Source organism: Benincasa hispida, chromosome 10, assembly GCF_027475165.1.
Source record: "Benincasa hispida cultivar pf3 chromosome 10, pf3_genome.v1.1, whole genome shotgun sequence".
Taxonomy (NCBI): domain Eukaryota; kingdom Viridiplantae; phylum Streptophyta; class Magnoliopsida; order Cucurbitales; family Cucurbitaceae; genus Benincasa; species Benincasa hispida.
The window spans coordinates 31087077-31159165 of NC_143487.1; the positions used below are offsets into that span (position 1 = coordinate 31087077).

General features: G+C 33.7%; 2 protein-coding genes and 1 long non-coding RNA gene across 8 annotated transcripts in view; all 3 read left to right on the top strand.

The window, feature by feature from the left end:
- Positions 1–1594, top strand: part of LOC120088918 (putative membrane protein At3g27390) — a 3206-nt gene extending 1612 nt beyond the window's left edge. For both annotated transcript variants that reach the window (XM_039046356.2, XM_039046357.2), the window contains exons 5-10: positions 1–13; positions 122–228; positions 361–523; positions 605–800; positions 879–1119; positions 1186–1594. The exon at positions 1–13 is cut by the window's left edge. In XM_039046356.2, coding sequence (XP_038902284.1) covers positions 1–13; positions 122–228; positions 361–523; positions 605–800; positions 879–1119; positions 1186–1390 — 925 coding nt within the window. In that variant the 3' untranslated portion in view covers positions 1391–1594. The remainder of the gene's footprint in view (positions 14–121; positions 229–360; positions 524–604; positions 801–878; positions 1120–1185) is intronic.
- A 17550-nt stretch (positions 1595–19144) lies between these two features.
- LOC120087792 (uncharacterized) lies at positions 19145–20645 on the top strand. The gene is made up of 2 exons (XR_005484683.2): positions 19145–20068; positions 20390–20645. It is a non-coding gene; the product is annotated as an uncharacterized LOC120087792 (long non-coding RNA).
- A 12776-nt stretch (positions 20646–33421) lies between these two features.
- Positions 33422–38110, top strand: LOC120088538 (zinc finger protein CONSTANS-LIKE 9-like). 5 transcript variants are annotated; one of them, XM_090305995.1, is made up of 6 exons: positions 33422–33624; positions 34481–35193; positions 35840–36070; positions 36734–37038; positions 37348–37477; positions 37611–38110. In XM_090305995.1, exons 2-5 carry the CDS (start codon positions 34606–34608, stop codon positions 37475–37477), a joined length of 1254 nt encoding a protein of 417 aa, XP_090162121.1. In that variant the 5' UTR covers positions 33422–33624; positions 34481–34605; the 3' UTR covers positions 37611–38110. The 5 variants fall into 5 exon arrangements, with proteins under 5 accessions (XP_090162121.1, XP_038901850.1, XP_090162122.1 ...); XM_090305996.1 differs by having other exon boundaries at positions 33554–33725; XM_039045922.2 differs by having other exon boundaries at positions 37348–38110.
- The last annotated feature ends 33979 nt before the right edge of the window (positions 38111–72089 follow it).

The window sequence follows — 72089 nt, forward strand, 5'->3', positions numbered from 1 at the left end:
TATTGTTCATCAGGTGTTCTGTGAGCAATTCAAGCTGTTGCATCTTGGGAAATTGTGTGGATTCTGTATTTTACTTACATGCTCGTTTGAAGTTTAATATGATAATATGTACATTTTGCAGGAAGACTCGTTTCGGTTGGGGCTTGCGTATGTCTTGTCGGTGGTTTCGATATTTGATGAGTATGTGAATGATCTACTCTACTTGCGGGAGGGATCTTGTATTCCCAGGTGAATATGGTTAAATTTCTGTTGAATGGGAGGCTGAGAAAGACCGGCATTTCTTTTTCCTGTTCTTCTTAATATAATGTAGATGCTCATGCGATGAGTTTCGATTATGTATTTTATTGTTGTGACAGCCAGGCCAAAATATCGTAGAAACATGAGCTCAGACCTCGAGAGGGAGCATTGCGGTGATGACAAAAATGACAGGAGAAGTATAAGAGATGGTTCAAACAATCATAAACTTGTCTCAGAGCAGTCGAGAACATTGAAATGGGCGATCCAACATTACAAACCCATCCAGGTAATGCTGTACAGTTTACAGAGTTGTAAAGCTATATGACTACCATCTTATGTTGGATCTTAAAATGCTTGTTGGCCACAGGTTTGGGATTGGTTGTTCAAGTCCTGTGAAGTCAATGGTAGAATACTTCTCCAAAACGGTCTGATAACAATGGAAAACATTGAGGAATGCATTCTAAAGGGAAACTGTAAGAAGTTAAGCATCAAGTTACCAGCATGGTGTATATTACAGTGCTTGCTTTCCTCTGCAAAGTCGAACTCCTCCGGGTTACTCATCTGTAAGTCTTTTCTTCAACTCCAAGATAAATTTTTTGATTATATTAGTTGGCTACATCAAAATATACATTAACTTCCAGCTGATGATGTGGAGTTGACAAGGACAAACTTGCCAAGGGACACAATGTTTGAATGGTTTCTTGGGCCATTGTTAATTATGAAGGAGCAAATAAAGAGATTGCATTTAGAAGAAAATGAAGAAAAATGCTTGAGAATATTGATCATGAGATGCAGAAATGAAATACCTGAGGATTGGGATGACTTTGGCTTTCCTTCCAACGATGCCGTGAGGAGAGCGCAATTGCAAGCCATATTTAGAAGGTTTCTACTCAACTGTTGATGTACTTGACTGTCATTTTTAAGTGTCTAAATCATTCTGTGTTACAGATTGCAGGGTATTGTCAATTCGATGTCACGAATTCCGACTTTTCGACGTCGATTTAGGAGCTTGATCAAGGTATTGTATGTTGAAGGCCTCCAGATGGGCAGTTCAGTAAAGACTATGAGAACTATAAACGGCAGCAAGCGCTTTGGGGAAGAGGAAACAGCTAACACGATACGGAAAGCTCCAAGCATCACTGATGTAGTATGAAACTTCTTCGATTTTTGCTGTTGTCTATCTTGCTATTATGTTACAGAAGAGTTCATTGAGATGGGAACAATTTCATGTTTAGTGAATCAAGTGATGATGCAAATATTTGGACAACTAGCTCTCTCTTGTCGGATTTTCAGTAGTAAGTAATGGCTGTTTTATTATATTGGATAGAATTCTAAATAAATGATGTTCATAACAAAAGTTTATTTTGATTATCTAGTTTATTTCAACCCCTTATTATCAAGACGGTTTTCTTATACTTTTTGGCTTTCTTATACTTTTTTTTTAATAATCTTTTAACAACCTTCAGATGGTCTTATCTGACCATTCATGTGGAGACATGCAAGCAGGGGTATCTTATACAAAAAGTTTGTATAAGACCGTACCACGAGATGATTAGTCTCTTTATATAATGTCGTTGATAATTGAGACTTATCTATGAGGATGAGTTGGATGATTAGTCTCTGAAATGACCATAGGTGACATGACCTTAATCCTGAGTGAGTTGGGAACTCCTATCTATTGATTAGTATGGGTGAGAGTAACCAGATTGCCAATTTAACAAGCCTACCTTTTTTAGGATTCATCTGATTGGAGAGTTGGGAACTTAACTACACAAGATGGAATCCACTTCTTCTCCGAAGCAAAGACAAGTAGATAAATTGCTCCCTTAAGGGCTAATTCCAGGTCATGAACATAGTGGTCACACCCTCTCTTTGGAAGACAAGACTCAGTCATAGTAGGACTATGACTTATTATTCATTAGAGGAATCAGTGGTACTTAAGAAATTAGATGTAACTACAGAGTCAAAATGGTAAATTGGTCCAACTGTACTTACGAGCTATTTGTGAAGAGTCATCACACTGTTGATTGGTCATATGGACATAGAAATATATCTATAGTGCGAAGAGTGCAGGTATCAGTCTTTAGTGGAGTATCCGGCAGTTAACGGATGGTAGATATCGTGATTAAAGAGTTTAGTTAGTTATTCACGTACCGTTGGAGCTTCAAGCTATAGGATTCCCTTGGTAGCTCAATGGATTCAAGTTGAAAATCGGTTTTTGGGTTAATTTGAAGTGTTCAAATTAACAAGAGGAAATTTGATTAGGTATGATATAATTAAATTGTTTCAATTATATGTGATATAATTGATTTGATGTATTAGATACATTAATTGGAGGAATTGATATAAATATGATTTATATTAAATAAAGGAGGATAGAACTATGGTTTAAATATTACATATGATGTGATATTAAAACTATAGGTTATAAATATAATATAATAAGTTAGTTATTATATTTATTTATAATAAAAACAATTATGAAATAATTGTTTAGTTGGTTATTTTCTCCATTAACCGTGCAAGTAGGAGGTTTATTTCAGTTTTGAATAACTGAAGGATAAAATGAAAAGGGTTTTCATTTTATGAATGATCGTTTCATTAATTGCTTCACTAATCGTTTATTCATGAGAGACTATACGATAGCCCTCACAAGAGACTAAAAGATCTAGCAAGAGACAAAACGATCGTCTAAACGATTGAGCGAGATTTGCTAGACGATCAGCTCTAAACGATTGAGCGATAGACTAAACAATCGTCTAAACCATCGAGCGAGATTTGCTAGACTATCAGCTCTAAACGATTGAGTGAGAGACTAAACGATCGGTTAGACGATTGCTCACGTGAGTGAGATATTGATAGACGATTCTCACGAGAGTGAGAGATTACTAAACGATCAAGTACTCTCAGTCTATGCGATAGACAAAACCTTTCTCCCACTTACTTGATCGTGTAGTTCAATCGTTTTATTCCTTTTTCCCTCTACCACAGAGCCCACACCTCCTGGATTCTCACTCTGAGAATACCAAGGTTGCCGAATGGTAGTGTTAGAGGGTTGCTATTCGAGGAGCAGACTGTTCGTGATTGTAACGACAGCAAGAGGTTGGCTAGACGATTCCTCACGAGAGCAAGATATTGTTGTGCGATTGCTCACGAGAGAGAGAGATTTCCAGAAGAAGAGTTCTTCAAAGATATTTCTCTCAATTCCTGTTGTATTTAGTTAAGAAAGCATGCTATAATTTTCTTTATAATGCATAACTATTCTTGTATGTTTGTGAATACATTTATTCTTGCACAATTGGCTTGGAAATATCTTATTTCCGCTTACTGGTTCTTTTGAATAAGAATTCCTTCATATGGATGACAAATTCCTTTGGCCATAGGTAATGTTGCCAAGTTTGTAATGTTCTTACCAAAGCATACAACTCCTTGTCATAAATTGGATAGTTTAAAGCAACACCATTCAATTTCTCGCTAAAGTACATAATGAGTTTTTGTTTCTGCATTAAAACGACTCTAATCCCTATTTTACTAGTATCACACTCAATTTCAAATGTATTTTCAAAGTTAGGCAAAGACAACAAAGGTGCAGAGCTTATTTTTCTTTCAAAGTATTAAATGCCCTTTTTTTTTTAGATTCTCCCCATTTGAAAACAAGATTCTTTTTAACCATCTCATTCAATGGTGCAGCAATGGTACTAAAGTCCTTGATGAACCTCCTATAAAAACTAGCTAAGCCATGAAAAGATCTAACTTCACTAGCATTTTTAGGTTATGGAAATTCTTGGATAGCTTTAACTTTCTCTTTATCAACTTCGATACTATTTACAGAAATAAATCCAAGAAAGTTAATCTTATTTAGATAAAATGCACACTTTTTCAGATTGACAAATAACTAAGCTTTTCTTAATGCATGTAAAACCTTCCTGACATGCTCCACATGCTCTTCTAAAGACGTGGAATAAATCAAAATATCAAAATGTTAAGGAATCCCTTGAACGTCGGATCTAAGAACCATGTTGAAAAACAAGACCCAAAGAACTCAACCTCAACAGAGCCCATAACCAATTTGATCTCAACCCCTAAGATAGGTTAGATGATAGATTACTTAGATGATCTAATAAACCAAGGATCGAACAAAGCTTCAACTCCCATCAACCCTTGATCTTCAAAGCACTCCACAAGCAAGATAGATCAATCCTCACTTGAATACTCCAAATATTCATGCATTCTATCTCAAGAAACACACAAGAAACAAAACTTAAAAAGGTTTCAAGATTTAAAACCCAAGATTACATTTCTCATATCTTCTTCTATATTCCAAATGTAAAAAATACATCACTATATATACTAAATGAAAAGACATTATGAAAGGATACAACCTTTCATCTATCAACTAAATACATGAATATTTAATAAATGCAAACACATTAATTAAGTAGATACATAGGATATTAAAATGAATCTGAATTTTCAGATTCATTATGACTTTTGGATGATCAAATGACTCTTGGAGCTTCAAAGGTTGCAACTCTTCATGATGGGCTGGAAATTTAGCTTGGAAGCAAGCATTTAATCTCCTTCGGCATTAGCTCTATTGGTCCTTATGCCATAATAATTGCCTCATGATTAGGTTGACTTGGAAAGTTCTTACAATGATTTTCACCACAAGCTTCAATTGAGCTGGTTTGAGATTGTTGAGCTTCACTTTCATCTTGTAGAACTTCATTATTTCCTACATTGGTCAGCTCCTTATGATTGTCACTTATTTGCTTATCATGAAGAGTTTTGGACCATCATAAATTTTGATATTTATGTATCCCAAATTTAAATTAATGATAAAAAAAAAAATTAGCTCCAACAAAGTCAAATGTCTTCATCATGTTAGGGTAGGTTAATTTAGTCATAATATTTGGGCTTAGGTTTAATTGAGTCAAAGGTCCAAAAAAGCCAACCAAACTCAAAATCTAATAGATCAAAGTCATCCAAGCCCAACATTGCTTCATGGAAATTCCATAATTGGAGGAGTACTTCATTTTGAGAGTTCAAAAGTTAAAGCATTAGAATTTTCCAAGCTCTTGAAAATTAAATAATCTTTTAACAACTTTCAGCGCTCCATCTTTGGAGTGAAGTCTTTGGGTTTGGCTTTTGCCCTCTTGAACATTGATGAGAGTCCTCTTCCATTTTTCAGACTTTTGGCCTCAAAATTGGTCTTCTTTTCCCATTTGACTTAACAAAGCACTCCAATTAACTCATAAAATTCAAAATCTCATTGCTTTGCCTTCAATTCAAAAAGGATGTATTTTCCACTTCACAAAGCAACACAAGAGTCAATAGCTTTTAAAACCAAGTAGACTTCATTCACAAGCAATCCCCTACCCCTCTCCTTTTGTCAAAATACAATCTAATTCTGACCAACAATCTTATTCATATTAGTGTTAAAGTTGAACTACTATTTTTCATTATAGATCTAGAACTTTTCTATTTTTATCTAATATATTATTGATTTTCAAGAAGTGTTTAAAAGGACACTACTTGAGTTTTGAAAATTATACTTGTTTTTCCTTTTTTTTTTTTACCATGATTTTTATCTTTGTTAAGAAAACATTTGAATTATTAATCAAATTTAAAAAAAAAACAAAAATAAGTTGTTAAAAACTACAATTATGTTTGATAACAATTTCATTTCTAGTTTTTTTTTCTTTTTTTGAAATGTATGATTCTTTACTCTCAAATGATTTCCACATTCCTTAAAGAAATATTTGAATTTTTAGTTTTTTTTATTAAAAAAAAAACGAATTTTTTAAATTATTTTTTAGGTTTATGGTCTCTGTACTTTCAAATTTGTTCAATTATAGTTCTTGTACTTTCAAATTTCAATTTTAATCTCCATACTTTTAATGAATCTTAAATTTAGCCCTTAATGCTATTTTTTTTTTTTTTTTTTTTGTTAATTATTCAAAAAAATCACCTTACTGAAAACATATCACATTTTTTAGTCAAAAACATATTCGTATATTGTAATAAATATTATTTAGCCAATTTTAGTAAATATTATAATTATTATTTAGTCAATTTTGATAAAAAGAAAATTAAGTTCAAGGTATTAATTTTAAGATTTATTGAGAGATTACAGACTGAAATTGAATGTTTAAAAGGAACTAAATTGAACAAACCTTAAATTATAGTGACCAAAATGTATTTTATCTTTTTTTTTTTTTATAGTTTTTAAAATTTGCTTTAGATTTTGAAAACATTGGTATGAGTTGCAAAACAAAAACACTTGTAGGTGAGAGTAGTGTTAATAAGCTTTCATTTCCAAAAACTAACAACAACACACTATGGCCCTAGTTTAGTTTTTCAAAACTTGACTTGATTTTTCAAAATATTAATATGAAGTAGATAACAAAAAAAAATAGATACAGAATATAGGTGTTAGTTTTCAAAAACTAAAACAAAGAATCAAATGGTTAAGAAACGGGTCTAAATGGATTTCAAGTGTAACTTACTTATTTAGGTTTAAAAACCTGTTTTTGTTTTTTATTTCAAAAACTAAAAACTAAAAATGATTAGCCGTATGGATAAAAATCTTAACTTTATATCACACATAGAATTCTTTTTAAAAAAAAAACATGGTTGAGTTATTTTAGATATTTTTAAATTCTAGGATCAATTAAACATAAATGAAGTTAAAATGCCATAAGACTCTTTTTAAAGTTGAAAGATTTTAGAGAATTAATCTACATGACTCATATTTCACAAATGTCCTAAAATTTAGTAATATTTTATAATTAGATTTCAACACCAAACATTTTTAACCTTTTGATAGATTCTCACCCTTCTTTTAATCTCGTAATATTTTAAAATAAAACATATATCATTTTTTAATTTACTATTAATTATATAATGATTTTTTTATTTCAAAATATTCAATTATTTTCTTGTATCATCATTTTTTAATTTTGATTTTTTTTATTATTTATTAATTTCGATTTATATTCATTTAATGCATGATATTTCAAATTAATGTTTCTTTCATTTTATGAGATTTCGTTTATTTTCTTCCATATTCGTAGATGAAAATCGATCACCTCTTCATTGAGATCTCAAGTATATGTCAAATATCATGGTAATATATTGAAAAATATGAATGAACGTTGCACATACCATGGCTTATTTGGTTTTCTTGTTTGTGTTTTATAAATATACTTGAAAATGTAAACACACGTTTCACATATTATTCGGTATATGAGACGATATATTGTACAAATTGTCTTGTTCGTGCGCTTATCAAATGTACTCTAGTTTGTTTTTAGAAAATTTAAATATGTAGCATTGTATATATCAAAAACTGCTTGGGGAAGTTAATAACATATATATATATATATATATATATAGTTCCACACTTCTTTTGGTACTAATATTATTCTATATATCTTTTTTATTAAAAAATAATTAATTAGGGGGCTAAAAAGATAAATTGGGTCCAATTTTTGTATAAAATAATAGTGTATTAGGCTATTCATGTAAAGAAGAAGAAGAAAAAAGTTTAGATAATTATGTAATTTGACACATTTATTTAGGCTATATACGTGGAAAGTCATTTAAAGTTTACAAATGCATAAACACTAATGTGAAATCTATTTCAAACACTAAACGTATGGTTTAACATTTACTAGCATCATATGACTTGACTTTATTTTTCAAGGAAAAAAGTTTTTAAACTATATTTTTTAGTTTTCAAAACTTAGCTTGATTTTTGAAAATATTGGTAAAAAGTATATCAAAAAGCATAACATTTGGAGGTGATATAGGTGTTTATAAATTTAATTTTCAAAAATTAGAATAAAAACCAAATAGTTTGGGCCTAGATAGTTATCAAACGAGTCCTAAACATCGCATTTTAGTTTTTAATTATTTAACAATAACTTCGATACTTGTAATTGTTCATTTTTTTAAAATAATTAATATTTATGTAAGTTGATATTTTTATAGATCAACATGGGTGAGATCGAATCTCAATCTTTTTTTTTTTTTTGAAGATATACATTTTATCTTAATTGGGCTATGTTTACTATGACATGTAAATTGGTATTCTAAGTCATATATATATAGTAAGTTAAATGTTAAGTTTATCGAGATACTTTATTTGTATTATAAATTATATTATTAGTGAATAAAGTGACCAAAGCTTAATGGTGATTAGTATGTACTATTATTACCTTATTAGTTAGTAGTTCAAATCTTTCTATTTTATTTGTTGTATTAAAAAATATTAATAAATTCAAAATTTTAAGAAGTTTTCTTATGCAAAATTTTAGAACAATAAAAGGAATTTATTGAAAGTTTGAAGGATTAAAATTTAAAACATTTGAAATGGACCACACCAAACAAACCAATACTAAACAAGAGAGTACAGAAGACTAATGAAAAGAGTAGACTTTACACACTCTAACTTTAATATTCAATATAATTTATCTTCAAAGCTATTAATTAAAATTGAAGGTCCTTTTATTTTCCACTTCATTTTACACTTGGAGGCTGTTTCAACTATACCTATGCCTTGAACTCAAAAATAATTAATTTAAGGGAAAAAAAAAAAACCAAAACTATACCTATGACCTTCTCTAGTGAAAATAAAAATTACTCTATGCCAAAAGGTAATTGTACACTTTCCAATTACCTTTTTGTTTGTTTGTTCTAAATATATATTAGTCTAGTTATATTTTGGAGTGGTTAAGGAATTTTGTTCGAAGCCATCTTTTAATCATTTGAGTTATGGTTGACAATTAAAAAAAGTTTTAGTTTATCTTTTCTAGTGCATACTTTTTTTAATATATATAATGATCACTTTAGTACAAGCGTGCACAATAATTGAAGATTAAAATATCAATGTTGATATCAATATCGACTCGAGATTTCAACTTCAAATATATATCTATGAATATACTGATAGAATATCAATATGAACATATGATTATGTAAATTAAAAAAATTATGAAAGTTATTTAAATTAATAATTAAGTTGTTTTATTATGTTGTAGGTCTTATTACAAGTATTCATATTTGTATTCATATTGAGATTAATAATTTATATTTTTTTTAATCTTCTATGTGTATTTATAAAAGATGCTAAAGATATCAATTAACTATTAATATCGATGTCGAACCACTTATTAATAAATCGAATTGTCAGCAAATACTTTAATCTTTGACAATAACACACATTGAAGAAATTTACACACATAATACACATACTTGTTAGTTGTTAATGTATATTTTTCGTCAGTTGAACTAAGTTCACATTGACTTGCATAAAAGGCATGTTTGTTTCCTAAGTTGTGCTACAAAATTTAAGACAAACATTTAATATTCTTGTTTATTTCACATCATCTCTTTTTAGAATCCAAAATATATTATCCATTGAACTTTTAAATAACGTAAATTTTCTAATACCTTCCATATAGATGAGATTTTTATAACTAAGAAATAATCAATAAAAATATACTTTGATTAATTAATAAAGGTTTGTTTTCAAATATAGAAAAATGAATCAAAATATTTACAAATAATAGCAAAATGTCACTGTTTATCTTTAATAGACTGTGATAGACAACGATGGCTACTATCTGTGTCTATCATGACACAGATAGTAGTCGTCGCTGTCTATCGTGGTCTATCACAGATAGACGGTGATATTTTACTATTATTTGTAAACACTTTTAGCAGATTTGTCATTTAAAATATTTTTCATTAATAAACTAATATGAATTAATTTATTATTAATTTTAATTAATTATCAAATATAAATATACTAGTTACACTTCATAAATTTCAATTAGTACATTGACCATTAATATATGATATTATCTTAATATTTATATAAAATTTTATTATTTTATTATTAATATGTTAATTGATTTAAGAAAATAAAATAATTAATTAATATAAAAATATATTAAATTATACTAAATTTAATTTATGACTATGTTAATATAAATAATAGGGACTATTTGGAGTGCTGAAATGATATAGGATGTATGAAATTCTAATGTTTGGGGAGTTCTGATGTTTGTGTTTGGGGTGTGGAGTTGTGTTGTTTGGGTATGCAAATTTGTTATGTCTAAGTTCATATGTCTGTGTTTGGTGTGCAGAGTTCATATGTTAGTGCTATCTGGTTCAGTTTTTTGTACTCTAAAATAATTTGTATAAACACTATTTTTAAAAAAAAAAAATCTTATAGTTCAATTATTGTATAAATTCAGTTCTTTGTATTCAATTATTGTCTTTTAAATAATTCTTTATTATTGTTGTTTAAAAAAAAAATCAGTCAAATTTAAGATTAATCGTAAATAGTCAACGAAATACCAACATTTAAAAATACGAAATTTAATTCTAAGTCATGGATGGACGTGCCAACTTTTTTCTAAAACATTTTTCCACTTTTTAATACTATATATATATATAATTTTCAATCATGACTTGAATTTTGACAAGAGTCTTCAAAAGTAAGACAAATAAAAATAAACGAGTGAAAGTAGTATTTATAAATTTAATTTTTAAAAACTATCGATAATTAAAGGGTTATGTTGTCATTTTTTTAATCGGCATTATGATAAATGAGTGCAACGTTACTGAAGAAAAATAACAGAATTTTGTCCATTTTTCTGCGTTTTTCCTCTTCTGCTTCAGATTCTACTATTTAATGGTTAAACATGTATTTTCTCTTTCATGGTTGTTATTGTAGACCATTAATATTTTTCCATATGGCTTTTCTTATGCTAATAAATATCGCTATACGACGAGTGATACCGGTCGTGAAGGTCGATCGTCTTAATCAATTCTCTCTATCATTTATGCTCTCTACCAATCGTATAGTGAATTTCTTCTATCCTCTAAATCCTATCGTATACTCTCCTTCGTGTACACCTCAACCCAATCGTCTACCTTCTATCGTGTACCTTCTATCGCCTACACGATCAACCTAATCGTGCAGTCTCCTACCCATCGTCTACACGCTTACCTCTATTGTGTAGATGCTTGTCTTATCGTTTACCTTTTTCCAACGATCGTTTAACCTTTTTCCCAACGATCGTTTAGCCTTCACCTCTCAATGATCGTTTAGTCTTTGACAACGATCGTTCAGCTACCCTTTCATCTTCTTCCTTACATGGTATCAGAGCTTTAAAGCATCCTGCCCTTTTCTCATGGCGTTGAGCTCAGGAACATCTGAAGAAAACTCTACCCTACCAGTAACATCAAACCCAGGCATTCATTCAACAGTTCTACCTCCGACCACCATATCTATATCTTCTCCGTCGTTCACCCCACCTACTACTCAGCAAGCCCCTCCCCCTGCTCGAAATCCATTCTACCCTCTGCAATATAGCCCTCCACCACCACCCCCTCACCCTCACTATGTCGGTGCCCTAACCATCATCATTTTCAAAATCCGATACCGATTAATCCCTACCCGACTCTCTCTTCCCCACAATCCCTACATCGCAAACTTCCCTCACATATCCCAATCCCTCATCGTTAAGCTAAATGATTCAAACTACCTCCTCTAGAAGAATCAACTTCTCAACTTATCATGGGCTATGGCCTTGAAAGCTTCATTGACGGCACCTATCCTCAGCCACCGAAGTACCTCGACCCTCAGTAAACTCAACTCAATCCCCATTTCTCCTATTGGCAGAAGTGCAATCGGACGATCATGAGCTGGTTTTATTCCTCTCTCAATGAAGATAAGATGGGAGAAATCGTTGGATACGAATCCGCACTGGAAATATAGGAAGCACTCCGAACGGTCTATGAATCTTTCTCCACAGCCCGAATAATGGGTCTGCGCTCTCAACTTTAGAAGATACGAAAGGATGGCATCAGCGTTTCACAATACATTGCCAAGATAAAAGACATTGCCGACAAATTTGCTACTATTGGAGAACCAATGTCTTACCGTGATCACTTTGCATACATCCTTGAAGGCCTTGGCACTGAATAAAATCCATTCGTGACCTCCATTCAGAACATAACTGATCGCCCATCTATCATTGATGTCCACAGCCTTCTCATCGCATATGACTGTCGGCTCGAATCCCAGTCTGTTATGGACCAACTCCAACAGATACAAGCCAATGTCGCCCATCTCTCACTTCAACCTCAACGTCCTCACTGGCTGCAACCTACCAGGTCATCTTTCCGACCTTCTCCAACTCTTCCAGTTATTCTCCCTAACCCTTCTTTCTCTACTATGCCTGCCACAAACTATATATCTCATAGACCACCCACCCAAGCTCCGCGACCAACAACCTATCAACCATCCCAATCCTCCAATCGCCCATAATGCCAAATCTGTAACAAGTTCAACCATACAGCACTGTCCTACTAAACATCGACAATCCAAAATATAAAACCATTCAACATCTTCAAGCTCATTTTGCTCAAGTAACACCAACCCCACCTCAGCCGCTATCCTACATTACTACTCCCCTTGCCCCAACAACAAATCACTCCGATGAAGGCTGGTATATGGATTCCGGAGCCACTCATCACATGACCCCTGACCTGTTGAACATCCAACAGCCTGTCCCTTACTATGGTGGCGAACAAGTTGTTGTGGGAAATGGTAAGTCCCTTCCCATCTCTCACACTGGTTCTTCTTCTTTCCTTTCATCTACATCGCATACTCCAATTCACCTTCACTCTGTTCTTCACACACCTTCAATATCTCGAAATCTAATTAGCATCGATCGTTTATATTATGATAATAATGCTTACGTCGAATTTTTTCATGACTCATTTGTTGTGAAAGATCTTCAAACCAAGAGTCCACTCCTCCGGGGCACACTTGATCGTGGCCTATACAAGCTCTCTGTCAATCCATCGGCTACACGATCTGTCCATTCCTCATCTCATCCAACTGCCTTCATCTCAGCGCTCACATATTTCTCTTTGTGGCACCGTCGCCTAGGACATCCCTCTCCCCTAGTAGTTCATTCTGTGTTGTCCAAATGCAAACTAAAGTACAAAAATAAGTCAAATGTATCAGTTTGTGAACATTGTCAAATAGCCAAGAGCCATCGTTTACCTTTTCAAGTGTCTAACTCTCGTCCACCCTCTCCCTTTGACTTAGTGTATGTCGATGTATGGGGTCCTTCCCCGATCAATTTAATAAATGAAGATAGATATTTCGTACTTTTTATCGATGCTTTCTCTCGTTTCACTTGGATCTATACAATGAAAACTAAATATGAAGTTCTACCCTGTTTTCTTAAGTTTCAAGCTATGACTTTGTATCAATTTTTCATCACTATTAAATCGATCCAAACTGATGGAGGATGGGAGTTCAAAGCTCTCTCTCATATACTAGACAAACTTGGCATAATTCATCGTGTTTCTTGTCCTTACACACCCCAACAAAACGGCACTATCGAACAAAAGAATAGACATGTCGTTGAAGTTGGTCTAGCCATGTTTGCTCACTTTTCTATTCCACATAGCTTCTGGCCTTTCGCTTTCCATACCGCTATCTACCTTATCAATCGTCTACCTACACCTCTCCTTGATAATAAGTTCCCCTATGAAACTTTGTACTCCAAACTTCCTGATTACCAACTCCTAAAAATCTTCGGCTGCACCTGTTTCCCTTTCCTTCGACCGTTCAATGACAATAAACTCCAATATAGATCTCATCCGTGCGTGTTCTTAGGCTATTCTTCCTTGCATAAAAGATATCTTTGCCTTCATCGCACAACCGGTCGAATTTATGTCCTTAAGCATGTCATCTTCAATGAAACTGCTTTCCCTTTCCTTGATAACCATCCATCAATCGCTTCTCCCTCACATTCTTCCTCTCAAGTTCTTTCCTTTCCTATTCCAGTTAGCCCTTCTCCCCTACATCAGATCCCTGCCGATTCCGACAGCAACGATGTTCATCACCATCATTCTCCTCACCTACCTCCCTCTATACCAACCCCTACCTCTCATCCCACACATGCATCTATACCTATCAACCAACCCCCTCCCCACCTTTCCCAATAACCTGAACCATCAATCGATCCACCAGCCCTCATTGTTTCCTTTCCTTTACCACCACTTACCTCTACTCTTCCAACTCCCCCTGCTTCCCCACACCCCAACTCCACCACCTCAGAACCAACACCATCCCTACCCCTTACAACCAATAACCACCCCATGATTACACGGTCTAATATGGGAATTTTCAAACCAAAGGCTTGGCTGTCCGAGGTTACTGACTTGGAAAAAACAGAACCACGATCTTACAAGGAAGCTCTTCTTCATCCAAGCTGGAAATAAGTAATGCTTGAGGAGTATGAAGCACTCATCAGAAATAATACATGGTCTCTCACAGCTCTGCTCTAGGATCGCAAAGTTATTGGCAACAAATGGGTGTTCAGACTCAAACAAACTCCATCTGGTGAGATTGCTCGTTACAAGGCACGTTTGGTTGCTCAAGGCTTCAACCAAGACTATGGCATCGATTATTTTGAGACCTTCAGTTCAGTAGTCAAGCCTACTACCATTTAACTTGTTCTGTCAATTGCTCTATCCCAAGACTGGATCATTTGACAACTTGACGTACACAATGCCTTCCTCAATGGTGATCTATCTAGGGAAGTATACATCAAGCAATCACTTGGTTTCATCAGTGATAAACACCTTGATCATGTATTACTGCTACATAAGGCACTATATGGCCTCAAGCAAAGCCCTCGCGCATGGTTCTCCAAGCTCAGCACCTGCTTGACACAATGGGGCTTTCTAATGCAAAGTCTGATACATTCATATTCATTTTCGCAACTCACATACTTTAATTATTTTTCTTATCTATGTTGATGATATTATTGTTACTGGAAATAGCCCTGCCATTATTCAACACTTCATCACTTGCTTGAATACTCAGTTTGCACTTAAAGATCTCGGTGATCTATCTTTTTTCCTTGGCATTCAGGTGCTTCGCTCTTCAGATCATCTACACTTGTCTTAGTCCAAGTACATTCATAGTATTCTTGAACTTGCACAACTCACTGACTGCAAGCCAATTCACTCTCCAATGACTGTTGGCATCTCATTGTCCCTTACTGATGGATAATTGCTGGACAACCCCTCTAAATATGGAAGCCTAGTTGGTGCTCTTCAATATTGTATGCTGATCAGACCAGACATTAGCTTCAGTGTCAATAAGCTCTGTCAGTTCATGCACACCCCAACCACTTCACATCTTCAAACAGCAAAACGGCTCCTTCAATACCTCAAAGGCACGACCAATCATGGTATTTTTCTAACAAAGTCCCCTGTTTTGGCTTTGACTTGCTACACAGATGCCGATTGGGCCAGCTGCCCGGATGACAGGTGAAGCACGAGTGGATTCTGTGTCTTCCTTGGTTTAATCCTCATTTCATGGAGCTCCTCTAAGTAAAAGGTCGTCTCTCAATCTAGTGCCGAATTAGAATATCGTGGTTTGTCCAATGCTGTCGCTGAGGTTTTATGGATCCAATCAATTCTTACTGAACTTGGTGTCAATAACATCTCCACCCCCTGCTGCTTTGTGACAATCTCAACGCCACTTACATGGCCGCCAATCCTGTGCCTCACAACCAGATAAAACATCTTGAGATTGATCTTCACTTTCTCAGAGAAAAGGTTGCCTCCAAATAGCTTTCAGTTCGATTCCTTCCCTCTGAGGATCAGTTAGCCGACATCATGACAAAAGCCTTACTGAGTCCTCTTTATCTCAGTTTGAAAACCAAGCTCACAGTCGCGACAACTCCTCGTTCACTTGCGGGGGGATGATAAATGAGTGCAACGTTACTGAAGAAAAATAACATAGTTTTATTCATTTTTCTGCATTTTTCCTCTTCTACTTCAGGTTCCATTATTTAGTGGTTAAACATGTATTTTCTCTTTCATGGTTGTTATTGTAGACCATTAACATTCTGTCATGTGGCTTTTCTTATGCTAATAAATATCATTACACGACGAGTGATACAGGTCGTGAAGGCCGATTGTCTTAATCAATTCTCTCTATCATTTATGCTCTCTACCAATCGTATAGTGAATTTCTTCTATCGTCTAAATCCTATCGTGTACTCTCATTCGTGTACACTTCAACCCAATCGTCCACCTTCTGTCACCTACACGATCAACCTAATCATGCAGTCTCCTACCCATCGTCTACATGCTTACCTCTATCGTGTAGACGCTTGTCCTATCGTTTACCTTTTTCCCAACGATCGTCTAGCCTTTTTCTCAACGATCGTTTAGCCTTTTTCCCAACAATCGTTTAGCCTTTTTCCCAACAATCGTTTAGCCTTTTTCCCAACAATCGTTTAGCCTTCACCTCTCAACGATCGTTTAGTCTTTGACAACGATTGTTCAGCTACCCTTTCGTCTTCTTCCTTACACATTATACAAATAAATAATTGATATACTAAGCAAATAAAAATAAAAACTTGAATGACATAATTTATAGATAATAAATTATTAATATACGCTATCATAGGACACTAGAGAAAAAAACGATGTATGTAAATTGAAGGTAAAAAATGGGTGCATGGAAGTAGACTGGAATACCATGGTTTCTTAATAAAATGGATATAGTGGAAAAAAATCACACCCGAAGTATAATGAAATAAACTTAAAAAAAGAATAAACAAATAAAAACGTAAATGGGCCATGAAAGGAAGAGAGAGTGACAAGAGTGAGATCGGATATAAGAAGAGAGGAAACATAGGAAGTGAGAGGGTGGAGAAGCTAATAGAATTGTTAGATGAGAATTACTGTGCACATGTTAAAAGAAGTGAAAATGGAAGATGATATATTAGTGGGTCAAACAGTGATATATATAGATTATATCAACTCTTCACATACGATATTTAGCCTCCAAATAGGCCAATAATAACGATTTTCTCACTTCAGGAAAAAAAAATGAAATTCATATTAGAAAAAAACACTCTAAACTAAAAGTTAAAATAGAAAGTTGAAAAGATATTTTAACCAAACATGACACATGAGATTTTATAAAGCAAAAATGAGTGGTTGAATAATAATGAGATGTCCAATCATAATCAGTCGAGTGGGCTCTCAATTTATTGCAGAATCAATTCAATAATTTATTCATTCATACACCAATATCTTGCTCGGCTACCAATTTAAATGTACTCTCCTTCTCCATTTCCCACGTGTAATTTCTTTATAAATAAATTGTCAACTTTAGAAGAGTTTTTTTTTCCCCTTTTTTTACTTGAACTTTAAAAGAGTATTAAGCCTTGAAATTCTATTTTAGATTCTAAAATTATTTAAACACTTGTTTTGGTCTCTTAATTAATTTAGAGAGTTCTTTCATTATTCTTTTTTTTTTTCTTTTTTGTTCTACTATAGTGGAAAATTAATCATCTAACTTTAAAGTAATAATCGTATTTCATCTCTACATCAACTAATTTAATATATATTTTATTCATAGAGATATTTATTATTCAAAAACATATATTTTCACTATTTTTTTTCAATTCAGTAAGAGAGTATGGAGATTCGAACATTGGTTGAAGGTATATCTCGTTTAATTTGCTCATTTTGGTCATCTTCATTCAAATTTGGAGATTAAAATAACATATTGAGAATAATTATATTTTAAATGCAATTAGCAATAGTTTAATTAAATCATAAGTTTTCGAATTTTCGCATCTAGGTCTATTTGTTCTTTCAAATTTAAAAAGTATCTAATAAGTTCTTAAACAATGTCATGTCCAATACATCCTTTCAATTTTAATATTGTGTTAAATAGGTCATTAATACGTTCATCCTCTTGTTTAAAATTCACTGACCTACTAGACACTGAAACCCCATTTGATAATAGTCATGTTTTCAATTTTTTAAGAACTTAAAACAAGAAAATGATGGGTAACAATTTTTTTAGGGTTTATTATTTCTTGTTTCTTGAAAAGAAGACACAAAAATAAAAACTTATTTGATAACTATTTTTAGTTTCTTGTTTTTTCCTTATTTCTTTTATATTTTATCTTTTTAAGTTTAAATATAATTTAGTTGTATAATAATACAAAAATACGTAATATCTATCCTAATTAAAGAAAATATCAAAAGCCTACATTATCTAATGCAAACCAATCTCAATATGCAAAATTAACAAAAATAATAAAAATGTTTCTATCTTTCAAGTTTTGCTAAAATTTTAATTTACAATATTTTTTCTCACTCAACGACTTTGTCTTAAATTATGTCAATAAAAATAGTAAACTATACAAATTGTAAAATTTAAATTCAAAACTAAAATTCAAAATTTAAATAATTCAATTGCCATAAAATTTATTAACATTTAACTGCTTCAACTAAGATGTGAATCCCCATCTTGGGGTTCAAATGGAGGAGTGTCGCCCATGAGACAAATAGCCAACTGTGCTATACATTCATTTCCACGAGTGTAATATTTAAACCTAAATTCTATATTCCCCATTTTTATACATACACACCACCACCAATAACAATAATAATAATATTTTTTTCAAAATTGACATGTGCCAAATTTTAATTGGCTCGACTACATCAAAGTATTTTTCTTTTCATAAATACAAAAGTAAACTGACCCTTTGTTTAGAAATGTTTTTTAGATCAAGAAACAATCAATGAAAAAGGCGGTCAAACAAATTGTTTCTTGAAGAATGAAAAATGAAAAAAAGAAACAAGAACGTTGTTAAACAAATCCCAAATTGAAGTTTTGAATCCTATAAGACATAAAATTGAATTTTATATTTAACCTACAAGTCATTATTAATTTTTTTAATATAATTGAGATGTATTAAACATAAAATTGAAAATTTAGGGATGCCTAAGATGCTTTTTAAATTTCAAGAACTTTTAAGACACAAACGGTAACATCCCGAGTTCCAAGAAAATTTTAGTTAATTATCTCAACTTATTGAGTCTTAGTTTTCTTTAATTTTTGGAATTTAGGGTCAAATTGAGATAATTGAAAATTTTTATTGGTTAATGTGAATTCATTTGAGTAGAGATTTGAATTAATTACCTTGAAAATATTGGTTTTATCTCCTTTTAATTTTAGATTTTTTTTTTTGAGCTATAATTGAATTAATTGGAAAAGATAATTGGATTATTTGGATAAAAGATTTTTTTTTTTTTGGTTTAAATTTAATGAAAGATTTGGAATTTTTTGTTTGATTTGGTGAAGATCTTGAGGTTTTAAGGAGGAAAAAGAAAAAAGATTAAATATGTATATATAAATATATCGAGGAGATGGAAAATGGCTTTTAAAATATATTTATATTTGTGAAATTATGATTTTAATGGAGTGGAAATAAAATAGTTTTTTAATTTTACAGAGCCTCGAAATTCGTGGAAAGAAGGAAAAAGGGGGTAAAAAGTAAAAATATTTTCCCCCTTATTCCTCTTGAGCGTGCGTGAACCAAACCCCCCCCTTCCTCCCCCGTGTCTCCCTCTCGATTTTCAGCCTCAGATCAACGCTGCCACTTTCTTCTTCTTCTCTGGCCGCCGCTCGTCCTCCGATCAACGTCCACAGTAGTTGCCGCACCCCGACCTTCCGGACGCTAACGCCGATCTCGCTCGCCTCCGTCCACAGTGTCTAGCGCCACCGGTGAGCGCCGATTTTTCTCTCTTCTTCAGATCTGACGACGCCAGACCGCCCTCAAGCCGCTGCCTTATTCTAGCCGCGCCGCCGTTCTGATCGACGCCCAGCCTCAGATTTCGCCGCTGTGCGTCTGCTGGTCTCCGCTGTCAAGTTCTCCAAACATGACTTCGTTGGAATCTTGAGTTTTTGGTAAGATTTTTGGGGATTTGTTGCTTTTTCTTGAATGGATCTTGAATATCCATTAAGTTCGCATTGAAACTGGTTTTACCCACATTATTTTGGTTTTAGATGCAAGTTTTGAGAGGAGTTGAGGTATTAGTCCACATGGTGTGACACCGGTTTCAACAAGATTTTGATAAGTTTTGGGGTTTTTATTGACATGATGTTTGAACCAACACACCTTGGATAAGGATATTTGGAATTGTCTGAAATTAATTTGGCAATATTTAGATAATTTGGTGGATGGAATTGGGCTCTAAAGTTAATTAAAATTTTGGTTTTATGTTGTAGGGGTTGGATCAAGTTTTTCATAGAATTTCCTTTGCTTGAATTTAATTAAGGTAAGTGTCTTAGTACTGGTTCGCCTTCAAACTAATTATCCCAACTACATGACAATGCTTGGACTGTTTTGACCGCAATGTCATGATAAGATGGCTAAGAGCATTCTAGTAAGTTTTTCTTGAGTTAAGTGACTATGTTTGTGATAAATGATTATATGTGGACTAACGCATGCTAAGTTTCTATGGTGATTGTTAGCTTTTTTATTCGAGCAAGTGTACACTTTACAACTGTTTGTATGTTCCTTCGAGATTCACACCCATGACTGTTTATGTGCACATTTATGATTGTTTGTGTACCTTCGAGTACATACTTGTGACTGATGTGTGCTCCCTCATTATTGCACCTACAACTAATATGTGTACCTTCGAGATACACCTACAATTGTTTTGTGTACCTTCGAGTTACATGCATTTGACTGATATGTGTTCCCTTGGGATCACATTTATGACTGATATGTGACTCTTTGGGATCACCACGACTGATATGCTATGATTATACACCGATGCCTAGATAGAATGGTTAACATGTTACTTAGAGGGCCCACTAGTGGGTACTTAATAAGTATAAAAATACTCATAATTTATTCCTTCATGTTTTCCAGGTAATGATAGGAATAGGCTAGTGAGTGATAGATGGCACTCATGACAGAGCCATATGAGGACAATAGAAATTGTTTCTGCTCAGTCTATGTCTCTAGTTATTTAAATGTTTTGAAATTTGGTTTTAACGATAGATAGAATATTTTATTGTTTTGAATGTTTTCTTTGCAAATGTTTTTAAGGGACCCCAAATGAACATTTATCTATTTGTTCATTTGTTGATTTAATAAATTGATTCGAAACTGTCATCTCTACCTCCATAGAGTTATGCTTAAATGGTCAAAATGGTTTGAATGTAAGTGTGTGAGTATGAGTAATGACCCTTGTCACAGTACTTGTAAGGTTGGGTCATTACACAAACTAATAATTGTATTAATTTGAACTATGAATTTTTGTGGGTGATTGATTTACACACTTCATTATGTTTCGTTTGGGAAAACCTCGTGTGAAACTTATAATTGTATCCAATATTATACATCTAAATTGTCATAAATGAATCAATTTAGTGTCTTAGTAAGAGTTTCTTTTTAGAATTGTCAATGCATTTACTTAATTGTCTATCTTAGAAAATCGACATTTGAAGAAGTTTACACGCAGTTGAAAATCAATATATGGATGATTTTCAAAGGTAATCATAATGAAAGAATCTAAATTGATTGGATTTATGAAAATTTAGAAGTTTAATTGACTCAAATTATAAGTTTTACACAATATTGGCCGAACGAAATTTGGAGAAGGGTATAAACTAATTTGATATTTGTCTTAATTTTTTCTTTTAGTTTGACATAGAGATAAAGATATTTGAACCTCATTCCTTTTAGTCATGGGTACATATTGTATGTCACACTAGGGGTTTTGGGGCACCAACTTGAGTTGGATTAAGTTGGTTAAAATAACCAACTCATTATTTTACCCATCAACTTGAGTTGAGTTGATTAAAACTATCAACTTTTTCTCTCTCAAATGTTTCCAATGACTCTATCAAAAGGTAACTAACTCTAACAACAACCACTCTTGACGACTATTGTCACCTTACTTGGAAGACAATCATCATCCAACGACCTCCGACGCCCAACTTCGATGATCAACTCAAACATCCACATTTGACGATCACTTCAACTATCAAATACAACATCCATCTTTAACCTCCAACTCCAGCAACCAACTTCATTAATCATCACCAATGAACTAATTCTAACAACCAGTTCATCAAGTACTAAAAAGACAAAATAAAAAAAGCTCAGTTAGTGAAAGTGTTTTTAAAATACAAATTTGAAATTATAACTTCGTAGTGTTTTATAGACTTCTTTTATAATAATTTGACATTAATAGAACTATTTCGATTATATAGTAAACCAAACAAACTTATGTATAAAAACATTTGTGAGAAAATGTAACCATACACAACACACTTTTATAAAAAAGAATGTTTAAATTTAAATGAATTTTTAAAAAATATTTTTCAAGACAATTCAAAGATGTCATCGTTTAAAAATAACTCATATTAAATAAATAAACACTCCAAACACAAGTTTCTGAACCTTGATTAAAATACTTTGCACTCTATACATAGGCTAATATAACCCCACATACTAACAATGAATTATTTCAACCAACTATGCGCCAGAAAAGAAAAAAAAACGAAGATTTGTTCATTAGATTTTGTATGATGTTATCATTCGAACCAACAACTTTATGCGGTGTTATCTTTAATGTATCAGTTTAATTGGGTGTTTTGGTACAGGTTTTGGTCCTTTTTTATCTTTAATTTTCTATCATAAATCGAAAGCTGAACCAACAATTTATTTATTATTATTTAATTATAATAGAAGGAAGCTATTAAAAATTATTCTCAAATTAGTTGGTTAGGCACTTCATTTTTAAATTTCATATAAATTTCACATTTTTTTGGGTTAGGTTTAATAGGGGATATGAATTCTGTTTTATGTTTTATTTTTTTTTTAAAAAAAAAAAATAGTGAATCTGAGTATGTCATATGTGTTTTTTTTAATTAATTGTTAGATGTTATATAATTAAATTCTTCTTGAGCTTTTGGGTCAATCGGTAATTTACCACAACTAAGGTGAGTATTAGATGATATATAATTAAGGGCTTTCTATACATATAACTTAATTATGTAGATCTAATTACAAAATTGAACTCCCTATTTTTTTTCTTTCATGACTAGTCTAATGGATGAAATATTACACAAAAATCTAGCCCAAATGTCTATATCACCCTCCACGAATTTCAAACATTTTGAAAAATAATAATAAGAAAAAAGAGTGATAAGAAAAGACACATGTGGAAAAAAGTTTCGTATTCACATACCTTAAATGATTTAGTTTCGTATTCACATACCTTAAATGATTTTTTTCCATATTCATATAGAACAAAATAGAATTTCAAACGTTTTAAAAAGTAATAATGAGAAAAAAAAATAGAAATAAGAGAAGACACGTATGGAGGAAAAAAACTACCATATTCACAAGTCTAACACTTTTTAATAACTTGCACATAAAAGTCCGGTAGCTTATAGTACATAGTATATATGAATTTTATTTGTACAATTTGTTTTCAATTTCAAATATATATGGGTATATTTCAAATAATCAGAGGATGTCATCTATCTTAGTATAATATACATGTGTATATATGATAAAGTATGTGGAATATATATATCAATAGAAACAAGACTAACATTAAATATGAGATATATATTATACAAAATATTAAATTTGTATTTGTTGTAAATACATTTGGAATAAATCTCATACATATTTGAAATGACATTGCATATATTTGAAATAAACATTATATATATATATATATATATATAAATAATATAAAAGTGAATGAATAAAATAATATTTATTAAATAATAATCCAAAACGGAAAAAAAAAAAAAAACAAACTTAACCAAAAGTATTTCTAAACTGAAGGGATAAATACCATATAAGTGAAAGAACAAAATAATATTCATTAAATAATACCCCACAGTAATTACAATATACAGTATTAATTGATGATATGGATTTTTTAATATTTAATTTAATTTCCGATTGAATTTTAATTAATGTTAAATCGTAAGAATTTTAAAACTTTAATAAGAGAGAGAATGATTATTAAGGTTATATCTTGTCCAAAAATATGGGGAAAATATAGAAATGAAATATATTACAACTTTAGGATATTTGTTAAATTTCGTTTGTGAACTAGATTAAATCTTCAAAACTTTCTATAACTAAATTCGCATTCATCTATCAGTTCAAGTTTTTGGGTCAATTAGTGATTTAAGATTATTAACAGACATTAACTCTAAAGATAAAAAAAGAACATCTAGTAAAAAATGGAAGTTAAAATTGTGTGAGTGTTGTAACTTATGGACCAAATTGAAACAAAATTCATATATAAAGGTAAAATTATAACAGTTTAACCTAATAATTAAATTAAAACCAAACTCAAAACTCAAGAACTAAATGTGTAACATTTTGAAATCTAAGGACCAAATGAAAATTATAATCAAAATTTGGAAATAAAAAATATATATTTTCCCATTGATTTTATATTGTTTCTTATATTACGTAGTATCTTTTTCTTTTCTTTCCTCCAAAATGATGAACAACACAAAATCTTTATAAGCATTATCCTTTTCTTTCCTCCAAAATTGTTCACTGATGATCACATGAGACCATTTAGAATTATTGTTTCAAATCTCAAGATTAACATGCCATTTTTGAAATCATAGAGATTAAATAGATATCAATTTCAAATCTTAAGGACCAAAAATGTATTTTATTCATATTAACAAACCCTTCAAATAAGTAGATTAATTTCATTATTTAGTTTTCTAAATTGAAGAACTAGGAGGCCATTTGATAAACAATTGGTTTTTTTGTTTTTTTGTTTTTTTTTGATTTTTTAGTTTTCTAAAAATATGTATGTTTGATTGAAAATTCAAGTTTCTATTTTCGAATTTTAAAAACGTTTTCAGAATTATTTATCACCCCTAATGCGGATAGTTAATTCGTAAACGCATTCGCGGGTTGTTTGATATTTAGGCATCAACAATGATCCTTTTGCAGGTTCACCTACGGAAACCTTGTTACGACTTCTCCCTCATCTAAATGATAAGTTTTAGTGGATTTCCTACAACGTTGTAGCCAGTGAACTGCCCACGTCGCTGTGATCCAAATACTTCATCGGGCCATTCAATTGGTAGGAGCGACAGCCGCTGTGTGCAAAGAGTAGGGACGTAGTTAGAATTGTGTTGGGTCGATGCCTTAAATCTTGTGGATCTTGTAGTTGTAATTATATTATACAAATAATTTATTTATCAAATAAAGAGGTATTTTATTTATCATTTAGTTGCATTTATCCACGAAAACCAATAAACTAAGATGCAATGTTATTTTTTAAACCTTAAACATGTATGTAGAGACATACAGGTGAATAATGTTTTAGTGATAATCTAAACGGTCTGTAATAGATGGATAAGGCTGGATACCTTATCCTGGTGACACTATGAATATAGCTTGCTTTGTAGTTATTACAATTGTTGTAAAGTGCTACAAGTGATTTGGTCCTGATCATTCATGTGTAGACATGTGAGTAGGGGTGTTCTATGCAAAGAGTTTGTATAAGACTAGACCATGAAATGTATAGTCTCTATATAAAGCTGTTGATAAATGATATTTGCATTTTTTTCTGGATAACCATAGGTGACTTGATCTGAATCCTAAGTGAGTTGTGAACTCTTGCATGAAGGCGGTTCTTTGAGGGGTTTGGCTGATTCTGAGGCTTAAACAATGTGGTACTTTACCCTCTCCTGGCCTGAGAAGGGTTTGGTCATAGTTGGACTATGACTTTTTATGAGAGGGATTAATGGTACTTAAAGGAGTTAGATGTAACTATAAGGGGCAAAACGGTAATTTTTGGTCCAGCTGTACTTACGAACAATTTGTGAAGGGTCAACGAACTGTGGTTTGGTTATATGCAATGGACACAAAAATACATCTATAGTGTGAAGAGTACGTTATCAATCTTTAGCAGAATGAATGACAATTAATGGAAGTTTATTAATTTAATCAAAGAGTTTGGTTAATTAATCGAGTACCATTGGAGCTTCAAACTATATGTACATATGGTCCCCTCGTTAGCTCAATTAGGATAAAAATAATAATCGAATTAATTCGAATTAATTTAAACTGTTCAAATTAATAAAGAGAATGATTTAAAATTATATGAGATATAATTTGAGAGAAAATAAAAAACTTAATATGAATTTGATTTATATTAAATAATTGAGAGAATTTGTTTTTGTAGTATTAAATTAAAGTATATAAATAAATTAAATAAAAATTGATTTTATTTGATTACATTGCTTTTTAATTACATAAAATAGGTTGTTAATTAACTTACATATTTATTAAATGAAAATTAGTTTTATTTAATTATATATATTTTTTAATTACATAAACCTTTCATTTTTTTTTTCAAATAACTTATAAACCTTTCATTTTCTTGAATAAATTCTCTCATTATTATTTAGAATATGAAAAGAAATGTTCTTTCATCTTCCACTTACACTATTATAAATACTTCAAAATGTGTTGAAATTGTAAGGTGTTGAAAATATTAAAGTTGTTGAAGGTTTTGAAAAAGTATTTTTTCTCTCAAAACAAAACCATTCCTCTCCAAATTATTCAAAAAAGCACACAAACTCTCTACGGTTCTTCTCCGAGAATACCAAGGTCTCCAGTGGTGATGTCTGTTGTTTTTGAACACTTGTTACTGTGTTTTTATTGTTTGTGTTCGAAGTTTTTGATGAGGAAATCGTGAAGAGACTAGTCTTCAAAGGTACATTTTCCGAATCTTTTCTTCTTCTTAATATATATATATATATATGCTTAGTTGATCATGTGTATTCTGTTTCTGTCAAATATATTCTTTGTGCATTATGGAAAACATCCGTGATGGGTACTCGTGTATCCTTTCAAATTGTTTATAAATTTTTAAAATGAAAACAAAATGTTTTTAAAAGCCTATTTCCATTTTTTGAAAATATATGCACGTTAATACAATATTTAATTACTAGTTTTAAAGTAATGCTTCCTTTTGTTAGTACAATAATTATGGAGTGGGGGATTGAACCTCCAACTTCTAGAGACAGAGACCCATAACTTGGCTAAAATTATTAAATAATTTTTGTACCCTTCAAATCTAAATCAATTCTCCATTTTTTTAATCATGAATAACTTCTATTTCTAAACAATTTCAAAATTAAAAGTTAAAATTGAGGAAAAATATTCATAAAATTAATTTATTTTAGAAAAAATTAGAATAACTCAACTTTTCATAAGAGATTATATATATATATATATATATTTTTCTAAATGACACAAACTTAATAAAAGGATATAGTATGTCTTTTTGTACAACTTCATACCAAGAGATATAACTATTTGAATTGTCACAAACATAGGAAATTATTTCACCGAATCTTATTCTCTTTTATATACAAATTATTCACAAAGTGTAAAGGAAACAAATTGTCATAAGGAAATATTTTGAATTCATCGAGTCAAATTAATTGTTCCTCATTCTCATGTAATTTTCTTTCCAATAATAAAATTATTTTCTTGTATTTTGTCAATATATTTTTTTATTTATTTTCTTGTATTTTGTCAATATATTTTTTTGTTATTTTTTTATTTTATTTTTGATGAATGAATACATTTAAAATGATGCAAAAATACATTTAAAATATTAATATTGTATTATCAATATGAATCTTTTTAAAAAGTAAAAATAAATATATAGTTTTATAATTATGTATATCAGATGAACAAATATTGCAAAAAAAAAAAAAAAGGTTTGATTTTATTTTTATCAAAAGGAATATATAACTAAAAAGGTCATCAAAACGTATTTTGAATTTTTAAAAATAAAAAGGAAAAAAAAAAAACACAACTATCAATTATGCTTATAGATTTTAATTAAAAGAACAGAACACTAAAAACAATTATCACACATATTTTTAGTTTTTACTTTTTAAAAAATATAAATCCAAAATCAGTATGAAACATGTAGGCCCTATTTGATAATAATTTTGTTTTTCATTTTTTGTTTTTGAAAATTAATTTTATTTTCTGCCAATTTCTTACCATGACTTACTTTTTTTTTTTTTTTTCCAATACAATGGTTGAATTCTTAACCAAATTCCAAAAATAAAACGAGTTATTTTCGCATTTAACCAAATTCCAATACAATGGTTTGTGATAACCATTTTATTTTTTGTATTTATTTTTTAAAATTAAGTTTAGGAACACTATTTTCGCATCCAAATTTCTTCATTTGTTATCTACTTTTCATCAATGATTTAAAAAATCGAGTCAAATTTTGAGAACTAAAAAAAATAGTTTTCAAAAAATTATTTTTGTTTTTTAAAATTTGACTAAGAATTCAACCATTGCACCGAAGAAATATGTATTTCATTATAAGAAAATGGGTCAAATATGCTTAGTTTTCAAAAACAAAAACAAAAAATCAAATAGTTATTAGTTACTAATTAAGGACATATTATTTTTGTTTTTTAAAAATTAAAACTAAAATCAGATATTTTAAAACGAAGAATCAGAAAAAAAAAATTAAATGGTCATCCAAGTAGGGAAAAGTAGAGTTGGCTCTTTTTTTCTCGGGTGTGAAGGAAATGATGGGGAATTCAATAATGAGGTTGGGCTGTCAATAATTTTGTGGGCTCCTCATATGAAAGTTCAAGCAATTTCCAATCAATATGGATAATCTTGGCTTTTTTTCAGCAAAATTACATGAATTATCTCTAAACTTTGTATTTGTTTTAAAAATATCCCTTCCAAGTGAAGATGACCTCCCAATTTCCTATCTCATGGGAAATTTCATTCTTTGTCATCATCTTGGACCTTTCTATAATAGAGAATGTGACAAGTTTAGATGTTGGATTATATATATACATACATAAACATGAAGGGTTGATGGTACTGTGTACGTACCTTCCAAACTATATACTAATCTCTTCATCCAAAATGATGGAGTGAATACCATATGAAAAAAAAACATCTTTTCATATCAAAGAGTAACTATGGGAGAATGCCAAAACTATAATAGCAAATTTGTTCTCCTCCAGAGGAACATGACAAAAGAGAACGGTAATAACATCTTTTCCAATAAAAAAATGTCGTCAATAAAACCCTCAGAGAAGCTTGATGACCTCCAACGTTTCAAACTCAACAAATAAAGTGGGTTATTTCTGGCCTATTCCTGCTTAATGTCTATCATGCCTTCCAAAATGGATTCCACTTCTAAGAGGCCAATGTCTATTTTCATCTTAGTAAATTTGCAACCTCCAAAAACCGCATGATCGTAGTGATCCTAAACAATCCACTCAAGACTACCTCTATCTCTATCATTGGACCAAACCGCATCAACATTAAATTTCCAGAAACCAACTGTCAATGGAGACCATTAGGATTGGGGAGAGAGATGGAGAAGGGTAGACGAAGCATCACAGACATTGGGGCCTCCAAGATGGCTTCCCAAACCCTCCAACTCAACGAGGTGCATAACAATCGAAATTCTAAGAGAATTCAAAGTTTACATTCCCTTTTTATTATTAGAACTTTCGAAAATTTCTATTTTGTTTTTAAGTTCTTTCATATTGTTTTGTACCATCTTTATTTATTTTTCTTTATGGAACCCTTTTCTTTTTTTTTTTTTTTTTTTTTGAATTTTTATTAATAAAAAAGTTGGTAAATTAAAATATAATTCAAAAAACTATTTGAAGTTTTTCCTTAAAAAATGTAAATAATTTATTTAATAATATCTAATAAACATTATGTTTTTTCCAATAGAAGCAAGCATATGTATCTAAATAATTCTATTTTTTTATTTTTGAATTTTAAAAAGATATAATTGTTTATAGAGAACTTATTTGAAAACACACGTAAATATAATTTAACAATTTCTTTTAATGTACATTTATATATTTTAAAATTATATTTATCTATTTTTTGTTACTTTTTATTTGAATTCAATAAAAATTCAATGTTTATGGTTAATATTTTGACGAAGTGAAAAAAATGTTGTGAAAGAATTTTTTTATATAAAAAAATAGAATATTAGCCTCTATCTCCTAAATTGTAAAAAAGAAAAAAGAAAAAAATTCAATTCTATAAAATTCGAAGTGTTTTAGAAGATATACAACATGGTTTCAAACTAAAAAAAATAAATGTATGTTGTTATTAAAGTTACGGCTAATCTATTTTTACCTAAGACCATTTAAAATTATAAATGAAAATATTTAATAGAGGTATACATGAGTTAGTTTGGGTTGGAAATTTTTTTTGGATCAATCCAAAAATTTGGGTTGATCGGATTGGCTACCCAAATGACCCGAATAAAGTCTCCAACTCAACTTAATCCAACACTTAAAATTGAGGTCGGATTGGTTTGGTGGGTTATTTATTTATTATATTTTTTATTAACTTAAAATACTTAAATTTGTGTACAACATATAATTAAAATTTCATAAAAGTCAAATGTTAAATATCAAAATCCAAGATATCTATTACAAACTTCATACAAACATCATAAAACTATATATGAGTTATAATATCTATAAGTTATAATATAATAATAATAATATTAGAGATTCGAGTGGGTTGGGTCAACCCAGATTTTTAAAAGTATAGCCCGAACTCAACCTAACCTGAAAAAAATATAAAAAATGCAATCCAACCCAACTCAACTCAAGATTAAAACTAACCCAACCCAACCCCTAAAATGTGGATCGAGTAGTCTGCGTTGTTTGAGTTGTCGGATCATTTGGACACCCCTAATATCTTCTCTCGTTCTAATAATATAATTGTTTTCAAACTTCATGTTTAACATTTACAAAAAAAAAATTATATTTGTTCAACAATTTATATTTCACTTTATGAAATTATGTTTCAAACATTTTCAACTACATCCTACACATTTCATATTTATTACAAATTAATCAAATAAAACATATATATAGCTTTAGTAATTGTCTCTTTTATTATTTTAAAATTTCAGGTTAGATATTATTTGTTATTTAAATTTAATTATACATATATTTATTTAAAAATTTATGTGCTAAAGGTTTTTAACCACCTGCATTGCATGTCTTAGATCTGAATTTACCAATTTACTTTAAACAAATATAGTTTTGTCTATGTATAATAAAACATAATGAATTGATGAATTGAAGTTTGAAATTAAATTTGTTTTTGGATGCACTTTTGAAATATTTCTTTTTCTAAGAAGTCGTTTTAGCAAGATTTGTAATGTATAATAATTACTCGAAATGAATTTTTGAAAGAAAAAAGAGTTTGAGAAAAAATCATTTTGAGTGAAACATTTGAAATTAAACTTTAGAAAGAAAAATATTTTTGAGTTTTTTTAGTTGGAATTCCATCACTTCTCCATACCCAAAGTAGTATGTTATAAAGCTGTTGTTGTTGCTTATTGCTTTCTAGCCTACTACAATCTTTCTCTTCTCTATTCTTACAATCAAACCGTTTGCGAAAACCTTTTCTCTAAACCCGTTTTCTCCAAAACAGGGGTAAAGGTTACGAGAGGTACCCGGTGTGCCATTGGCTATTCGTATTTGAATTGGTTGACTTGTTCGTAAGCGGGAACAAGTGCCGTACAATCGCTTAATGAAGCTTCAGAAAGTGCGATTGTGACATAAATTTTCCTAATATGTAATAATGACCAAAATATTCTCACACTTCTAGTTGACAATCACAATCCATTATTGGCAACTATCGCTAACCATAACTAATATGTAATAATCCATTGTCGTGGTCGTCTATCGCTAACCAGTAGAAGTTGCCATGTTTAACATTATTGGCAACTATCGTCCACCGTTGCTTGTCGTCTCCTGCCAAATATGACCATAACTAACCGTCACCCATCTCACTCGACCATGGTCGACCACCAGCACTGGTCAATAGTCTATCATATAGTTTATATACAAAATTGAACTTATTCATAGTGTTTGTTAATAATCTTTCATTATACTAACTGAATATTAGTAGAAACATTCAAGTAGAAGTCAAACAAATTTGTGTATAAAAATCTGGTAAAAAAATATAACCTAAACCATTTACTTAAAGAAAATGTGTTAAAAGAAAATGCAATTTGAATTTTTTATTGCCGACATTCCAAATTAGGGAGGCATTTTATAAGTCAATTTAGTGAAACTATTCCACATCTATATTTCCAAAATTAGTTAGAAATAAATTATTTATTGTGACCTCGTCCTATTCCATAGTCGGTTGAAAATTTTCATAAAAGAAAAAAAAATTATTTTCAAATATAAGAAAATGAAGTAAAATATTTATAAATATAACAAAATATCATAGTCTATCACGATAGATTGAGATAGATTACTATCTTTATTTATTTGTGTCATGATAGATTAATCATGGTTTATTGCAGTCTATTACAAATAGATTGTGATATTTTACTATTCTTTATAAATATTTTCAGTTTTATCATTTAAAATAATTTTTCTAGAAAAAAATTATAATATCTAACCATGAAAAGCTAAAATGTTGACCAAATAAACTAAAGCATTGCAATTATTTGAGAAATAGTCTTGAAATAGCTTTTTTTGTCTTAAAAAGGTTAAGAAAATCTAACCATGCCATATTTATAATACTATATTTTTAATAGCTCATCATCTGTATTTGGATTTTCCTAAAAACATTATTTTAATAATAAAGCAATAAAATAAAGTTTTCATTATTAGGAGAGTAGAGGAGCAAGTATATATAATAAAATAATAATTTGATAATCTATGACTTGTTGAATCATTTGCTTAAGATTTGTTTAACCACAAACTTAAACCATATTGTAACGAATAAAAAAGTGGTCAAACTTTATATTTAATTTTAAAAATATTTTATAATTTCAAGTTACATTTTATATTTTATCAACATAATTTATATATGAGCATTTGATGGATCATAGTGAAGAAAATACTTTATATAATTTTTTAAAAATATTTGAATGACTATTTATTTTAATATTTTATTTAGAAACCAAATGGAATAAAGGGCTATGATTTTTTTTTATTAGTTATTAGTATAGAAGGACATAAATCACACATTAAATAAAAAATTAATTATATGACACTTATTTTTTGTTATTTTTTTAATTCCACTTGGGTTACACTAATCTTCCAATCTAATCCAAGAAAAGTAATTAAAAAGAGAGGAAAGGGAAAATGGGCTAAGCCTAAGAAATGGTTTGAGAAGGAAAAGGACATGGTCCCACTTTGAACATAAAATTCATTTTTGATGACCTTTTTGAAGGTTTGGTTTCTCTCTCTTTGCACTTTTTATCTGCCAAAAGAGAGAAGTTTTTTGCTTTTTGAACCTTTTTGTCACATTTTTCTGTACACTCATCATATGATATGCCCACATCCACATCTCCCCCTCTCATCCTCCTCTCTGTGACTCTCTCAACATAGATACAAAGTTAAAGCAGACATTCAAGAAACCTCCAGCTTCTAGGGTTTCTCTCTTTCTTTCTTTTTTTTCCTTCTCTTTTTGCTGCAATTATTTTCTTAAATTATTGTCCAAAAGCTCCTTCTTCTACTCATCCTTTTCTCTTTGGTACAGTAGTTGTCTTTCTTTGCTGTTTTTTCCCATACCCTTTTCCCCTTGTGGAATCCTGATGCTTTTTTTTGGCATATTATGCTTATGATCATCCGGATTGAGCCACTTTTTGCTGTTTGATCTCTGGTTTTTCTCTATGTCATGCTCTGCAAATGGAAGTTTTTGCTTTGTTTTCTTTTTTGCCTTTCAAGGCAAGTTTATTTGATTGATTCCTTTTATCAGAATTCTCATGCCTTAATACCATGTTTTTTCTTCCTTTTATATTCATCCCTTTAATACCCTCAAATTATATATATATATTTCCCTTTATTGTGCCTGAGATAATTTGGTCTGTGTTCTTCTAACCGGTTAGCTCTTGTGCTGGATTGTACTTCTTTTGCTCTGTTTCATTTCTTTAGAGATCCAGACCCTCTGGATCTGCCCATATAATCTTCTTTTTAGTAGAACATTGAAATGGTATTTTTGGGAATCAGTTCTATTTAAATGAGCTGTTTGTTTGTTTGTTTGTTTGTTTTGTTTTGTTTTTTTTTTAAAAAAATAATAATTTCACATGTGTTTTCTATTTCTGGGTTTTGACCTGGTTTGTTATGGTTGCAAGGATCAGAAGAAATAAATGCAGTAAACAGTCACATGTCTGTTTTATGTAACATACAAATGTCTTTCCAATTTGTTTTCCTTTCTGTTTCAAATGTCCTGCTTTTTCTCTGTACAAAATATGCAGTAATAATCTGTGTCATATCAAATTCTTGAAGGTTTTGGAAAGAAATTCACCACATTTGGCAGTCCTTGAAGAACCTACTGTGGTTTGAAGATTTCATAGTTTGACAAGAGTTCTGAAAATTTGAACTCAGAGAGATCTGATAAGTCAATTACAAACATGGGTTTCATGTGTGATTTTTGTGGGGATCAAAGATCAATGGTTTACTGCCGATCTGATGCTGCTTGTTTGTGCTTATCATGTGATCGTAATGTCCATTCGGCTAACGCCTTGTCGAGGCGACATACAAGAACGCTGTTGTGCGAAAGATGCCATTTGCAGCCCTCCATGGTAAGGTGTATTGATGAGAGGGTTTCTCTGTGTCAAAATTGTGACTGGACAGGTCATGGCACATCTACCCTTGCTTCATCATCACACAAGAGGCAAACCATCAATTGTTACTCTGGTTGTCCATCAGCTGCAGAACTTTCTTCCATCTGGTCCTTTGTTTTGGATGTTCCCTCTGTAAATGATGCTTGTGAGAAAGAGTTGGGATTGATGAGCATTGCTGAGAATAGCTTGGGGGGTGCCTGGAGCCTTTCGGAGAACATCGCCGGTCAAAGAATGCCTGGATCAACTGAAGCCAGTGATGTTTGCAGCAGGGAAAAGTCAAATGTTATGGTCGGATCATCTTCACTCATTGATTTTGGTTCTAGGCCTTACACTTCAGATCAGCCAGTTGAATTGGCTAATGTGGCTTTACCCAAGGTGAATGATAAATTTCTTGTACTTTGTTTTGCTGTCAAGTTTATTATTGGAACCCTGCAAATATAGTTTCTGGCATTTGTAATGAGGCATTGCACATTTTTTCAAAAAAAGCGATTTGTCGTTCGGATAAGAAACAATTTCATTGGTGTGATGAAACTTCAAAAGGAATCCCGATTCCAATGAAATTACAAAAGGCTTTTCTATGAGCCCCCCTTATTAGAACCATTGATTAAGTGATATTAGTTATGACATTTTCTTGAATTTTCTCTTCATGCAGAGCTACCATAAGCATCATTTAACATTAGATATTGCTTGAAATTCTGTTCCGACCTTCGTTTCTCTCACATTTGGACATGAATCTGACGTTGAAGTTTCTTTGAATAATCATGAACTCTTTTAAATCCTAATTTCATTCTCATTACAAATAATGTTCTCACAACTCTTTTTGATAGATCCACTTGAGAAATCGTAAATGATATGGTTGTGCGGGTAATACTTTGAGCTTGAACTTTATTTGTTAACACATGATTAGATTTTTTTGGTTGATTGTCATCATATGGCAAATGCATGTTGCTGCAGATTTCCCAATTTCTGCTTATTGGTTCTTGTCAAGGATCTTTTGAGGCATCACATTTTTGGCATGCAGTTTTGCTGTCCTGGAACAAAAGTTGCGGAATTCTGTGGTGAGGATGATGATCTCTACAAGGAGTTTGATATGGATGAAATGGATTTAAATCTTGAAAATTATGAGGAGCTATTTAGTATGAGCATTAATCATTCTGAAGAATTTTTCGAGAACAGTGGAATTGATAGCTTTTTTGAGGCAAAAGGCCTATCTTTTGAAGATTCAGTTTGCCACAGTGCAGTTGCTGCAGAGGTGATTGTTTTAATGTATTTATTTCAGTTTCAGTTGTTACAAGGTTCTTTAGCCAATATTTCTGTTATTGTTCTTCCATTGTATCTAGTCTGGTTTACCGTATGCTCTATAAGGGCGTGTTCTGGATATCACTATCACACATTTTGGTCTTAACTCTTAAACATTATTCTTTCGATGTCCTCAAAGCGATGCTTGATAACTAGTTATGGAGGTTAGTTTGATTGAGCGCTCTATGAGTACTGAGCCCAGCTTGGTGACTTGATAAAAGATTCAAAAAGCCATCTAGGTCGGATAGGGATCTATTAGGTTGAAACAGGAGTGGAGTGAAGAAGAAATGGCATCCTTCTCAGTCGTGTTGTGTTAAGTAAAACAATTGGGTTGAAAAGCTAAAGATTTTAAAATCTCTCTCTAATTTGTCCCCTCAAAATTTTCGAAGTAGAAAAGTTATAAAGAGAAGTTAGAAGGTAAAATTTTGCCTCTTCTTAGGAAAACTTGGACTCCGGCTCAAGGTAGAAATATATTCCTTGGCAGTTTGGGCTCACTTTTTCAGGATAACTGGAAATCAGATTTCTCATGTATGCATCTACCTGTGTATTGTACATAATGCAATGTTTGTCTGGTTTCACTTGAAAGCCATACTGGAACTGAAATGACCTTCTACAGGGTTCTTCCATCGGAGTTGTCAAATCAATGCAGCCAGCCTGCAGCAATGGTGCCTCTGCTGACTCAGTGATGAGTACTAAAACCGAACCGATTCTCTGTTTTAATTCAAGGCAAGCCCAATCAGGTGTGTCATTTTCTGGCCTTACTGGTGAGAGTAGTGCTGGTGACCATCAAGACTGTGGAGCCTCTTCAATGCTTCTAATGGGTGAGCCTCCATGGTGTACCCCTGGCCCTGAAAGTTCCTTCCCATCTACTGATCGTAACAGCGCCGTCCTGCGTTATAAGGAGAAAAAGAAGACACGCAAGTAAGTTTTGTTGCCTCCTTCGCTTCTGATTCTTGAACTTAGTGGCCTGATCCTTGTCTTTCTTCTTGCCGGGCTGGTGTGGGGCAGTGGATCTTTATGTTTTCCATTTCATTGCCTTCATTAGAGCTAACTGTTAGCTGTCCCAGCCTCAGAGTGACAGTGATAGTCCTCTTGTCTTCAGAATGGACTTTATGATCTGATTGCTTCTTTTGTTATGAGTTGACTTGTCACATCATAAATCCTGTTTTCCTCATCCTGCATGGATCATCATAGTTTTCAATCCTCACTTGTAGTTCAATGACCTTGTAGGTTTGAGAAAACAGTGAGATATGCCACTCGCAAAGCGAGAGCCGATGTCAGAAGGCGTGTGAAGGGACGGTTTGTGAAGGCTGGAGAGGCCTATGATTACGACCCACTGAACCAGGCTAGAAGCTGCTGAGTACAATTTTTAACTATGCTTTACAAAAAGGAATGAATCACTCTGATGTTTGCTTGGAAAGATGCATTCTTTATTTATCTAACCAAGTGAATAATTTCAATGCATGATGATAAGCTATCTGATTATATCACAGGAAGGTTCAATGTCGCCCAAAGACGAAAGGTGGATTTGAAAAAGCGAGTACAGAAGGTTCAACGACTAAACTTTCCGGGGCAGATCGAAAAGGGTGTATCGACTAGAGCTTCAGTTTATGATCCCATCCAATAATACAGACAGCAGAAGATTTGCTCCAAGATTTAACTGGTAGTTGCCGTAAAGGCCAGCTCCTCTACAAATATCTGTTTACTGATACTTGTTGGTCAGAAACTACACTTACTTGACTATTTCTTTCTTTCTTTCTTTCTTTTTTGTTGATCTGAAACCTGGCTTGTTGGGTGACAAGACCCACCATTGCCAAAATATTATTTTGTCTGTATAGCACAAAGTCAGCATATTTTACAACACATTAAGATGAGTTGAGTTTAGTAGTAGTAGATTATGGTTACAAGGTTGAACATAAGATTTTCTCCTCTTTCCCAGTTGTAAATGTAAGGTAATAAATTGCATGTGCAGTTGAGAGAGATTTGGTAATTATACTCATACCTTGTAAATTCATTTTCTTTACTTTAATTCTTCTTCTTTTAAAGGGAAAAAAATGTCATTTACCCTATGAATGTAAATCTATTTTGATGTTGCAAGTAGCTTGAAAATGATAGTGAGATTATTCATTTAAAGATTGTCTCTAGTATAGCTGATCAGAACTCGAAAGTTTACCATTTATTTCAGGCTACGAGTTTGTTTATTCCTTTTACTTCTACTTCTACATGTTGAATAAAGTTTTTTGCTTCAACATTCAACAATTACTTGAATCTCATTTCTTCAAGTAATCTATATACGAAGTTAAATTGATTCAGGCTTCTTGATCTAATAAACCATGAGCTAGAACTCTTTTTGGGTCCATATCAGAGATATCAAAAAGTGATTTGATCTTACTGAAGTTTTGCTGGAAAGTATTTATTCCAACAAGAACCAAATGGCAAAATAGAGGTAACCATATGGATAAGAAGCAAACCATTTATTACTTAGAAAAACCATTTAAGTATGTCATTTTATTGCAGAAAAGGGGCTGTGAAATGACTGACAGACCCACCAAGTTGAAAGAGAGACCAGAAAGGACAATGATATAGGGGGAAAAAAAAGCCCAAGCAATTTATTTAAAAAATGAAAAAAAAAAAAAAGTGATAGGGACCAATTGTTTCAAACAATTGAGATCATAGATAGATAGGGTTAGATTACAAGTTTAAGCCCATTGATAATTTATTTTCTATTCTCTTATTTTCCAAGTTTAACATATTGGAAAATTGGAAGCTCAAACTTTGTGGTTATGGTACGGTTTGGTTACTAAGCAAAATTAGAGCGAAACTAACAATTTAATGAAGGAAAAACAGTAAATCGAAGCCGGACCAAAATATAAGATAAACCAAATCGCTTGGCTCAGGATTTGACGATTTGGTGGATATGCTTTGTCTTCACTTTTGTCTTTTTGATTATCCACGTGCATATTGGGCTGGGCCTAAAGCCTATATACATCCAAATCTATTATATAGAATATATCGTCACAATTACAAATATAGAATTCAGACTTAAATATTAGTCGATATAGTACAATGTAAAATAATTTATAGATATATCAAAATTTAGATACAGCTCTTAAAGTCTATGATGGAGTTGACATTCAACAAGCGGAAGCTATTAAGGATCTAAGCACTCTAACCACATCAATTTTAAAGGAAAAACATGTATGTTCAAGGAAAAACCAAAATAGGGTTTATTGTATACAATCTTTGTAGATTCCATCAATTTGCTTGATTCTTTTCTGTTTTCTTCTTCAAACTCAGCAATAGACCACCACCAAAATCTTCTACACTATTCTTAGGGTTTAGATTGGATTGTGGAATCCAAATTGAGAAGAATAGGATGAATTTTGAGATGAAGAATGAAAATTAGAAAATTTTTAAGTTGGAAAAATTCCTCTCAGATTTTGTGGAGTTGCATGAATACCTAAATGCATTGAAATTAGTTTATTTTATAGAAACTCTCCATGCACTTCAGAATTTACCACAAAATGACACATATTTCCACTAATTAAAGTGGATTAGATGTAGTTGAAAGTGGAAAAATCTCACTTTTAAGTTATTTATTTAATTTTTCATTTTAATTTAATTTTTATAGAATAAAAAACAAATTAAATAAATTTCAAATCTGAATTTGAAATTGAAAAATAACCTATTTAATTAATTAATTAATTAAATTTAATTAATTAAATTAACAATTAATTCAATATCAAATATTAAATTAATAAAACACCTAATACAAATATGAATTACTATTCATGTAATTAATATTTGAATCAAATTTAAATACCTTTAACTCTAGAAAAATGTTTAATTTGTTTAATTTAAATGTTAATTATATCAAATATAATTATCCAAACCCTGATTCGAATTTGAACATTTCAAATTCACTCAACACACTATTCTAAGGTTTAATCCTTTTATGAGCTAGTAGAGGAACCTATGGACCTACAGATCATGAGCTCCAACGATTTGAGATTAATTGGCTAAACTCTTTAGACCGAATCAATCAATATTTGTTAACTACCGAGACATACCACTATAGCTTAGTAGTTGCACTATCCTCACTGTAGATATATCTCTGTCCACTTGATTTAACCATAATCAGTAAGTTGATCCTTCATAGGTCGTTTGTATTTATAGTTAGATCAAAATTACCATTTTACCCCTGAAATACATTTTGCTCCTTAAGAATCCATTGAACCTCTATTGAACAATTGGTTTATGGTCCAACCAATAAACCGAATCCCTCTCTGTCACGAGAGAGTCAGGCCCCTTTGTTAAGGACCAGGAGTCAGCACTTAAGGAAAAACCTATCTGCTGACCATTAGTTGGGTAGGGATAAATTCCTTCTTGCAAGATTATGTCCTCAACTATCTATTTGGTCTTACCCCTAAAATGGGAGGCTTATTGAGCAGTGATTTTGCATGCAGATTAAAGGATAATCCCGAATAAACAGGAGTTCATAGTTAGCTCAGGACTGAGATTGAGTTACCTTAGGTTATCAAATTGAAATTGTCAGTTTTAATAGTAAACAGTCGTTATAAAGAAAAAGTGACTATCTCGTGATCCGGTTTTATGTAAATATCTTTTACATAGGATGCCCCCACTCGCATGTCTCCAGGATAAGCTACCTAGCCCTATCCATATTCTTATAAACTTTTTTGGCTATTGATCCTCTTTTATGTGTCTACATAAAAGTTTAAGTATTCATATTATAGCCTTGGGGTTAGTTTATTGGATTTATAGAAGAATGCAATTCAATAACACCCTTATTTGATAGAAATTTCAATAATAATTTTATTGAGAATAGAATATGTTTAATGTTTACAAACTGCGAGTTTTATGACATTTTCAATAGTCTATCAGTGATAGACAATATTATTGGTAGGAGTCTATTAGCGATAGAGTCTATCATTGATAGATTTTATATATTTGGAATTCTTTTAAAAGGTTGCTATACATTAGAAAGAAAGAAAAGAATGGGAGAAGTCTATATTTTTATTCAATCATTTCTCACTATAAATACCAATGCTACATGCTAAAAATAACTTGGTTGATAACAAAAATTTAGCAATAACTCCACTAACCTAGCCATAACTCCAAATATAGTTACTTAACAAAATAAGATTTGGACTAATTCAAAACAATTAAACATAGTATTGCAATTTGAGTTAACTAGCATCCTCCCAAACGTTGTAAACACCTAGTTTGCTCCTAAGAGCTTGAAAACCACTAACACTAAAAAACTTAATGAAATATCTGCTATTTTCTCCTCTAAGCTGCAATGAACCACTTGCAGTTCTCCTTCTTTTTGCATCTCTCTTAAAACACAATATTTTATCTTAAAATGCTTGGTTGTTCCATGAAAAATTGGATTGAAAGAAATAGCTAAGGTGTCTTGATTATCCAAAACTGTTGGAGTTAATGTCCTAAATCGAGTGTATCTTGTAGTTTGTAAAGACAAATTATATATCTAATAAAATAAGAGGTATTTTATTAATGATTAGATTGCATTAATTCAATCCAATAAACTAAGATTCAAGGTTATTTTTATGAAACTTAAAACATGTATGTAGAGACATACATGTGGATCATGTTTAAGTAATAACATAAATGGTCTGTAGTAGATGAATAGGGTTAGGTACGTTATCCTGGTGACACTACAATGTGGCCTACTTTGTAGATGTTACAATTTTTGTAAAGTGCTACAAATGATATGATCCTGATCATTCATGTGGAGACATGCGAGCGGGGGTATTCTATACAACGAGTTTGTATAAGACCGAACCATGAAATGAATAGTCTCTCCATATAACACCATTGCTAGAAGAGACTTACATTTCACTAGGATGACCATAGATGACTTGACATTAATCCCGAGTGAGTTGTGAACTTCTGTTTATGAAAATATGTATCAAGTATCTTTTGAAGTTAATGAAGTGTTCGTTTTTTCAATAGGTGTTCATATTTGTTCTGTTAGACTTGAAAATAACTTGTATGTGTTAAAACCAAATGAAGCAAAGGCCACTTTAAATATAGAGCTGTTTAAAACGACAAAAACTCAAAATAAAAGCAGAAAATTTCTCCTAATACCTATCTTTGGCATCTCAGACTTGGTCACATAAATCTCAACAAGATTGAGAGATTAGTTAAAAACAGTCATATAAATCAGTTAGAAGACAATTTTTTACCTCCTTGTGAGTCATGTCTTGAGAGAAAAATGACTAAAACTTCTTTTTCCAGAAAAGGTCTTCGTGCCAAAGAACCTCTCGAACTTATACATTCAGACCTTTGTGGTCCGATAAATGTAATAACACGAGGTGGATATGAATATTTTGTTAGTTTTATTGATGACTATTTTAAATATGGCTATATTTACTTAATAAGTCACAAGTCTGAAACCCTTGAAAAGCTTAGGGAATTCAAGACCGAAACATGACACTTTTTAGGTAAAAGAATTAAAATACTTCGATCAGATCGAGGTGGTGGATATATGGATTTACAATTCCAGAACTATTTAGTAGATCATGGAATTCAATCCCAAATCACAGCACCTGGAACAACACAACAAAATGATGTTGTAGAAAGGAGAAACCAAACCTTGTTAGACATGGTTCGATCAATGATGAGTTTTACTTAGTTACATCAATCCTTTTAGGGGTATGTAGTATATATTCTGAACATGGTTCCCTCAAAAAGTGTTTCTGAAACACCATATGAGTTATGGAAAGGACGTTAAGGTAGTTTACATTACTTTTGGGTCTGGGGATGTACAACACATGTGTTGGTACAAAATCCTAAGAAATTGAAACGATGTTCAAAGTTATGTCTCTTTGTTGGATACCAAAAAGAAACAAAAAGAGGATTGTTCTATGATCCCCAAGAAGATAAAGTATTTGTTTCGACAAATGTTACATTCTTGGAAGAAGATCATATTAGAATTCATCAACCTCGTAGTAAACTAATATTGAAAGAAATGACTAATGATACTACAGATAAATAAAAAAAAGTTGTTGATGAAGCTAGTCCATCAACAATGGTTGTTTCTCCACCACATTCTTCTCAAGAGTTGAGAATGCCTTGACGTAGTAGGAGGATTGTTCATAAACCTGAACGCTATATGGGTTTGACAGAAACTCAAGACATCATACTTGATGATGGTCTAGAGGATCGATTGACCTTTAAACAGGCAATGGAAGATGTTGATAGGGAATAATGGATAAAAGCCATGGATGTAGAAATGGAGTCCATGTACTTCAATTCTATCTGGGATCTTGTAGATCAACCACATGAGGTTAAACCGATAGGATGTAAATGGATCTACAAGAGGAAAAGAGACCAAACTGACAAGGTGAAAACCTATAAAGCCAGACTCGTGGCAAAAGGTTTTACCCAAAGAGAGGGGGTCGATTATGAAGAAACCTTCTCTCTTGTTGCCATGATAAAATCAATAAGAATACTCTTATCCATTGTCGCATATTATGACTATGAGATATGGCAAATGGATGTAAGACAACTTTTTTGAATGACCATCTTAATGAAAGTATTTTTATGTCTCAACCAGAAGGGTTCATTAAACGGGGTCAAGAACAAAAGGTTTGTAAGCTTAAAACATCCATTTATGGGTTGAAGCAAGCTTCAAGATCCTGAAATATAAGATTTGACACTGTGATGAAATCTTATGGCTTTGAACAGAATGTTGACGAATCTTGTGTATACAAGAAGATAATCAACAAAACTGTAGTATTCTTGGTCCTTTATGTTGATGATATCATGCTCATTGGGAATGAGACAAGTTACCTTGCTAACGTAAAGAGATGGTTAACATCACAAAATGAAAGATTTGGAAAATGCTCAATATGTTCTTGGGATTCAGATTTTTTGAAATCGAAAGAATGAAACCTTAACACTATCTTAGGCATCTTACATTGACAAAATGTTGTCAAAATATAACATGCAAAATTCCAAAAAGAGTATGTTACCTTTTAGACATGGAATTCATCTGCCAAAGGAATAGTGTCCTAAGACACCTCATGAAGTTGAGGAAATGAAAAGAATTCCATATGCATTGGCATTGGGAGTCTGATGTATGCTATGTTATGTACACGTCCTGACATATGCTTTGCAATTGGAATCGTCAGCAGGTTCCAATCTAACCTAGGTCACAGTCATTGGACGATTGTCAAAAACATTCTCAAGTATCTCAAGAGAACGAGGAACTATACGCTTGTGTATGGATCTAAGGATTTGATCCTTACAGGATACACTGATTCTGATTTTCAGATTGACGTAGATTCCAGGAAATTTACCTCAGGATAAGTTTTCACTCTTAACAGAAGAGTTATGGTGTGGAGAAGCATTAAACAAAGTTGTATAGCTGACTCCACGATGGAAGCGGAATATGTAGCTGCATATGGAGCAGCTAAAAAAGCAGCGTGGCTGCGCAAGTTCCTGACAGATTTGGAAGTCGTTCCAAATATGCACCTGCCCATTACTCTGTATTGTGACAATAGTGGTGCAGTTGCTAATTCCATGGAACTTAGAAGTCACAAACGTAGAAAACATATCGAAAGAAAGTACCATCTCATCAGAGAGATTGTATATCGAGGAGATGTAATAGTCACACAGATAGCCTTAGAAGACAACCTTGCTGACCCTTTTATGAAGGTCCTTTCAACTAAACTGTTCGAGGGTCACCTGGTTGGACTAGGACTACGAGCAACATAATCTAGGGTAAGTGGGAGAATGTCAAAGGGTATTTTGGATGCCCTAGTTTATTATATTTTTCTCTCTTTCTCAACATTGTAAACATTATATATTTATATGTTTATCTGAATAAAGTGTTAGTCTAAGTGGGAGATTGTTGGGAATGTCCTAAACTCGCAGTTTATAAATGTTGTTAACATATTCTATTTATCAATAATAATGTTGTTGGGTTTTTTATTCAATAAATTAGTATTGATATTGAATCCTTCTGTGAAAATCCAATAAACGAATCCATGACTATAATATGAATACTTTAACTTTATGTGGTGATATAAAAATTGATCAAATTTTAATATGTAGTCAAAATGGTCTATAAGTATTTGGATGAGATTGGGTACCTCATCCTTGTGTCACTATTGGATGCGGTCTATTTTGTATACTAATACAAATGATGTGATCAGAAAATCATTTATGTAGATACATGTGAGTGGAGGCATCCTGTGCAATGAATTTTCATAAGGCCGGACCTCAAAATAGTCACTTTTCTTTATAACAACTGTTTACTGTTAAAACTGACTATCTCAAACTCAAATGAACTAGGGTAACTTGATCTTAATCCTGAGTTGACTATGAATTCCTATTTATTCGGGATTATCCTTTGATCTACATAGGTGAGATTAGTCCAATAACACTGCTCAATAAGCCTCCCATTTTGGGGACAAAACTGGATAGATAGCTGGAGACATAGCTTTGCAATATGGAATTCACTTCTACCTGATTTAGGATTAACATATGGGTTGTTCTCTTAAGCGTTGATGCCTTGTCTTGAACAACGGGGCCCCGCCCTCTCATGGAAGAGAGGGTTATGATTTATAAGTTGGACTATAAATCAATTGTTCAATCGAGGATCAGTGGGAGCTTAAGGAGTAAGATGTATTTACAGGAGTAAAATAGTAATCTTTGACCCAGTTGTAAATACGAACGACCTATGAAGTATTGACTTACCGATTATGGTTAAAATTGATAGAAATATATCCATAATGAGGAGAGCACAACTATCGAGCTATAGTGGAATGTCTTGGTAGTTAACAAATAGTAATTAATTTGGTTTAAAGAGTTTAACCAATTAATTACAATTCGTTGGAGCTCATGATCTGTAGGTTCATAAGGTCCCTCTACTAGCTCGTAATTTGGATTAGTAAATTGAGTAATCTTGATAAGATTTGAAATTATGGTTTATAATTTGAAATGTTCAAATTCAATTAGAGTTTCTATTTATTGTATTCGATACAATTGACATAATTTTATTGAAATTAAACGAAATTGAAGAAACAAATAATGTTTAAAATATGATTTGAATATTAATTGTATAATATTAATTTCATTATGATGGAATTGTTTTTTTTTTATTAATTTAACATTAGATATTAAATTAAAAAAATTAATTAAAAGGTTTAATTAATTAGTTTTATTTAAAAATTAATTAATTGAATTAATTGAATTAATTGAATTAGTATATATATATATATATATAACTAATAAATCAAATTAAATTAGTTTAATTTAGAAATTGGTTTTGGAAATCATTTTTTTTGGAAAAACTACTTTTAAAATCAAAACTCAAAGTGGAGATTTCCAAAAGTTGGAAATCTCCACTATGGTACAAGACACCTTATTCGTTCAATTCTATTTTCTCCATGAAGTGGGAGCTGACCTTCATGCAAACTTTGAATTTGCATGATGAAAGCACTATAAATTGAAGTGCTAAGCTGAATAATTGATTCATGCTTACAAGAACTTCTTGAAGAACTCTGTAGAAATAAATAACCCTAAAAACCTTCATCATATCTTCTATATATCCAGCTCAATCTACTGTTTCCACCACACAATCCTTGCAAGAGAATAGTAGAGAAGATCTTCTTGGTGGTCTACTTATAAATTAAAGCACTTTCACGTGGAGCTCAGCTGGTATTGAAGAGGATTCTTCAAAGGTATTGTGTTCAGCAAACCCTCTTCTGTAATAGTTACTTTGAAGCATGTTTTAAAATCAAATTAAGTATAATTAGGATGCTTATTGATTCTGATTTTCTCTGCTGCATGTCAATATACTCTAACAATGTAATTATTGTGGTAAAGAGTATAATTGCGCTACTACTTCTTATGGGACTAGCACATTATGGAAGCATTTAAAAAATTAATGTAAGAAGTATCCATATAAGGAGGAATAAAAAGGACAAGCTATTTTTGTAACGACCCGACTTTTCGAGCACTTTGACAAAGGCCTTTACGACTAAATGCACATTTAAAACCCATATATTTTGTTAAAAAAATTCATTAAAATAATAAAGATAGTTTTTTTAGAATAAACTAGAAAACAAATAAATAATAAATAAATAAAACTTTTATTCGGGGTCCCCTAAAAATAATATTCATAAAGAAAACATTCAAAACATAAAAATTTGCTGTCTCACATTAAATTATAGTTTCAAAACATTCAAATGACAAAAACATAGACTAAGTGGATGCTCTGTCTCACATTAAATTCTAGTTTCAAAACATTTAAATGACAAAAACATAGACTAAGTGGAACAATTTCTCTTGTTCCCATATGGCTCTGTCACGGGTCTCGTCTGTCACTCGCCAACCTATTCTTGTTATTCCCTAAAAAACATAAAGGAATAAAGGGTGAGTATAACAATACCCAGTAAGTGACCTGCTACTGGGTCCTCTAGGTTACATGGTAGCTAGTTTATCTAGACATCGGTGTACACCCATCATATCAGTCGTAGTAATCCCGAAGGAGCATGCATCAGTCATGGTGTGTAACCCGAAGGTCCACAAATCAGTCATAGACATGAACCCGAAGGAACAAGAGTCAGTCATAGACATGAACCAGAAGGAACATGAATCAGTCATAGTGTGTAACCCAAAGGTCTACAAATCAGTCATAGACATGAACTCGAAGGAACATGAATCAGTCGTAGTGTATAACCCGAATGTCCACAAATCAGTCATAGACATGAACCCCAAGGAACATAAATCAGTCATAATGTGTACATCTGCCTATATAAGAAAAACTAATAGGAACCCTATAACTTAACATGCATTAGTTTTCATATAACTCCTGTATTAAATTTTATAGTCGTTTAACTTAGGGGTAAAATTTCATATATATCCTCAGTCAATGGTATAATCATTATAAGCAAAATAGTCCAATCCAGTCAGCCAATGCCATTAAGTCATGTAGTTCAATCAGTCATAAAATATCAGTCCCAACAGTCCAGAATAAACAGTCAAATCCGTCTTAGCAGTCTCAAGAGACAGTCCATGTAATCTTAAGTAACTAGTTCATGTATTCTTAAGTAAAAAATTCAAGTAATCTTAAATAAGTAGTCCAAGTGGTAGGGACGACTGGTTTGAAGGTGAACCAGTAGAAGGACATTTACCTCAAGTTTTAGTCAATACAAGCTCAAACAACCTTAACTTTTATTTGCCCAAAAGATCAGGAACCAAGCCCTAAATGATAAACCAAAAATTAGGATTTCCAAAATAAGGCCAAAATTCTCAATCAACCAATTCATATCATCTATTAAGACCAAATATTTATAGTCCCAAGGTCTAATTACTTACCTAAATTTTCTCAAAATTGATCTCAAATTTGGTGAACAACACTTTAAATCCTTTGATTCTTGAATCAAACCCTATACCAACAATCAAAATTAATTCCATCATTTAGGACATAATTCCAATCACAACTTAACCCTTCCAAACAACTTACCCAACACGTGGTTTGATCCCAAAATCACTTTAAAGGTTCAAAATCAACACTTTGGTTCAGACTTTGATGGTCCGGTTTAGACTTATCCAGTCTGGTTCAAGATGCTTGGGTTCGGTTTGGAGAGGTTCGAGCGGTTCAAATATGATTTTGAAGCTGATTGTAATAGCTAGGCTTCTGTTTGCTTGTTTATGCCAAAACTAAAGCCATATCAGCCTGTGTTTAATTATTTATGTATTTGATGTATATTATAATTAAATAAATCTTGTATGTGCATATAGTATGCCATTTAGATTTAAAATCCCACCATAGGAAGCATGTTATATGCATTGAAAGTATGTTATAATCTATTATAATATATAGTATGCATGTTAGGGTTTCTTGTATTTAATATAAGTGTTATATTAAATATTGAATGCCTTAGTGTTATGGATGTTTAGTATGTCTAAAGTTTTATAAGTTGTTATAAAATTTGGTTAGACATTTAAAATCCATAAACAACAGCTACATGCTCACGTAGGTTGACCACCTGTTTAGTTGTTAAAACTTATAAAACCTAGGTTACAAACTCAACCAGTATATAATCCTGTCTAAGGCTGGGGGTACTGAAGTTGACGGTTTATGGAACACCTCCTACCTGGGGATTATGGTCGAATTATTGAGCATTGGTAACCAATTTTATGAGCATACGTGAGCGATGTGAGGTAATAAAATGGTTTATTACCTAGACATCGTAAGTTAAAATCCAATTATAAGAGTTATACTTGGATAAATCACATAGACTTAGGGTTGTTTTATTAACCGAAAAGAACCTAAGTATAAATCTACCCAATAGAACACTTCAATGGCAGTTTAATAACTTCTATATGATAGAGTTATTAGAAAAATTTAGTAGGAGATTAATAACATATACGATATGTTATTTTTAGCTCTCACGTCTCTAAGAGTTCACAATCCAGATTTAAACGATACTTCGTGTCACCTTAGAAGTGACCTCCATTCGGAAAGTATTTTTTAGCTTAAATCTAGATTTCGGTGAATAAGAGGAAGTTATTCAAACATAAGTCTATTATACAATATATAGATTTCAACCGCCACGTCTCCACATAGTTTACAACGTGAGATTCATATGACGCTTCGTGTCACCCTGGAAGTGGCCTCCCTATGGAAAATGTTTTGTATGAGTCAATATCAAGGTAAATGGAGGAAGTAGTTCCTAGTAAGTGGGTTAAGGATATGTGTCAATATATCCTACGGTCTCTTCCATTTGTTTGAACCATGAGATTCCTATGTTGGGTCTGCTAATTTGCTTTAGGCGGCCCTTTGCTAGTCGTTTAGCGACGGCTATCCCCTCGGAGGGTTGTAACATAGGATCCGGAACAACCCAGGCTTCAGTAAAATGAATAGGGTTTTATAGTTCCATCTTGGATATTGTCTTCTATTTCCGAGGAAAGTTCATACCGTTCTATAAGATCTGAAAATGACGGGTCACACTTACAAGAATTACTAAGTTGTTAGTAAAGTTCTTGACCGAAAACGATAACTAAACGACTATAGGAATAAGAGTTATTCTAGGGATAGTGTTTGGTCAAAATTGTTTCTTTAGTGACGGAGTATCTAACTGCCCCTTGGTAGCACATATTCTGATCCACTAAAGTATCGTTGCAAATAAATAATGATTATGGGTACATTATTACTTTTTGCTAAAACTTGATTTTGGATTTAGTTACAATTTCTAATTAGAATTTGTTTGAATTTTATCAGCATGTCGAATTCTTCTAGAATACTCACTTCTGATGTATATAATAGTAAAATCAAATAAACAAACAAATTACTAGTGGTTGATTACACCAAAAGAGTTTTAACAGAGGATTGTCCTCTATCTCCCAACTCATCTGAAATTATGAATTATGTAGATGAGAGTGCAAAATTCGAACAATAAGATAAATATGATTTACTTGTTATCGAAGCATGTTTAGTGGAAAACGATAAAATCTAGATAATTGATTCAGGTGCCGCTAATCATGTTTGTACTATCTCAAAGGAAACAAGTTCCTGGAAACAGTTGACATAAGGTGAAACAATTTTTAAGGTAGGGACCGGGGAGATTGTTTCAGCCAAAGCAGTGGGAGATAAGAAGTTATTTATAGGAGATAAGTACATTTATTTGAAACATGTATATTATATTCCTTCTATGAAAAGGAATCTAATATTTATCTCTTGTTTGCTAGAAAAAAAATTATAAAGTTTATTTCGAACATGATAAAGTGTTCATCAATATAGGAAATAAATAGATTTTCTCTACAAAATTAGAAAATAACTTGTACATGTTAAAACCAACTGAGGTCAAAGCTCTATGTTTAAAACTGCTGGGACTCATAAGAAAAGGAAAATTTCTCCAAACTTTGGCACTTGAAACTGGATCACATAAATCTCAACAGGATTGAGATATTGGTTAAGAGCAATCATCTACATAAGTTGGAAGACAATTTATTACCACCATGTGAGTCTTGTCTCGAGGGTAAAATGACAAAAAGATCTTTTTCTAGAAAAGGTCTTAGAGCCAAAGAACCTCTAGAGTTGATTCACTCAGACCTTTGTGGGCCTCTAAATGTTAGAGTGAGAGGAGGCTATGAATATTTCACCAGTTTTATAGATGATTATTCCAGGTATGGGCATGTTTATCTAATGCACCAAAAGTCTGAAACTTTTGAAAAGTTCAAAAAGTATAAAGCTGAGGTTGAAAACCAATTAGGTAAAAAGATTAAAAAACTCCGATTGGATCAAGGTGGTGAGTATATGGACATAGAATTCTAGAACTATTTGATAAAATATTGAATTCAGTCTCAACTCACAGCCTCTGGCACACCTCAGTAGAACGGTGTGGCAGAAAGGAGAAATAGAACCTTGTTGGACATGGTTCGTTCTATGATGAGTTACGCTCAGTTACCAAATTCTTTTTGGGGACATGCAGTTGGGACTACGGTGTATATTTTGAACATAGTTCCCTCAAAAAGTGTTTCTAAAACAACTTACGAGCTGTGGAGAGGACGTAAAGGAAATTTATATCACTTCAGGATTTGGGGTTGTCCAGCACATGTGTTGGTGCAACATTTTAAAAAGTTGGAACACCGTTCAAAAGTATGCCTATTTGTAGGCTACCCAAAAGAAACAAAAGGTGGTTTCTTTATGATCCTTAAGAAGATAAATATTTGTGTCGACAAATGCAATTTTCCTGGAGGAAGACTACGTAAAGAATCATCAACCTCGCAGTAAGCTAGTAATAGAAGAAATATCCAGAGAAATGAAAAATGTATCAACCAGAGTTGTTGATAGAGTAGGCCCGTCAACAAGAGTTGTTGATAGAGCAGGTCCATCAACAAGAGTTGTTGATGAAACTGATACTTCACATCCTTCTCTAGAGTTGAGAATGCCTCATCGTAGTGGGAGGTTTGTGCAATAGCCTGACCGGTACACGGGTTTAATTGAAACTTAAGTCATCATATTAGATGATGATTTAGAGGATCCATTGTCTTTTAACAAGCAATAAATGATGTGGACAAAGACCAATGGATTAAAGCCATGAAACTTGAAATGGAATCTATGTATTTCAATTCTGCCTGGGGTCTTGTAGATCAACCTGAAGGGGTAAAACCCATCGGTTGCAAATGGATCTACAAGAGAAAACGAGACCAAGCTGGTAAGGTACAGACCTACAAAGCTAGACTTGTGGCAAAAGGGTTTACCCAAAGAGAGGGGGTAAATTTTGAAGAAACCTTCTCTCCAGTTGCCATGATAAGGTCTATAAGAACACTCTTGTCCACAGCCACATTTTATGATTATGAAATATGGAAAATGAATGACAACATTTTTGAATGGCCATCTTGAAGAGAGTATCTATATGTCTCAACCAGAAGGGTTTATACAGCAGGGTCAAGAGAAAAAGGTTTGCAAGCTTAATCGATCCATTTATGGATTAAAACAAGCTTCTAGATCTTGGAATATGAGATTTGACACTGCGATCAAATCTTATGGCTTTGAACAAAATGTTGATGAACCTTGTGTATACAAGAAAATCGTCAACAAAATTGTCAGTTTTTTGGTGTTGTATGTTGATGATATTCTACTCATTGGGAATGAGGTAGAATATCTAGCTGATGTTAAGAGATGGCCGACTTTGCAATTCCAAATGAAAGATTTGGGAGAAGCACAGTATGTTCTTATAATCCAAATAATTCGGAATCGTAAGAACAGAACATTAGCATTATCTCAAGCATCTTATATAGACAAGATGTTGTCTAGGTATAAAATGCAAAAGTCCAAGAAATGTTTTTTACCTTTCAAGCATAGAATTCACCTGTCTAAAAAACAGCGTCCTAAGACACCTCAAGAGATTGAGGAGATGAATCGACTTCCTTGGGAGTTTGATGTATGCAATGTTGTGTACTTGTCCCGATATATGCTATGTCGTAGGAATTGTCAGCAGATTTTAGTCCAATCCTGGTCATGATCATTGGACTACTGTTAAAAACATTCTCAAGTATCTTCAGAGAATGAGAGACTATATGCTCGTGTATGGTGCTAAGGATCTGATCTTTATTGGATACACTGATTTTGTATGGGTATTGTAATGCCCTAGTTTATTGTATTTGTAAATTTTATTCTCTCCATATAAACTCAACATTGCATATATTTGTATATATTGATCCATTGGAGTTTTAGTCTAAGTGGGAGTATTGTTGGGTTTTATGTTCTAAAACTCAAAGTTTGTAAAATGATAAACATTTTCTATAATCAATATACTTATTATTGATTTCATAAATTGTATGAAAGTCTAAATTCAATAAACTAAGACCCATGACTATTGTATGAGTACTTGAACTTTATGTTGAGACATAAGAGTGGATCAGGTTCGAGTAAATAGTCAAAATGATCTATGGTACATGAATAAGGTTGGGTACTTTATTCTGGTAATACCATTGGATGTGGCCTACTCTGTAGTTGTTACAAAGAGTTGTAAAGTGCTACATACGATGTGATCCTAATTCGTACATGTTATGACATGAGGAGCGGGGGCGACCATGCAATGAGTCTGCATAAGACCAGGACCATGAAATAAGTCACTCTTACTTTACAACGTTGTTTACTGTATAAGACTGACTATTTCACCTAGATGACCTAGGTAACTCGATCTTAATCTTGAGCTAACTGTGAACTTCTGTTTATTCGAGATTGCCCTTAGATTTGCATAGGTTAGGTTGGCTCAACAACACCGGCTCAATAAGAATCCCATTTCAGGGGTAAGACCTAATAGATAGCTGGGGACATAGGGTGCAAGACGGAGTTCACGCCTACCCGATTTAGGTATAGGAGAAAGGTTGTTCTCTCAAGTACTGAATCTAGGTCTTGAACAAGGGGCCCTACCCTCTCACTGGGCTGAGAGAGTTTGGTTTAGTGATTGGATTACAAACCAATTATTCATTAGAGGGTCAGTAGAAACTTGAGAAATAAGGCGTAATCTCGGGGGTAAAACAAACAACCTGTGAAGGGTCGATTTGTTGATTATGGTTAAATCATGTGGACATAATATATCTACAGTGGGAGGACTGCAACTATGGGCTTTAGTGGAGTGACCCATTAGTTAATGAATGGGGATTAATCTAGTCTAATGAGTTTAGTAAATTAATCTTGGATCGTTGGAGCCCATGATCTGTAGGTCCACGAGGTCCCTCTACTAGCTTGTAACAGACTAGCTCTAGAATAGCGTGATAAGTTAATTTGAAACGTTCAAATTAGAATTAAGAGAATTAGTAATTATATAAGATATAATTATGTGTTTAATTTGAGAATTAAACGGAATAGGAGAATTTATGTATTTAAATATGATTTAAATATATAAAGATAGATATGTGTAAAAATTAATTTAATATTTGATATTAAATTAATTATGTTTGATTTAAAAATTAATTAGATTTTTCAGTTTTTCAATCAAAATAGATTTTAAGAAATCAAGTTTTGATTTTTGATAAAATTGGAAAATAGAAAATAAAAAACACAAAATAGAAAAACCTTGTTTTCCATTATCCATCACCTAAATTGCTCACACAAGTAGCATTCACTTTGCCTTATCTTACTCCAAACATGAGCTGCAATTCATGCAACTCTCTCCTTTCCATGTTGATCTGCAATATATTGAAGAGTTTGGAGTGAAATTTGGGCATGCAACCAAAAGAGAATTTTAGAGAAAATTTGGGTTGAAGAAAGGGTTCTTAAGATTTGGAGAAGATTGCAGCTGAATAACAAGCTTTGAAGAAGTTCTACAAGAGGTATTTTTTGAAACTCACTTGTTTTCTGCAAGAGCATGCTTTATATTTTTCCAAAACTAGTGAATTAGAGTGCTTAAATGATCCTTGTGCTTCTGCTATTGCTGATACAATCCTACAAGTGGGCCACATCCAATAATATTACCAAAATAAGGCACCCAATCTTATTTGTATACTATAGACCATTTTGGCTATTCGCTCGAACCTGATCCACTTCTATGTCTTCACATAAAGTTCAAGTATTGATCTAATAGTCATGGATCTTAGTTTATTGGATTTAGTCTATATAAGTTCAATTTATAGATTTCAATAACAACTTTATTGAGGTAATGTCGAATAACATCTTTATTGATAATAGAATATATTTAACTTCACAAACTGCAAGTTTTAGGATATACAACCCAACAACATCATCATCTTCATTCTTATAGTTATTAGTATACTTAGTTAGAATCACACCAAAATTTCTTTTAAATTTTACTGCAAGAGATCATTAAAACATTCAACAATTCACATTACCAAATCCCTATGTTCGACCCTAGACTTTCCAGGAAACCCTTTTTGGATTTATACAGGTTCAAACACGAAAAACTTGTGCTACGTCATTATATTTATTACACACTTCATCTAGGCATGGCTTAAGCATAAGATTATATATATACGCATACACAACAATAGAGTGGCGAGTAACAAATGAACAAGTTTTTAGTGTCGTTGCCGAGGATTTTAAAATTAACTAACTATTGAATTTTTCCTGGATCATTTGTAGGGCTTTAATTTTAGGTGTATTGAGCACTCACTAGAAGAGTAGCACAAATAGTATATGAGTGAAGGCAACCAACCTGATCTTGAATATGACCCTGAAATTGAGCATGCATTTCAGAGGAGGAATAGAGAAAACATAAGAAAAAGATTGAGAAATCAGAACATGGGAGATAAACTCAATAATACTAACTACAATGCCATTGCTCCAGTTCACCCAATCCTCTTAGCTCATGATCATAACAGATCCATAGGGGAGTATGCTGCACTTAGCCTTTATGACTTCTCTACAGGAATTATGCGACTTGCTTTTGAAGGTGCTAAGTTCGAAATGAAACTAGTAATTCTTTAAATGATCTAGACTACAGGTCAGTTTTGTGGATTCCCTGGAGAAGATCCTCACACACATCTGAATAATTTTTTGGAAATCTGTAATACTTTTATCATCCCAAAATTACTCTTGAGGAGATTTAAGGGTCACTCTTCCCATTTTCCTTAAAGAAAGATGCTAGAAGATGGGCCTTCTCTCTGGAACTTGGTAAAATAACCACATGAGAACAAATGGTGAAGAAATCTATGAAAAGGTATTTTCCACCCACAAAGAATGCAAAGCAATGAAGGGACATTATGAATTTCGTGCAAAGGGATCGAGAAACTCTGAGTGACACATGGAATAGATTAAAAAAGTTGGTAAGGGATTGCCCGCATAATGGCATTCTGATTGCGTGCAAATAAAGATTTTCTATGATGGACTAAATAAGAATTTACAAGAAGCAACAAACGCGGCTGCAACAGAAACTGGAGGACTTTTAGACAAAACCTATGTTGAGGCAGAGCCAATTTATGATAGGATTTCAAAAAACCATTAGGATTGGAAAGATTGCTCAAGATCAAGTAGGACGCGAAGTGACGAAGGATGAGTTGATAAGGAAACTGTGACTTCTCTACAAACTCAAATGGCTGCCATGACAAATTTGTTACAGTCTATGATAATGAATTAAGTTAATACCAGAAGTAATGACCAAGTCAAGATGGTGAACCATATTACTGACACTAGTTGCATGAGTTGTGGTGAACTGAATAGTTATGATTTGTGCCTGCGAAACCTATAATATGTATCTTTGTGAAGCATGATCCTTTCTCCAACACCTATAACCTAGGGTGGAAAAATCATCCCAATTTTACTTAGGGTGGGAATCAATTAGCGCAACATGACAGATCAGGCGGCCAACAGGTAAATCGAGGTGGACAACCAGGATTCAACCATAATTACCAACATCACCAATAGCAACATCACCAACCTGTGCAAAACACCACTAGCACGTACAAACATCCAATTCATCATCTTCTTCCATAGAGAACTTGCTAAAATAATATATGTAGAAAAATAACGCTCTTTTGTAAAGTTAGACTTTCTCAATCTGTATCCTTGAGATGAAAATAGGCCAACTTGTTGGTGAATTGAAGGCAATACCACGTGGTTCCTTACCAAGTAATACGGAAGATCAACGCAACACAAGAAAAGAGCAGTGTCATGTTGTGACATTTCGAACTGGTACACATCTGAATGAAAAACTAGACCAGTGAGAACCGATAGTAAAGAAATCAATCAACCAGACCATTACAAGTCATGACCTACAGATTTTTGAGCAAATAACAAGCACACCAACTCGAGATTCAAACAAAAATAGCTCAACGCTTAAGAAAACCAAGGAAAAGGATAAAGTACAGAAGGTGGAAGTAGTTGATGGCAAAAAATCTACTAAGAATGCTTTAACTTTAAACACGCAACCAAACCCTCCTTTTCCTCAGCGCTTAACGAAGAAAAATGATGAAAACCAATGTCGTCGCTTCCTTGGCATCTTGAAGGAACTTCATGTGAATATTTCCCTAGTTGAAGCGATAGAGCAAATGCCTTCCTATGCCAAATTTTAAAAGGATATTTTATCCAAAAAAAGAAGGTTGAACCAATTGGATACAGTGGCTCTGATGCAAGAAACTAGTGTTTTTCTCAAAGGAGACACCCTGAAAAGATGAGGGATCCTAGAAGTTTTACAATCCCATGTTCTATTGAAGGGATTGATTTGGGTCGTGCCCTATGCGACTTAGGAGGTAGTTTTAACTTAATGCCACTTTCGATCTTTAAGAAATTAGGGATCGGGGCAGCAAGACCAACAACAATATCACTCCAATTGGCACACGAATCCATTGCTTATCCTGAGGAAAGATAAAGAATATTCTAGTACAAGTGGACAAATTTATATTCCCAGCCAATTTCATAATCCTGGAATATGAGGAGGATAAGGAAATTCCCATTATCTTAGGTAGGTCATTTTTATGCACAGGAAAATTCCTCATAGATGATTACAAAGGTGAGTTGACACTGAGAATGAATGATTAGGAAATCATATTCAATGTATTAGATGCATTGAAATATCCTAATGAAGTGGAAACTTGTCAACATATTGATGCATTGGAATGGGAACTCGAAGGAGCTGAAGCTGAATCTGAGCTGCTTTGTAAGGAAGATGTCGATAATAAATAGGAAGAAGTTCTTAGTGCTATGAACAAAACACAAAGGAAGATTGAATCTCTAGATCTGAGCGATAGAGAGTAGAAAAGAGCAAAACCATCGCTTGAGGAACCGCCAAAACTAGAATCGAAGACAAAACCAACATATCTGAAACATGCATACTTAAGGAAGGACAACACATTACTAATTATGATACCCTCTCAATTAAACACCTCTTATGAAGAATCGTCAATGAAAGTACTCAAACAACACAACAAAGCCATTGAATGGACCTTGGCAGATATCAGAGGTATAAGTCCATCATATTGTATGCATAAGATTCAACTAGAAGAAGGAAACACAAGGATTATTCAATGCCAACGAAGATTAAACCCTACGGTGAAAAATGTTGTAGAGAAGGAGATCATCAAATGGCTCGACGTAGAAGTCATTTATCCCATCTCTGATAGCCAATGGGTTACCCTATCCAATGTGTGCCCAAGAAAGGGAGCATGACTGTATTCACTAATAGAAACAATGAACAGATACCTACCTGAACAATGACTGGGTAGCGAATATGTATGGGCTACAGAAAGCTCAACGCTGTCACCAAGAAGGATCACTTTCCCTTATCTTTCATAGACCAAATGCTGGATAGATTAGCAGGTAATGAATTCTTTTGCTTTTTGGATGATTACTCAAGCTATAACCAGATAATGATCATTCTGAAATATCAGGAGAAGATGACCTTCACCTGCCCATATGGAGCTTTTGCGTTTCGTCGCATGCCTTTCGGCATATGCAACGCACCTTGCACATTTCAGAGGTGTATGATGGCGATTTTCTCTAACTTCCTAGAATAATTAGTGTAGATTTTTGTGGATGACTTCTCCGTTTTTGGACATTCTTATGATAAGTGCTTGACCAACTTGGAGGTTGTACTCAAAAGATGCAAGAAGACCAACCTGGTGTTGAACTAGGAAAAATATCACTGCATGGTGATGAAGGAAATCAAGCATGGGGATTTCCTTGAGTAGCAAAAGGATCATTCCAAATTCCATTCGAGTTGAACATAAAAAATTACAGTACAAGAACGGAAACTGACAGGTCATGCATAAAACAAAATTATAGCATGCTAAGCGATAGTATCAAGGGATAGAGTATGCATACCTTTGAAGAACCATTCTTCAAGATTCCCATGATCAGTCTACAAGCATCCACAATAACACAGCCCTCGAACGCAATGACCAGTGCACAACACGAACAATAGCACGAACACAACGAACGACCAACAACTCCTCGAAACTAATCGAGTTGAGTGAGGACACCACCATAATGGTTACCTTGGTATTCTCGGTATGAGAATCCAGAAGTTGTGGGCTCTGTATGATCTTGGTTTGAGGAAGAGACTGGAGGACAGAAATCGTTTTGACGATCGAGCAAGTGGGCGACAGGAAGTTGTCTATCATATAGACGATATGCTCGATCGTGTAGTAAAAGGTACCCTATCATATAGACTATGCCACGCGATCGTTTAGTTATGATCAGCTGATAAACTATCGTATAGTCAATGCTCCACGATTGTTTAATCTCTCTGTAGCTATCGCTTAGTGAAACACTTTCACTTGATAGCTTTCTCCGTGAGTTCTTTTCGAAAGTAGCAACACACTAAATTTACGAAAACAATTTTTCTTTATCTCACGGTTACTATAAAACTACCAATAACCTCCCACTCAATCGGTTATTAGAGAAAAAGAAATTAATTATCAAATAATTAATATATCATAAATAAATATGATAACCAACTTACCATATTATATTTATAACCTATAGTTTTGATATTTCATCTCATGAAACATACAAACCATAGTTCTTTTTCTATTTTATGGTACTTAATGTAAATTATATTTAAATTAATCCTCCACTTGATGTATCTCATACATCACACCAATTATCTGATATATAATTGAATTTCCTCATGTTAATTTGAACACTTCGAACTAACTCCAAGAATTGATTCTCAACTTGAATCCATTGAGCTACCAAGGGTACCTTATGGACCTATAGCTTGAAGCTCCAACGGTAAGTGAATAAGTGACTAAACTCTTTAGTCACGAGATCCACCATCAGTTAACTGTCGGGCACTCCACTAAAGACCGACAACTGCACTCTCCTCACTATAGATATATTTCTGTGTCCATATCAACCAATCAATAGTGCGATAACCCTTCATAGATGGCTTGTAAGTACAGCTAGGCCAATTTACTGTTTTCCCCCTATAGTTACATCTAACTCCTTAAGTACCACTGATTCCTCTAATGAACAATAAGTCATAGTTCTACTATGACTGAGTTCTCTCTTCCAAAGGGAGAATGTGGCCACTATGTTCAAGATCAGCCCTTAAGGGAGCAATCTATTTACTTACCCCTGCTTCAGAGAAGGAGTGAATTCCATCTTGTGTAATTGAAGGAGTGAATTCCATCTTGTGTAATTGAGTTCCTAGCTCCCAATCAGACAAATCCCCAAAAAGGTAGGTTTGTTAAGTTGGCAATTTGGCCACTCTCACCCATACTATTTAAAGGACCGCCCTTAAAGGCAAGAGTTCCCAAAACACTCAAGATTAAGATCATGTCACCTATGGTCATTTAAGTGAGATGTAAGTCTCAAGTATCAACGACATTATATAAAGAGACGAATCATCTCGTGGTCTGTTCTTATACAAACTCTTTGTATTGGACACTCTTGCTTGCATGTCTCCATATGAATGGTCAGGATCAGACCATCTGTAGTAGTTCACAACACTTGTAAACCTCTACCAAGCGGGCCGTATCCGTAGTGTCACCAAGATCATGTATCCCTCCTTTATCCTTATACTACAGACCTTTTAGGTTATTACTTAAGGCATGATCCACTTGTATATCTCATCTACATGCTTAAGTTTACATACAATAACCATGGATCTCTGTTTATTGGATATGAGTAAATACAAATAAAATAACTCTTATTTTATTCATAACAATGTGTACAATGTTTACAAAACTACGAGACTTCGGGAGAATTAGGATATCAATCCCAATAGGTGATAGAAGGAATTGTGCTTGGGCACAAGATCTCTCGGGAAGGTTTGAAGGCAGACCCTGCCAAGGTTGATGTGGTAGCTAAACTGCCAGCGTCTTTTGATATCAAAATAGTGCGGAACTTATTAGGACACACGAGTTTTTATCATCGCTTCATCAAAGGATTTTCCTAAATTTCCAAGCCTTTGAGTAACTTGCTCGAACTTAACCAACCCTATAAGTTTACTGATTCATGCGAACACACATTTCGAACTCTCAAACAAGCATTGACTTTAGTGCCTATTCTCATAACACCAGATTGATCGCATACATTTGAACTCATGTGTGATGCGAGTGATGTGGCAGTAGTTGCCATGATGGGTCAAAAGAAAGACAAAATGATTCATCCAATTTACTATATGAGCAAGACTCTGAATGAAGACCAAGAGAACATACAAGTATAGAAAAAGAGTTACTTGCAGTAGTTTCCGCCGCAGAAAAGTTCCATGTGTCTCTTATTGGATCAAAAGTGACTGTCCACACTGATCATTTAGCAATCAAGTATCTAATGGAAAAAAAGGATGCTAAACCGCAGTTATTTCAATGGATTCTATTACTTCAAGAATTTGATTTGGAGATTGCAGACTGCAAGGGCACTGAAAATCAAGTTCTAGATCATCTTTCAAGACTTGAGAATGAACCTTTTCAACACATTACTTAGGATATTCGAGACAATTTCCCTGATGAAAAAATACTGAAAATAGAAAAAAAAATGAGCCATGGTATGTTGATATTGTAAACTACCTGGTCTGTAGGATATGGCCAGATGACTTCAATCATCACTAGTGTAAGAAGCTTGTCCGCAATTGCGAATTCTATAGGTAGGATAAACCCTTCTTATACAATTTGGGTCCTAGAAGATGCATTCCCGAGTTTGAGATGCAAGAAATTTTAGTAAAATGCCATGAAGTACCTTATGGTGGGTACTTTGGGGGACCCTGGACAACAACTAAAGTATTGTAATGTGGTTATTATTGGCCAACATTATTCAACGATGCTCGTGCCTATGTGGTCAACTGTGACCATTGTCAAAGGACTAAAAATTTATCTATGAAAAATGAGATTCCACTCACATCAATCCTAGAGGTTGAGTTATTTGATGTGTGGGGCGTTGATTTTATGGGACTATTTTCCTCTTCAAGTGGCCATCAATACATCCTTTTGGTTGTAGATTATGTCTCTAAATGGGTTGAAGCTATTGCCTGTATTAAGAACGATGCAGCGACTGTATGCAAATTTTTAAAGAAGAACATCTTCACATGCTTTGGGATGCCTTATGCCCTAATAAGCAGCGAAGGTACACATTTAATCAATCACATTGTTTCTAAATTAATAATCAAGTTTAATATTAATCATAAGGTTTCCACCACTACCATACACAAATTAACAATCAAGCGGAAGTATCCAATAGAGAAATCAAGTCCATCCTCGAAAAAGTGGTGAAAATTTCAAGACAAGACTGGGCGGAACACCTAGATGAGGCACTCTGGGCCTATCAAATTACGTACAGAACTCCTATTGGGATGTCTCCATATGCATTGGTATTAAGAAAAAGCATGCCACTTACCACTAGAGTTGGAACACAAAAATAACTCTGGGCACTAAAAAAGATTAACCTCGATTTAAATCTTGTAGGTGAGGCGAGAAAGATGAAGTTGCTAGAATTAAATGAATGGAGGCTTGAGGCATACAAAAATTCCAAAATCTATAAAGAAAAGACAAACGCGTGGCATGACAGCCGCATCCGTAAGCGATATTTTTATGTTGGGCAGACAAGTATTACTCTTTAACTCTAGTATTACTCTTTAACTCTCACTTACATCTTTTCCCAGGAAAATTAAAGTCAAGGTAGTCTAGCCCCTTTATCATTAAAGAAATCTTTCCATACAGTGTCATCGAATTGAGCAGAAAAGATGGAACAAACGTGTTCAAAGTCAATGGCCAACGGATCAAAGCTTATTATGGAGGCGACTCCGATAGGGAAAAGTTCTCCATAGATTTAGCCCACCTGAATGATGAAAGAACGCATTGATGATCCCTTTGATGAAATCGACCTCATCAATTTAGGGACGCATCCTTTTCCCTTTTGTGATTTTTCATATTATGTGCCTTTCTCAAGTTCTTTTCTTTTCTTTTCTTTATCTCTTTTAGTTTAATTATTTTATGTAAGACCCTAACACTAAATCTAAAGTGGGAGGTTAAATAGATAGTGGGCTAAAGGGAGAAAAACATAAAAAATTATCCAAAAAGGTGACTAAAAATCTAAACGCCTATGAAGGGCTTAAAACATGTTGGACGCAAGAAGGCATGGAGGATGGAAGCAAGAAAACTTGAAAAAAGGCTAAGGGTTTCATACAACCAACACAAAGGCATACATGAGCCATGTGGACACGGGCAGGAAGCATGCGTCGAGTGAACATGCTAGGTGCACAGGCCATGCGTTGAAGCCAAGCGCATAGGCCATGCACCAAGCACGTAGCCATGCGTTGAGGACAAGCGCACAGGCCGTGCATCAAGTGTGCAGCCATGCGTCAATGGTGCATGCCAAGTGCCCTGCCTATGCGTCGAATGGGTAAGGGGGCAAGCCATCCTATGCGTCCAAACGCTGCCGAGTCTGCCAAGCAGCCATGCGTCGATGCGCTATGCCAAGTGCATGCCCATGCGGCGAGACATGCCCACACGGCCGAGAGTGCCTATGCGGCCAAGCGCGCAAGCGCCTAGGCAGCACACCATGCATCGACTGTCAACACCATGAGTCCATGCTTAGTAGACCGAGCAAGCACACCTAACAAGCTATGCGTCGAGGGTGAGCGGCCACCCTATGCGTTGGTGATGGCCAACTCATGCGTTGGCTAAGTGGGACTTTGATGAAGGAAAGGTGAGTTGCTATGCGTTAAGGATAAAGGGTAAGGCTAATTGATGGGAAACTTCAAGGGAGGATGCCAATGGTATACGAGCATAGGTCTTAAACAATTTAAGTAGAGAAATATGTGAAGTATTTAAGTGATTTAGGTGGCAAAAGGAGGATCATACAAAATTCTAGTAGGAGGTGAACAAAGGAGATTTCATGCAATTGAAATCTTATCACCTCAAGCAGGAGGTGGGTGAAGGAGATTTCATGCAAAAAAGGAGATTTTGGCTGGCAAGCTGAAATGAAAACAACTCAAGTCTAGGCTGGGTAGGCTGAGTGTTGGCAGCTCTAAAGTGAGACAAATGGGAGTTGAGTTGTCACCATGGGGTGAGTTTAAAATGGCTATAAATAGAGGGGTTGGGCAAGAGGAATTTATTCATACCATCACTTAAATTGTGTGTTGAAAGCATATTTAGAGAGTGACGTTTGAGTTATTAGGCTGCCAAGTTGATTGGAGATCAAAAGAAACAAGGTTGCGTTGGTGAGGCATTAAGTCAGCCGGGTGCACAGCTAGCCCACACTCTGCACGCATGCAGTGCTGCGTCCGTCCGTCCGCGCGCTCTTCGCTCGACGCATCCCGTGCGCCAGCCCAACGCAGTTGCCTCCCCCGTACGATGCATCACACCCAGTGCACGCCCAACGCAACGCACGCCCAAATGTGCCAATCCCCTGTGCGGCACAGCACGCCCACCCTGCCTACTGCCCAACACCCAGCTGCCTACCACGGTCCAAATAACCTCTAAAGACTCTAATTTTGGAATTTGCCTAAAATTGAGTAGGGTAAGCTGGTGTTTTCATTATATAATAGTATTTTGGCTAGTTTGACATTATTTATTGATATAACAGATATTAATTGAGGAATTTCCATTGATATGGAGGAATTCTCAGGAAGGTATTCTCAAGGTGATTTTAGTGGAAAAACTTGCTAACGGTGAGTGTTTACTTAGTTTTATGCATTGATATGTGGATAAATGCATATGTAAGTGCCAAATGCATGCTTATGATATTATGTTGTTGCCATGATATTGTTTGTGAAATTGCTATGGAAACTGAGATTATACCCAGATTACCTAAGTTAGCATGCTTAATAAAAGGTGCTTGGCGGGAAAATATAGTCGGCCTCGGTTGGTGGAAAATAATAGTCGGTGACGACCGGTGGGAAATATAGTCAAGTACCTAAGCATGACTAGCGGGAAAAGAATTGTCGATGTGCACATTGGCAGGAGAAGTGGGTTATAAGAAAGTTTCCATAAAAAGTTGTTGGGATCGATAATATATCCATGATATGAACATGCCAAGTATAGCATGGAACTGGGGGATGATAATTGAATGAATGTACACATGATCATGCATAGATTATACTGGAATTGTGATTATGTGATTTCTTTCCCAAAAATATGTTTTGCAAAGTGATTATTATTCTAAAAGAACCACTCACTGAGCTTAGTAGCTCACACTCTTCCAAATGTTTTCTTATATCGCCCCCCCCCCCCCCCCCCCCCCCCAAGTAGCAAAAGGGAGCGTTCAGGAAGGAGTCTACTAACCACCAACACACCAGGACTTAGTAAATTCTTAGGGTACGGCTCGGATCATGTAATAAAGAATATAGGAGATTGAACTATGTGTATGAAAGTTAGATAGAGTATTGTAAACATGTTGAAATCTTTAATAGATAAGGAGGGAAACATTAAATTGAAATATTGTCTTGGAATACTATTGGTGTACCCTCATGCTCCCTTCCAGGTTTTGGGGGGGCTAAGGCTAGGGAAGGGGTGTGACATTTTATGAATTGCTAAAAAAAGTATTGAGATTGCTCCGTCGTTTGAGAATTTTTTTTTAGTTAAGGGAAAAATGGAAATGAAGAAGGGTGATGTGTTACTATGACGTCGAATAAACATTTGTTTGTGCCCAATTCAGATCATCGTCTGGGTAGACTATTAGGGTTTTTATCCGATTAGGAAGGTGGAGCATGTGCCGCCGCCAAGATTTTAGATCAACATTCAATACGGTATGATCGCATTGACATTTTATCTTCATATACACGTCAGTTTCCACATGCATGAATTGTTGCCTTAAAAAATCCCTTGATAAAACCAAAATTGTGTTATTTTCCTCTTCTTAATTCTAGGTCGTTACTATGTTTAATGTGTATTTGATGATTTTATAGGTATTGAGCATCTTGGAGGTAGAGTTAGTTGTTACGAGCAATTCAAGGTTAATTTGGAGAAATTAGGAGCTAATTTGAGCAACCGGACTTCAAAAGGACGTGAATGGACGAAAACACCCCTGGAAGAGTGTTACAATGCTCAAACGAGCATTTCGCAATGCTATAACACAGTAGCTACCTATTTTGGGCAAAAAAAGGCAACGTTGCAACGTTACATATAGCCTTACAATGCTATGAATTGAAGATGGAAGCACGCTGCAAGAGTAGCATTGCAACGCTACTCATAGCGTTGCAACGCTCATCTATGCAGTGTTGCAACGTTGCGACGCTGCCCTATATATACGTTTCTTCACTTTAGGTCAGAGGAAGACGCCCACCTTTGGGCTCCAGCCAAATTTTCCCTTTCTTCTCTCTTCCACTTTGTAATTTTGGCATTTCTTTAGTAATTTATCGAGTAGATGCCAGATTATAGCTTCTCCATCTCCATGTGAAGGTAAGGTTTTGGTTTCTTAGCTTAGGGATTCAGAGGAACTCGATGTATTTTTGTGAGATTTCGATTTATTGATGTATACAAACTTGTCTATGGGTTTTAATATGAATTTACATTTATGAATTGCATGACTTTAATTGTTAATTGACGCCCAATGTTTTTTTTTGTGTAATTCTAATGCTTTGTGATTAACTTGTAATATGTGACATATAATTATAAGTTAATCCTAATGGAAGCTATGGGTTAGGCAAAAAGGACTGCTCCTAGCAACCTAGATAAAAACCATATTGATTGTTTAATTAGACGTTGGACTCATCTTAGCGTAATCCCTATAACTTAATGCGATTTGTTAATGTGTATGGAGTAGATTCGTTTTCTATGCATTTTGATTAATTAGATAATTAGGACCATTGGTTGGGATTCCAATCAATTGAGCTAAGCATAAACAAGAAGTTTAAGTCATAAATTGGTTCAATGATCTAAATTACATTGGGTGAATCCATTTCTGTAAGTAAGATATCTCGATTAATTGCGCTTCTATCTTTACTTTTTTTGCACTTTGTTTTATGCAATTTCATTTATCAATCCATAGCAAACCCCCAGTTTATCTCTTTAATTGAAAATGAGCTTTGATGAACTAATCTTCCACATTTCCCTGAGGTTCAATCTTTCCGCTTGTACTACTCGTTAGTCTAAGTAGTTAGTTCGGTGATCTATAAATATTATTTGTGTAGCAAGGGTTTATGGGCGATGGTAAACTCGACTCTACCAAATTGGCACTACTGCCGGGGAAAGCCAATTAGTTCTTCTTAGTTAGTTTTAAGTTAAAGTTTCTTTTTCTTTTATTTGTTTTTTTTTTTTGTGTTAGTTAAGCATGATAGAATTTTTGAATCAATCTTCATCTGAAGGTCAAGTTGCAAATTTTAAAGACGAGGTAAGTGGCCTTCGCCACGAGCTTGCTGAGTTGACTTCCTTGGTTGGCCACTTGGTGAAAAGTAGATCACAGCAAGTAGAGATGTACGAGAGTACCTACTCGAGGGGCATCCCACGCAAGTACCATGTGGATTTGCCGAGGAGGGTTATTATGATCCTTGGGACTACGAGCCTCACCATTCTTAGTGGTAGGAGTCCTTTGACCATGGATACTCAGGATGGAAACAATGCTTTGGCGGCCAAGATTTCACAACACCACACCAGTCGACTCAGGCTCAGTCTTCAGGGTCAGGTAAGTCTATAGAGGCATTGGTTATGGAGCTTGCTGACAGAGCTTTTAAGTTTGAGCAAGACAACCTCCGTAGGCAGCAAGAGTTCGAGCACATCCAGCAGGAAAGTCTTCGCCCTAAGGCTGAAGGTAGGACTGACTTGCAGAGATTTAGTGACCTTATTGCTCAATTTGCAACTTTAGTTAGGAGGCCAGATGAGCTGTTGCCAGACCATTCCTTTGATTTTCCAGAGGCCCAGAGGCATGAGGTAGTCCATGTCGACACGGTGGAGGATTAGGAACCACTTTCTAGAGATTCGTGTTAAGGTATGACTATGGAATTTTCAATTTATAAACTTGCTAAAAGTACTCTTTAGTCTTAGTAGGATCTTTAAGCTCGGAGGATTGATCACCCATGTTGCCCAGCTAATTGAGGCCATGCAGAGACTAGAAAGCGCTTCAGAGTAGTCCATCGTCTCTACCTCAGAGGCCAAGTTCCTTGCAAAGTGCTACTACTCCAGTGATGATAAGGACGTCACTCCATGCTCGCCAGTTTGTGAGGTTAAGGAGAATTAGAGCCTAAATCTGATAGGATCCAAGTGATAGAGTTAGAGATCAAAAGACCTTGCCCTATTCTGACTCCTGGTATTTAGTATATATTCGAGTTTTGTTCCCCTAGTCCTCATGAGTCTATTGAGTATTTTTTTTGTTTCAACTCTTTTGGGTCATTTGAGTCATTTGATTCTTTCTTTTTTTATCTTTTTTGCCATATCCAAAAAACCCAAATTCGACCTGTCTAGTTCTCTTCAGAAGATGAGAAGTCTTATAGCCTTACCGGGCTATATTGACTCATCGAAGAAAGGACCAGAGAAATACGAGAATTTCTATGTACCTTGATAGGAGACAGGTCATGTTTAGCAATCGATGTTAAAAATTTGCCCTTCCTGGAGGGAGCCAGGTGATAAAATTTACTACTTTCATTTACTGCTTTCTAGTTTAACTTCTTGTTTTTCTTTTGTAGGATCTTTCCCTCTACCCTAAAGAAGAAGAAGATCAATTTAATGCAACCCTCTTACCACCATTCCATGTGCAGAAATGTCATCAGAGGAGGTTTTCTATTCCCTTGACTATTTTATTTTATTAGGCTTAGATTAGAGATACATTGAGGACAATGTATCATTTTAAGTTGGGGGTGGGGTATGTTGTAGCTGTTGGTCCTTGAGTGCTGTGCTCGGACGATGTTTGTGTGCTTGAGTTGCTTGCTTGCTCTCTTGCTTGGTTTCTTATATTGAGGAGTTGATGATGCACCATTTTTGTGATTAGGTTTGCATGAAACTATGTTTAAAGAGCATGATCATGATTTTTTTAGCTCAATTAATTTTTTTTTCTTATCTCTCATGAATCTTTAAATCCCTTGTCCAACGAAGTTAGGTCTTGCGTGCTTAGGGTTATATTATTGGGCTTATATTTTTGTTGTCACCTCGAAGGGCCTAGGTTATATGTGTTAAGTGACTGAAAGCTCAACCTAGTAATGCATGCCTAAGTTGTTTCCAAACTCTACTTATGTATTCTAAAAGCCAAGTGTAGAGTATGTAAAAAGCAGTTTGTAAAAGGTAGAGTGTGTTGTAAAGTAAAAGCAAGTTTGTATGCTATTTTTGAAGGGGATTACTCCTCTTTCTTGAGCTATGATTAACCTGGGGTGGCTATGACACTCGTAGTTTCCCTTTGAGCCGAAGTACCTCGAGGAATGAGTAAGCTTCGGCATCTTGTTAGGAGACATTGCCTGTAGTTAGATGAATTGCATGACACCCATGTGGGCAAGCCAAAATGAAGGTGATGTGTCTAGATAAGGCCTCCTCTTTTGTGTAAAGTAAAAAAAAGAGAAAAAAAAATGAAAAAAAAGTTTGGTTTCCTTAAGTGTGTTATTACAAAGTTGAGTCTAGGAAGCTTTACTTTTGAATCTTCGAGCCAGTGTAGGGGGAAACGAATTGAGGGCCCTATAAAACAGTTCCGGATTTTGCGAGCTTAATTAGTAGGGCTTTTGATTCACTCATGCATGAAAAATTTAGAATCATTTTAAAATGTGCTTCATTGATTGATTGTAATCAGATTTCATGTTTTATTGCAAATCTCATCCTCATAGACTGTTGAGACTAGAGTAACAACCTATGTGATTGAGCAAGCATAATTTTTTTTTTCTGTGTGAATGTGTGATTCTACCTTGCTCGAGGACGATCAAGAATTAAGTTGGGGGTGTTTGATAGCATTGAAAATGTGCTATTTTCCTCTTTTTAATTCTAGGTCATTACTATGTTTATAACGGCCGTTGATAACGGGCAGAAATGCACATATTACACCGCAAAGTTATAAACCAATGCAGGGTTGCGAAGATAAAAATATACAATATTGCGTCCAAAAGCATTAAGTTCACAATATGGCGATCGCATGCATCCATCGCATTAAAACAGTTAACTTATGTATTTTTGTGTAGAATATGTCATTGACGCAAGGCAGAAAATGCGATCCAAAGAAATCAACGGCCGAGCGCATTAAGAGATTGCATTAACGCAAGGCTATGTGATCATTTATGGTCACGATTATCTGCTCAAGAAAGTTGCCGCATAGAGCCGACGCATCATGGTGGGCGCATCTGGGTGAAAAGCGTAATAAATCATGATGGGACAGAAAGCTGTTGATGGTCGATTCCGAATTAAGTTGACAAGCCGTTAACGAACTACTGTAGCAAGTACACTCAACTTTTCGGTGACATATATTCGGTGCATCAGATAGAGAATTAATTTCATCCCATCAATGTAATCATAAGAGAGAAGAAGCCTTTCACCCCGAAGCTCTATAAATACTAGAGGCCACCTTCAGTGAAGAAGTTCATTCAGTTAGATAATTTTCCCCATAGATAGAAGTAGCCTTGTTCATAGTTTTCTTATACTTAAGAAGGTAGCGTGAGAAAAGGGAAGAGACGCTGGAAGATTGCCTTGGTCAGCTCGAGAGAGAACCTAGAAGGCGTGGAAAAAACAGAGAGAGGGCCGACTCTTGCGAGAGCAAGATTATCTTTTGAGTAGAGTAGAGAAGAACAGTGTAAAAGCCTTGGGAAGCAAGAGATTGCTACCAGGCTCTTTATTCTTATTCTGCATTGTCATTCTGTATTTCGATTATATATCTATAAAATGGAACTTGCTTATCTACATCTATTCACTCTCTTTAAAACACGCATGAGTAGCTAAATCTATCGAATAGGTTGAGAAAAACTTAGCTAACATGACCTAGGATTTTCATTGCATGCGATCATCTTGTCTTATGTTGCGCCCATCACCCCTTTAGAGCTACTCGAGAGAGAGTCTAAAGAAAAAACCTAGGACTTGAGAGAGCTAGGTTAGAATCTAGACTCGAGAGAGCAAGATTAGATCTGCATAAGCAAGAGATAGAGACTTAGAGATAAGCTCTGTTTGTCAACATGGTTATGGTATTATGCGGTCGCCTTGTATGTGTGTGTGTCAATCGTCATCACATAGACAAGAATAGAGGCTTATGTGTAAGTCCTATAGACATCATCGCATATATCCCATGCGTTCTAAACTAGAAGCCATAACATTTGCGTTGAGAGATGATTTGCTATTGTATGTGTGTAGCATGATCGCATAACATGAACACAATCCTAGGAAGTGTTAGCTGAACCCCTTCTCAACCCGTTCCCCCGCATATTCATCGCATCTTTCGTAATATTAACTCTTTTCTTAACTCCGCCGCATACATTTTATATTGTAAACAACAACCTAACAACTCTTTGATTTATTTGTTACCGCAAAGTAATCTAAAAATTATTGCCGCATACTATTTTCCTTAGTCCCTGAGTTCGACCCTAGGCTTACCAGGAAACTCAGTAGGATTTATACTTGGGTTCTGCTGAGAAAACTTGTTGCACAACGCATTTTCCATCACTACAATCCCTTTCATT

What these genes read in the sequence shown, in the direction of transcription:
- LOC120088538 (XM_039045922.2), top strand. Translation starts at nt 34,606, where the DNA reads ATGGGTTTCATGTGTGATTTTTGTGGGGATCAAAGATCAATGGTTTAC. An exon ending in CTAATGTGGCTTTACCCAAG is followed by an intron (nt 35,194 to 35,839) that starts GTGAATGATAAA and finishes TTTGGCATGCAG; the next exon opens with TTTTGCTGTCCTGGAACAAA. An exon ending in GAGAAAAAGAAGACACGCAA is followed by an intron (nt 37,039 to 37,347) that starts GTAAGTTTTGTT and finishes ATGACCTTGTAG; the next exon opens with GTTTGAGAAAACAGTGAGAT.